Genomic DNA, 72,089 nt, shown 5'->3' with positions numbered 1-72,089 from the left:
TTCAAATCATTCTGACCTTTTCTTGAGTCATGTAATAATTGCTTCAGTTCATACAAGCTTATTTGGAAGAAAATAATACTAATTTATTAACATTCAAAAAATTAATAATCATGAGATTTAAAAAAATAAATATGTTTACCAAACAAGTTTGAATAATTATGGCTATTTGAACAATTATTTATTTAAAATAATTATGACCATTTGTTTTGTCATAAAACAATTGTTTTAGTTCATAAAAGTTTATCCAAAATAAAATAATACTACTTTAGTAATATTTCAAAAATTAATAAGTAACTAATTTAAAAGAATAAATCAGTTTACCCAATCAGTTCAAATAATTATAGCCATTTAAACAACTATCTATTTCAAATTGTTATTACCTTTTCTTTTGTCATAAAACAATTGTTTTTCAACATACAAGCTTATTTGAAATAAAATATACTAATTTAGTAATATTTTAAGAATTAATAAGACATTTAAAAAATAAATTAGTTTATTGAACTAGTTTAAATAGTTATGACTATTTGAATAATTTTTTATTTCAAATTGTTACAACCTTTTGTTCTATCATAAAACAATTGTTTCTCTTCATACAAGCTTATTCGAAATAAAATAATAATAATTTAGCAATATTCTAAAAATGAATAACTAAGAGATTTAAAAAATAAATCCGCTTGTCAAACCCTTTCAAACAGTTAAGTCTATATGAACAAGTATTTATTTCAAATTGTTATAACCTTTTATTTTATCATAAAATAATTATTTCAGCTCATACAAGCTAATTCGAAATAGAATGAAAGTAATTTATTAATATTTTAAAAATTTATAAGTAAGAGATTTAAAAAATAATTCTATTTACTGAACCAGTTCAAATAATTATAATTATTTAAACAATTATCTATTTCAAATCATTATTACTTTTTGTTTTGTCATAAAATATACTAATTTATTAATATTTAAAAAATTAATCAATAAGAGATTTAAAAAGTAAATTTGGTTATCAAACCATTTTAAATAGTTTTGACTATTTTCAAAATTATCTATTTCGAATCGTTATAACTTTTTATTTTATCATCAAATAATTTGTTCTATTTATACTATTTTTTCGGAATAAAATAAAACTAATTTAATAATATTCTAAAACTTAATAACCAAGAAAATTAAAAAATAAATCTAATTATCGAACCAGTTGAAATAGTTAAGACTATAGAAATGATTATCTATTTCAAATCGTTATGACTTTTTCTTTTGTCGTAAAACAATTGTTTTGTTCGTGCAAGCTTATTTGGATTAAAATAATCCAATTTTATTAATCATTATTAAAATAACTAATAATAATTTATTAGATAATAAATATGTTATCCGAATATAATTTAATATAATTACTATTTTAATATACAATTAAATTTATAAATACTATATAAATTTATAATAATATTTATAAGTTATTGATTAATAATTATTAAATATTAAATTAATAATAATATTAATTTAATATAACATATAAATATATATAATAAAGTTAAATTTATAAATTATAAATATTTAAATAATTAATTATTATTTATTATTAAATAAATAGTTATAATTAAAATTTTATACTATTTATTTATAGCAATTAATTGGATAAATTAATTGTTTATATTAATATAAAGTAATAATATTTAATATAATAATTATTATATAATTAATTATATAATCTAAATAATAGTACTAATCGATAGTATATATTCATAAGTATAAATATTTATTAGTACATTATAATAAATATATTATAATATTATAATAAAATAGTTATTTTATTTTGGATAAACTTTATTAATAATTATAATAGAAATTATTAATAAAGTTATTAATATTAATTATTTTTAGTTTAATAATTTAAACTTGTATTATATTAATTGAATTAAATAATAACAGTAATTATCAATATTTATGATAAATTAAAATTTATAACAGTTTGTTATTTACTCTAATAATTTATATAATTTTAATATAATTATTATTATATTTCATATTGTAATATTATAACTATTATTAATAGTTATAATTTAATAATTTATATATTAAAATATATATTAATAGTTAAGGTCATAACTTAATTATAAATTAATAGTAATAATTTATAACTTATATTGATATAATTAATATTAATTATCATGAATAATTTATTAATAATATTAATAGTTATTTAGTTATTTAATTATAATTAAGTATATTATTATATACTATAATTGTTTACTTTATATATTAATATTAATATACTTATAATATTAGTTTTAAAATTAATAATTATTAATATAAATAGTAAATTAAAATAATAATATTATAAACTAACATAATTAAAAAATGGATAATAATTTATTATTATTTTATAATAATATTATTAATTATTATATTATATACTATAATTGATATATCAAATATTATCAAAAAATAACTAATATATATTATAATTCATTATAATTCAAAATAATTTTAAAATATTATTATGAACAATAATATTATTTATTATTTAATATTATATAAATATTATAAAATATATTATATTTTAAGTATTAGATTTAATAATTTATTTTATTTTAAAATATTAAAATTAAATTTGCCAATATAATTATCTAATAAATTAGTATATTATATATTTTAATAATTGTTAAAATTTTGTATACTTATAATAATTTAAAATTATACTAATATAAAATAATATTTGCTAATTATTATTTATATTAATTATTAAATTAGTATCCATTACTAATAAATTATTTATATTAAATTCTATTATATAATATTAATTAAAGATAATCATTATTGGTAATTATTAGGATAATTATAATATTATTAGTATTATAAATTATTAAAATAATTAATAACTTTAATTGTTATTATTAATAAAATAATGTATTAAAATAATTATTATTATAATTAATTATATTATAAATTATTATTTATTGTTAATTATTAACAATAGTTTAATATCAATATTAGTAATATTAATTAACATATTTTAATTATTAATAATTGTAGTTATTAATTATAGTAACTTAATTATATTATAATAAACTTATAACTTAATTATTCGTTTAATAATATAAATATATTTAATAGTTATATTTATATATGACTGTTTGAATAATTTTATATAATATATAAAACTTTTATATAATTAAACTAAATTAACTATTAAAATTATAACTTATTATAATTATAACATGTATAAACTAATGTTATACTCAAATTATCAATGTTGTAATATTATGTAAATTAAATATAATTGTAAGCTTATAAATTTTATATTTATTAATATATTTTTACTAATTATACATATTATAATAAATAATAATAAAAACTTATTATATTTTATATATTATAATTATAAATTTATTAAATTTAATAATTAAATATATTTAATTTATTTTTTTAATAATATTATAAAAAATATTATTAATTGTATAATTTATATTATTCATATATCATATAATTGTAATATTATATTATACTAGTTATTTTAATAATATTAAAACACTATTATTAGAATAAACAAAAACAATTAATAAACCTTTTGTTTAATCAAAATAAATAAGTATATTAATAATTCCAATAAATTATTTAATAATTTATTACTATATTTAATATAATTACTATAATTAATTTAAATAATATAATATAATTACTAAATTATTAAATCATTCAAGTGGTCATATTATAATCATAATATTTAATTATAATTGTATATATTAATAAATAAATTAACTATATAATTTTTATAATAAATTAATTCTCAAAGTGATGTTATATTTTTTAAATATAAATATACTATAGTTATAATAATAAATATTATTAGTACTATCAGAATAATTATTGAACCAAATGACTATAATAATAATTAATATTTGACATGGCTATTGAATAAATTAGTTATTTGAAATAAATTAATTTGAAAAATTATCATAATTTATTAATAAATACAAATTTAAAAAATAAATATAATGAGAAATTATATTTATTATAAATAAATTTATATTTATTAATAATTTAATTAAATTATTAATTATATAATAAGTAAATTAATTAAAAAATATATCTAATTTTTAATTCACTTCAAAATATTGCTTATCTATAATAATAATTATTAATTAGATTATAAATTATATTAATTAAAAATAATATTTATATTAATTACTTATTATTAATTTAAATTCTTATTATATATTTATACTAATTACTTATTATAATTTTTAATAACAATGTAATAAACTATAATATATTTAATAATATATTAATATTTATACTTATAGCATATATAATTTATAAAATTATTCATTAAGTTATAACATAATTATTATAAATAAAATATTATGAATTTATTAAGTTAATTAATAATTTAATATTAATGTGTAACAATTTATTAAATATTTATGGATAAATATTTTAAAATTATTTATTTTAATTATAACTTATTATTTAGTATTTATAAAAAAATCATATTTTACAATAAAAAACGTTAACTTACGATTGTCGTGACAATCTTTGATTAAAGAATTCAAATTTAAAATCAAGTCGAATTTCATGCTTCTTACACGAATTAATTATAACAAAATCTAATTAGTTGAACTTAAGTTGCTTGATTATTTTTTGAGCTGAACTCATAAAAATCAAACTACTTCTCGAAAATGGAGCTGAACTATTCAATCCAACATCTAATGGCAAGTACATAACTTTTAGTTATATAGATATCGAGAAAAATATTAAAATAATAAATAAGTTAATTAATTTTCAAGTAATTAATTAGATTAATATTATTTTATTCGATATTTATATTAATTGTAGTTTTATTATTTCAAATAATATAATTGATAAGAACAACTATCAATATTGTTTAATATTAATACTAATTTAATATTGATATTAATATTAAGCTTTTTATTAATTGATAACGATTTGAACAATTAAATATTTTAATAATTATTATAAATCCTTACAATTAATAAGGACTATTATATTAAATTACTCAAAGTATGAACTTTTATTATGATAAATAAAATAAATCAATAAATTATTAATCAATAGTTCATATTAAATCTAAGGGGTTATGATTTTAATAAATATTTAATTAGATTATATTAATTTATAATAAAATATTTAATAATTAAATTTATATATAATTATCTGAATATTGATTTTAATTTAAATATTTTAATTATTGATTTAAAATATTTAAAATATTTAAATAATAATATTTAATAATTATTAGTAACTAATTATTATATATAGAATTAATTGTCTATATCAAACTAGTTCAATCTATTTATACAAGCTTATTCGAAAGAAAATAATACTAATATAATAATATTATGAAAATTAATAATAAAGAGATTTGAAAAATAAATTTATTTGTTGAACTAGTTCAAATAATTAAGGCTATATGAATAATTATTTATTTCAAATCGTTATATTCTTTTATTTTGTCATAAAACAAATGTTTTTGTTAATATAATTTTGTTTAGAATAAAATAATATTAATTTATTAATATTTTAAAAATTAATAAGAGATTTAACAAATAAATTTGTTTACCAAACTAGTTCAATTAGTTATAACAATTTAACAATTATTTATTTCATACTGTTATAACCCTTTGTTTTGTCATAAAACAATTATTTCTATTGATATAGTCTTATTCGGAATAAAGTAATGTTAATTTATTAATATCCTAACAATTAATAAGTAACGAATTTAAAAATGAATCTGTTAGCTTGATCATTGCAAATAATTATGACTATTTGAACAATTATCTATTTTAAATCATTATGACCTTTTATTTTGTCACAAAACACTTGTTTTTGAATTACAAGGAATATCTAATTAATATTTATATAGCATTTATATTCAAAATAAAACAACTATTTGAATATTATTCACCTTATTCTTAATTGTTGTATTCTTATAATTAGCAATTTTATTTACAATTCAAATTATTCGAATATTATAATAAATTATTATTAATTTGTTTACAATGACCAATATTTATTAAATTATTTCAATATTGTTATTTATTTAAGCAATTATGTTTTATAATTATCGATTAGTTTCCTCGTACTAATTTGTATGTTAATATATATTATGGAATATGAAATTATATTATTAATCATTATATATATTAATTAATTAAATTTAATAATTATTTGAATTGGTTCAAAAAATACAATTAATTTTTACATATTATATATAAAATTATATAATTAAATAGTTATAATTATTTATAATATAAATCATATTAAATAATTATAATATATAATTATAATTTATTAAAATAATTAATCTGTTTAGTTATATATTTATTTTTATAATAAATATTAAACTATTTATTTAATAATTAACTACTTTATAATTAATAATATTAATTTAGTTATTAAATTATCTAATAATAAATTCTTAGTTAGTTTAAATAATAATATTATTAATTATATTATAATAGTAATAATATTAATTATAATAATAAATAATAGTCAAAATATAACTAATAGTAATAATTTTAATTATTATTAATATTTCCAATATAATCATATTTAATTAATTATAACTTAATTACAAAATAGATTAAATAATAATATACTTAATTATTTGACTATTATTCAATAATTATATATTATTCATATATTATATAGTCTTAATAAATAAATTTATTATAAGTAAATTAATAATTATTTATTAAGATTATAATAAATAAATTATATTATAGTAATTATATATTTATAATTATAATACTATAAAAATATCTATCATTTTAATATTGATAAATAAATATCTATCAATATTAGACTATTAGAATCAAATAAGTGATACATAATTATACGTAATATAATTGTATTCAAATGTATTATTAAATAATCTTAAAATAATATTTATATTAATTAAATCAATACTAATATTGATATTTTAATTAATAATTTTATTATGATACTTAATTAATATAATATATTTAACAATTAATAATATAATAATTATGGTTTATTTAATAGAAAAATATTAATCTATTATTAATAATCTTTAATTTATAGAGTTATATAAATTTAAATTATATACAATAATTATTATAGCTTATTATAATAATTTATATTCAAAAGAAATATAATAAATTAATATTTATTATATTAAGCTTTTATGAAATGAAACAATTATTTTATGATAAAACAAAAGGTCATAACAATTTTAAAATGATAATTAGCATGTATGAATTGAACAATTATTTTATGACTAAACAAAATGTCAGAATGATTTGAAATAGATAATTATTATAATAGTCTTAACTATTTGAACTGGTTCAACAAATACATTTATTTTTTAAATCTCTTACTTATTAATTTTTAGAATATTATTAGTTTAGCAATATTTTACTCCGAATAAGTTTTTATGGACAAAATCAATTATTTTATGATAAAATAAAGATCATACTAATTTGAGATAGATATTTATTCAAATAGGTATAACTATTTGAATTGGTCTGATAACCAGATATAGTTTTTAAATCTCTTATTAATTTTCAAAATATTAATAAATTAGTATTATTTTATTTTGAATAATTTTGTATGAATAGAAACAATTGTTTTATTACAAAACAAAATATCATAACGATTTAAAATAAATAATTATTTAAATAGTCATAATTATTTGAACTCACTCGGTAGATAAATTTATTTTTTAAATATTTTACTTATTGATTTTTGAAATTTTAATAAATTAGTGTTATTTTATTTCGAATAAGCCTTTATGAATAGAACTAATTGGTTTATGACAAACCAAATGGTCATAATTATTTTGAATGTGTTCAAAAAACAAATTTATTTTATACATTTTTACTTATTAATCTTTAGAATATTAGTAAATTTATATTATTTTATTTGAAATAAGCTTGTATGAATAGAAAAATAGATTTATTTTTTAAATTTTTTACTCATTAATTTTTGGAATAGTAATAAGTTAGTATTATTTTATTTCAAATAAGCCTATATACATTGATATAATTGTTTTATGATGAAACAAAAGATCATAACGATTTGAAATAGGTAATTATTCAGATAGTTATTACTATTTGAACTTGTTCGGTAAACATATTTATTTTTTAAATCTTTGACTTATTAATTGTTGAAATATTAATAAATTAATATTATTTTAATCCAAATAAGCTAATATGAACAAAAATAATTGTTTTATGACAAAACAAAAGGTCATATAACGATTTGAAATAAATAATTGTTCCAATAGTCATAACTATTCAAAATTATTTGGTAAACAAATTTGAAATAAGCTTGTATGAATAGCAAAAATTATTTTATGACAATACAAAAAGTTATAGCAATTTGAACTAGATAATTGTTCAAATAGTTATAATTATTTGAACTTGTTCAGTAAACAGATTCATTTTTTAAATCTCTCACTTATTAATTTTTGAAATATTAATAAATTAGAATTATGTTATTCTGAATAAGCTTGTATGAACAAAAACAATTGTTTTGTGAGAAAACAAAAGGTCATAATGATTTGAAGTAGATAATTATTCAAATAGTCATAATTGTTTGCACTGGTCAAGCCAAAAGATACATTTTCTAAATCCATTACTTATTAATTTTCAAAATATTAATAAATTAACATTGCTTTCTTCCCAATAAGATTATATGAACAGAAACAATTGTTTTATGATAAAACAAATAGTCATAACAATTTGAAATAAATATTTGGTCAAATAGTTATAACTAATTGAATTGGTATGGCAAACATATTTATTTTAAAAATCTCTTATGTATTAATTTTTGAAATATTAATAAATTAATATTATTTTATTCCAAACAAACTTATATGAACAAAAACATTTGTTTTATGACAAAACAAAAGGTAATAATAATTTGAAATAGATAATTATTCAAATAGTCATAATGATTTGAAATAGTTTTGTAAATAGAATTGTTATGATTGTTTCTGTTCATACAAGCTTATTCGGATTAAAATAATATTAATTTATTAATATTTTGACAATTAATAAGCGAAAGATTTAAAAAATAAATATGTTTACCAAACAAGTTCAAATAGCCAAGACTATTTGAATAATTATCTATTTCAAATAATTGTGACCTTCTATTTTGTAATAAAATAATTGTTTCAGTTAACATAAGCTTATTTGAAATAAAATAGCTCTAATTTATTAATATACCAAAAATTAATGAGTAAGAGAATTAAAAAATGAATATGTTTACCGAACAAGTTCAAATAGTTATGGCTATCTAAATATTTATCTATTTCAAAACATTATGACCATTTGTTTTGTCATAAAATAATTAGTTATGTTCATGCAAGCTTATTTCGAATAAAATAATATAAATTTATTAAAACTCCAAAAATTAATAAATAAAAATTTTAAAAATAAATATGTTTTTTTGAACACATTCAATAGTTATAACTGTTTGAACAATTATCTATTTCAAATCGTTATGACAATTTATTTTGTCATATAAGCTTATTCGAAATAAAATAATATTAATTTATTAATATTTCTAAAATTAATAAGTAAAATATTTAAATAATAAATTTGTTTATCGAGCAAATTCAAATAGTATTACTAGTTGAACAATTATATATTTCAAATCTTTATGATCTTTTGTTTTATCATAAAATAATTGTTTCTATTCACACAAGTTTATTTGGAATAAAATAATACTAGTTTATTATTATTCTAAAAATTAATAAGTTAGAGATTTAAAAAATAAATCTGTTTACCGAACAAGTTTAAATAGTCATATCCATTTGAACTATTATTTATTTTAAATCGTTATGATATTTTATTTTATTATAAAATAATTGTTTCTATTCATACAAAATTATACAAAATAAAATAATACCAATTTATTACTATTTCAAAAATTAATAAAGATTTAAAAATAAATGTGTTTTCCAAAACAGTTCAAATAGTTAAGACTATTAGAATAATTATCTATTCCAAATTATTTTGATTTTTTGTTTAGTCAAAAAATAATTGTTTTAGTTCATACATGCTTATTCGAAATATAGTAATACTAATTTATTAAAATTTAGAAAATTAATGAGAAATTTTCAAAAAATCTATTTACCAAATAAGTTTAAATTGTTATGACTATTTGAACAATTATATATTTAAAATCGTTATGACCTTTTATTTTATCATAAAATAACTATTTCAGTACATAAAAGTTTTTTCAAAATAAAATAATATTGCTTTATTAATATTTCCAAAATTAAGAAGTTGGAGTTTTAAAAAATAAATTAGTTTATCAAATTATTCAAATAATTATGGCTATTTGAATAATTATCTATTTCAAATTGTTATGAACTTTTGTTTTGTCATAAAACAATTGTTTCTCATCATAAAAGCCTATTTGGAATAAAATAATACTAATTTACTAATATTTCAAAAATTAATAAAAGATTTAAAAAGTTAATCTATTTACTGAACCAGTTCAAATAGTTATGATTATTTGAACAATTATATATTTCAAATTGTTATAACCTTTTGTTATCTCATAAAACAATTATTTCTATTCACACAAGTTTATTCAAAATAAAATAATACTAATATAATAATATTTTAAAAATTAATAACTACGAGATTTAAAAAATAAATTTATTGGCTATATGAACAATTTTTTATTTCAAATTGTTATTATCTTTTGTTTAAATAATCAAATCTATTACTATTTAATTCAAATAAATAAATATGTTTATCAAACTGGTTCAAATTAACATTATTTAAGCAATTATTTATTTCAAATCATTATAACTTTTTGTTCTGTTATAAGATAATAGTTTCTATTTATTCAAGCTTATTCGGATTAAAATAATACAAATTTATTAAATTTTGACAATTAATAAGTAAAATACGTAAAAAAATTAAATATGTTTACTAAACTAAATCAAACAGTCATGGCTATTTGAATAGTTATCTATTTCAAATCGTTATGACTTTTTCTTCTGTCATAAAAAAATTATTTCAATTCATATAAGCTTATTCAAAATAAAATAATATTAAGTTATTAATATTTTGAAAATTAATAATTAAGAGATTTAAAAAATGAATCTATTTACTGAACAAGTTTAAAAAATTATAATTATTTGAATAATTATTTATTGGAAATCGCTTTAACATTTTGCTTTGTCATAAAATGATTTTTTCTGTTCATACAAGCTTATTTTGAATAAAATAATACAAATTTATTAAATTAAGACAATTAATAAGTAAAAGATTTAAAAATAAATCTTTTATTGAACAAGTTCAAATCGTTATGACTATTTGAACAATTATTTATTTCAAATTGTTATGACTTTTTGTTTTGTCATAAAACAATTATTTTTGTTCATACTAGCTTATTCGAAATAAAATAATATTAATTTATTAATATTTTGATAATTTATAAGTAATAGATTTAAAAAATAAATATGTTTGCCAAACAAGTTCAAATAGTCATGACTATTTAAATAATAATCTATTTCAAATCATTGTGAGCTTTTGTTTTGTAATAAAATAATTACTTCAATTCATATAAGCCTATCTAAGATAAAATAATATTCAAAAATTAAAGAGTAACAGAATTAAAAAAAAAATGAATTTTTTTATTGATCAAGTTGAAATAGTTATGACTATTTAAATAATTATCTATTTCAAAACATTATGATATTTTGTTTTGTTATAAAACAATTGGTTATGTTCATGCAAGCGTATTTTGAATAAAATAATACAAATTTATTAATATTCCAAAAATTAATAAATATAATTTTAAAAAATAAAGCTATTTTCTAAACACATTCAAATAATTATGACTATTTGAACAATTATCTATTTCAAATCATTATGACCATTTCTTTATTCAATAATCAATAATATTTTAATAATTTGAAATTATTTTATTCTATTTAATAGATAAAATAGATATATCAATGATATATAAATTAAATTAAAATATATCAATATTCATTAATTAATAATTAATGATATTAAATAATTAAAATATATAAAACTATATATATTATATAGTTATTAATATTAATATTAATCATTTATATATTAATTTTGAAATTAATATATAAATTATTATAATTTATTAAATTATTTCAATGTGTCATGAGTATAATTAATTATGATAGATCATAAGAATAAATAATTAGATTTATTTTTAGATAATTATATATAATAATAAAATAAATATTGATTATCATTATATTAAATTTATTAAAATAATAATAAACTATGACAATTTATCTGTACATATATAAATTTAATTTTATATTATGAATATAACTAATCATGATTAATACTATATATATTAAATAATATAAAAGAATTAAATTAAATTATATATAAATTGTTAAATATTAATTGTTATATATAAATCTCATTAATTTTTAAAATATTAATAAATTAGTATTATTTTATTTCAAATAAGCTTGCATGATCAAAAACAATTATTTACAAAAGGTCATAATGATTTGAAATATTAACTGATTCAGTAAACAGATTTATTTTTTACTTACTAATTTCAAAAATATTAATAAACTAGCATTATTTTATTTCGTCTAGGCTTGTATTAACTGAAATAATTGTTTTATGACAAATTAAAATAATTAAATTATTCGAATAGCTATTTATTTAATCAATTAATAAATAAATATATTTAATTTTTAAAACAATTACTTAAATAGTAAAAATTAAACAATAAATTTAGTAACAAAATATTTAATAGATAATTATTAAATATTTTAATTAATAGATATAATATTGATATAGCTATTATCTATTTTTAATCAGAAAGCCAAAAAAAATAATATATTATATAAATATACAATCTATTAAATAGATTTAATAATTAATAAATTATTTAAAATAATTGCAATCAGTAATAGCATAATAATATTAATAAGTATATAATATATTATTAATAATTAATAATATAAATTTAATAATTGTTTATAATTATTACTAAATTAATTACTAATATCTTATAATAATTACTATTTTGAATTATAATGTAATAGTAACAATTATAGTATAATTATTAGCTAATATAGAGATTATAATATTAATAATTTAAAGAGTAACTAATTTTATAATAATTAATAATTATAAGTATTATAATCTCTATATAACAATAATTATTAATTGTATAAATTGATATATTTGTTATTATTATTATAATTAATCTAAATTAGATTAATTAGTTATAATCTAATTTATATGTATATTACAACTATATTTATGTCTTATATTTTTAGTTATTATAATATTATAACTTTATATTGTATGTATTTTGAAAAGATTTGGATATCTTATTCAAATACTAGTTTTTTTAACACGTGCCATGTGATGTACGAAAATATTTTGTTGTATTTTTTGTAATTACTTTTTTAATTCATTTTAAAATTTTATATTACTTAATAAAAGAATGTACATATTTTCAAAATTATATAAGGACTAAACATATATACAATATGTAATTAATATTATTTAAATTATTTTCTAAATTAATAAGTAAAAAAATTAAAAAATAAATATAATTATATATTAATAATTATTATATTATAATTATTATAAATTATATTAAATTAAATATTCAAATGATATATTAACTATAATTATTAATAATATAAATATAATTATAATATTATTAATTAATAACAAATATTATTTAAATATTTTAATAATAATATCATATATAATAATTATAATTGATATTATAATATATATTTATAAATTACTATAAAATAATTAATATAATTTTTAATTATATGTCAAATATTATTCTTAAGGTTTAATTATACTAATAATAGTACTTATTATTAGTTAATATATATCAATTAAATTATTATTAACGTACAAGTAAATAGTTATATTTTATGATATAACAAGTATTTAGAATATGATTATTATTCTATAATTTTTAATAAACTATTTGCAAAATATAGTTTAATAACTAAAAGAGTTATTCAATTAAATAACCATCTTATTTACTATAATATATATAATCTATATATGTATAATTATATATTATATATAAATAAATAATTATTATATTTATTATATTAAATTATTAATTAATAATATTAATTAATTATAATATTTAATATTAATTATTATTACAATACTTAAATTAATAGAATACTAATTAAATATTTAAAATATAAAACTATTAGTGTAAATAATCCCTAATTAATAAATATATTTTAATTTTATTATTAATATATATAATTATAAGTAATTATAAGTAATAATTATATAATAAATTAATAATTATTACTATACAAATTTATCTAATAACTATTTTATTAATTATAACTATTATAATTATAATAACAATATTTAAATATTTATTAATAATATATTAGTAATAATTAAATATTAGTATATTATACAATTAATATAATTATAATTTTATATTCATTAATATAAAATTTTATATTTAGTAATTATTATCATTACAATAATAAATAGTTATTTATTTATAAATAATAATATCTGTAGCTGAGCCGTTCCAACCGAGCCATTTTGTTTTTTTGGTATTTTTATGTGCTTATTTTTTTCCCTTAGTATTTTTGCATGATTAAATTTAGAAAAAATTAAAAATTAAAAAAATAAATTTTGGGAATAAATATTAATTATCCAATATTGGAATTTATAGAAATTTCAAATCATAAATTTCTATAAAATTCCTAGGTGAGAAATTTTGTCTAAATTTTTCCCAAATGGTGGAATAATTTAGATAAGGTTTCAATAACAACAATTAATATTTATTTTCAAACAAAAAAATAAAAAATAAGAACTTGGTTAAAAATATTTGATAATTATCCAAGGATGAGAATCTTAGAAATTTCAAATGGTAAATTTTCTAAGCAATCTCTAGGTGAGAAATTTCTTTAAATTTGTCTCAAATGGTGGAAGAATTAAAATGAAATTTCAAGAAAAGTAATTGTCATATTATTTCCCTTCCAAAAAAAAGAAATAAAAAAATTTTTAAATAAGCCCAAATGGTAAAAAATTTAGAAATTCAAAAAAATATATATTTCTAAATTGACTCAAATGGTGAAAAATTTAGAAATCCAAAAAAAATAATCAAATAAATAAATAAAGAGAATTTTTAAATAGGTCTAAATAGTAAAAAATTTAGAAATTCAAAAGAGAAAATATTTCTAATTTGGCCCAAATGGTGGAATAATTAGATATATTTTCAACAAAAAAATAATAATAAAAATTAATTAAACTTTTTTTCAATGACGGAGCCTCCTCAAGGAAACAAATGGGATCCTCAAATACTTTTGAGATGAGAAAATATTTTTAAGAATTCTACCAGATTGATGGAACAATCTTATAAATTATTTCTAATATTTAACATAAAAATTTGAAACCACTAGACTCAAGAACATAGGATAAATTTAAAATAAAATGGTACCATCTTTGAAATTATAAACTTAATTATAAGTATTTAGTAAATTGCTTATTAATAAATTACTTTTATTCTATTTCAAATGAGCTTGTATGAGCTGAAATAATTATTTTATGATAAAATAAAAGGTTATAACAATTTAAAATAAATTATATTATTTATTAATAATTATAATTATTTGTAATTAAAACATTTCAAATCTCCTACTTATTAATAAAAAATTTATGAAATATCAATAAATTTATTATTAATATTATTGTTTATATTAATTATAGTTTATTAATTTTATTAATAATTCAATTAATATTACATATATAAAATTAGTTATGACTATTTAATAACAATCTCTAATATTAAATACTAATAGATATAATAATAGTTAATAAATTAAATATAATAGTTAAATTATAATAATTAATAAGTAAATGTTTATCATTATAATTTATTTAAATTATTTAATTATATAATATTATTATATAGTAAATATTTAAATTAAATATTTATTATAATATAATAAATATTATATAATTATATTATTAATTTAATTATATAATAATATTAATTTTATTAAACAATTGATAATAGTTATGTATAATTTATCAAACTAATATTTAGGTAATTAATTAATATTCTGTTATATTAAATAATTAATAAGAATTTATTTAATATATTGTTAAAGATATATTATTTTCTTTAAATAATTAATACTAATTTATTAAAATTTCAAAAATTAATAAGTAAAAAATTTTTAAAATAAAACATTATTATTCAGAATAATAAAAAAATAATACTATATCCACTTACAAAATGTGAAGAGTTTATTATGATATTAATATAAAATAATTTCAATATTTTCCAATGTTAACTATTAATAATTATTATTAATTTTTATATTATTATTACAAATATTTTTGTTATTAATAAATTACTAATAAATTAATATTTATACTATAATATCTATATAATAATTTTAATATTATTATATTTAATTAATCATAAAATATTTGTTTCATGTCTTATAAGCTTATTTGGAATAAAATAATCCAAATTTATGAACCTTTGGAAAATTAATAAGCAAAAGATTTGAAAAAATAAATTTGTTTACTAAACAAGTTTAAAAAGTTATGACTATTTGATCAATTATTTTTATAAAATCATTATGACCTTTTATTTTGACATAAAACAATTGTTTTAATTCATAAAAACTTATCCAAAAAAAAATTAATAAGCAGGAGTTTAAAAAAATAAATTTGTTTATCGAGCAAATTCAGATAATTACGACTATTTAAACAATTGTCTAGTTAAAATTATTATGATATTTTGTCATAAAATAATTGTTTCAGTTCATAAAAGCTTATTCAAAATAAAATAATTCTAATTTATTAATATTCTAAAAATTAATAAGTAAGCGATTTAAAAAGTGAATCTATTTGCTAAATTAGTTTAAATAATTATGGTCATTTCAACAATTATCTATTTCAAATCGTTATCACCTTTTTTTTTTGTCATATAACAATTGTTTTTTATCATACACGATTATTCAAAATAAAATAATAATAATTTATTAATCTTGAAAAATTTAATAAGAGATTTAAAAAATGAATCTGTTTATCAAATCTGTTCAAATAGTTATGACTATTTGAACAATTATATACTTCAAATCACTATAACCTTTTGTTATGTCATAAAACAATTATTTCTGTTCATACAAGCTTATTCAAAATAAAACAATATTGATCTAATAATATACCAAAAATTAATAACTAAGGGATTTAAAAAATAAATTTGTTTGTCGAACCAATTCAAATAGTTAAGACTATATGAACAATTATCTATTTCAAATCATTATGACCTTTTGTTTTGTCATAAAATAATTTTCTCAATTCATACTAGCTTATTCGAAATAAAATAAAATGAATTTATTAATATTTCAAAAAATAATAAGTAAGAGATTTAAAAAATAATTTTGTTTACCTAACTAGCTCAAAAAATTATAATTATCTATTATAAGATTAATTAATTAAAATTATCTATTTTAATCAATAATTATTAATTAGATTAACGATTTGATCATTGATATTCAAGTAATATTAATTATACTATTAAACCCAATTTTAATATTACTAATTGAATTAAAACATATAATAATTAGATTAAAAATTATAATTATTTATTATTATTATTTTAATCTATTCAGTTAATAATTTAATAAATTATAGATTATACATAACTAAATAATTAGATTGCTTATATAATAATAATAATAGTTTAATAATTTTTACTAATAATATATCTATTTTTTACACAAAATGCAAAGTGGGGTTGAAAATCAACAAAAAGGATCGATCCCCCCACGTAGGAGATCGATCACCTATGCATAGGATCAATCAGGTAGGTGTTTTTCACGCATAAAATAGGCTTTCCTATAATTGACCCAATTGATCCCTACATGAGGGGATCGATCCCCTAATGCCCAAAAAGCCCCAACAGCTATTTTTTTGTCTGATATTTTGTAGGTTTGAAGCATTAAATGCAAAGCAACAGTATCTATTCCTTTCTACATATAAATGAAGACTTTCACTACAAATCAATTATAAGAAAAGCTAAGAGAACTTATTGCCTCCACCATCTTCTTCAAACATTCAAACCAGTTCAAAAAAAGAAAAGTGCAAAAAATCCCTTATTAATAACTGATTATAAAATAGATTATATAAATATTAAATAAGTTAATTATTTTAATTAATTAATAAATTCATATATTAATTAGTTTTAATAATTAATTATTAAACATATTAATAATTATTATTTAATAATTAATATCAATAATATTAAAATTGATATATAGTTATTAATATTAATAAATTATTAGTTAATACTTTAATTAATATTTAAATATATTAATTTTATTCGAAATTGAAATATTTTAATTTAATTCAAATTAATAATTAATATAATTTAATATAAAATAAATTTTTAATTTAAATAATAGATAATTAACTTAACAATTTAAGTTAAGAATAATCCTTGTTATTAATAAAGTGTTTTTTATTTGAGCAATTATGTCAAAATACTAATTTGTTAATATTTTGACCATTAATAAGTAAAAAATTTTAAAAATAAATATATTTACCACACTAGATCAAATAATCAAGACAATTTGAATAATTATCTATTTTAATGACCTTTTGCTTTGTCATAAAAGAATTGTTTCAATTCATATAAACTTATTCAAAATAAAATAATACTAATTTATTAATAATCCAAAATTTTATAATAAAGAGATTTAAAAAATGACTTTGTTTTCTAAACAAATTTAAATAATTAGGACTGTTTACATAATTATCTATTTGAAATAACTATAACCTTTTGTTTTGTCATAAAAGATTTTTTTTTTTGTTCATCTAAGCTTATTTTGAATAAAATAATACATATTTATTAATATTAAGACAATTAATAAGTAAAAGATTTAAAAAAATAAATCTGTTTACCAAACAAGTTCAATCATTATGGCTATTTAAGCAATTATTTATTTCAACTTGTTATGACTTTTTGTTTTGTCACAAAACAATTATTTTTGTTCATACAAGTTTATTCGGATTAAAATAATATTAATTTATAAATATTTTGACAATTAATAAGTAAAAGATTTAAAAAATAAATATATTTACTAAACAAGTTCAAATAGTCATGAATATTTGAATAATTATCTATTTCAAATCATTATGACCTTTTCTTTTATAATAAAACACTTGTTTCAATTCATATAAGCTTATTTGAAGTAAGATAATACTAATTCATTAATATTCTGAAAATTAATGAGTAAGAGAATTAAAAAAAGAATATATTTACTGAATAAGTTTAAATAATTATGACTATCTGAACAATTATTTATTTCAAAACATTATGATCTTTTATTTTGTCATTAAATAATTGATTCTGTTCATGCAAGCTTATTTCAACTAAAGTAATTTAAATTTATTAATATTCCAAAAATTAATAAGTAAAACTTTAAAAAATAAATATATTTTCTGAACAATTTCAAATAGTTATAACTATTTGAATAATTATCTATTTCAAATTATTATAACCTTTTGTTTTGTCATAAACCAACTGCTTCTATTCATAAAAGCTTTTTTGAAATAAAATAATATTAATTTATTAAAATTCAAAAAATTAATAAGTAAAATATTTAAAAAATAAATATGTTTATTGAGCAAGTTCAAATAGTTATGACTATTGGAATAATTATTTATTTCAAATCGTTATGATCTTTTATTTTGTCATAAAACAATTAATTCTATTCATACAATTTTTTTTGAAATAAAATAATTCTAATTTATTAGTATTCTAAAAATTAATAAGTTTGAGATTTAAAAAATAAATTTGTTTACCGAACATGTTTAAATAGTCATGTTTATTTGAACTATTATCTATTTCAAACCATAATGACATTTTGTTTTGTTGTAAAACGATTATTTCTATTCATGTATAATTATTCAAAATATAATAATACTGATATATTAATATTTTGATAATTAATAAGAGATTTAAAAATAAAATCTATTTACTGAAATAGTTTAAATATTTATAACTATTTGAACAATTATCTATCTCAAATCTTTATGATATTTATTTTGTCATAAAACAAGTGTTTCTTTTCATACTAGCTTATTCAATTCAAATAATACTAATTTAATAATATTCCAAAAATTAGTAAGAGATTTAAAAAAATAAATGTGTTTGTCGAATCAGTTCAAATAGTTAGACTATTAGAATAATTATCTATTTCAAATAATAAGTATTTGATCAAACAAGCTTATTCGAAATAAAATAATAATAACAATTTATTAATCTTTCAAAAATTAATAAGAAATTTAAAAAATGAATATGTTTACCGAACCAGTTCAAATAGTTATGACTATTTGAACAATTTTATATTTCTAATCGTTATAACCTTTTGTTATGCCATAAAATAATTATTTCTATTCATTCAAGCTTATTCGAAATAAAATAATACTAATCTAATAATATTCCAAAAATTAATAACTAAGTGATTTAAAAAATATGTCAAACTAGTTCAAATAGTTAAGACTATATGAACAATTATCTAATTCAAATCATTATGACCTTTTGTCTTGTCATAAAAGAATTTTTTCAATTCATAATAGCTTATTCAGAATAAAATAAAATAAATTTATTAATATTTCAAAAATTAATAAGAGATTTAAAAAATAATTTTATTTACCTAATCAGTTTAAATAACTATGACTATTTAAACAATTACATATTTCAAATCATTATTACTTTTTGTTTTGTCATAAAACAAATGGTTTTATTCATATAAGTTTATTAGGAATAAAGTAATACTAATCTATTAATATTTCAAAAATTAAAAAGTGATTTAAAAAATAAATCTATTTATCAAAATTGTTTAAATAGTTATGACTATTTGAGCAATTATTTATTTCAAATCTTTTATGATATTTTGTTATGTTATAAAACAATTCTTTCTATTCGTACAAGCTTATTTTGATTAAAATAATACTAATTTATTAATATTTTGATAATTAATAAAGTAAAAATTTTAGAAATAAATATGTTTACCTAGATAGTCATGACTATTTGAATAGTTATCTATTTCAAATCGTTATGACTTTTTATTTTGTCATAAAAAACTTATTTCAATTCATATAAGGTTATTGGAAAAAAATAATACCATGTTATTAATATTTTGAAAATTAATAATTAAAAGATTTAAAATTATAATAAAATAAATAATTATATTCTGAATAAAAGCTTATATCCTTAATATAGTTAAATGTTATATTTTAAATTATAATAAATAATTATTTTATTTAAACTAATTTATCCTTAACAATTTTCTATTATAATTAAGATCATTATAATATTATAATAATATATATTAGTTTTATTTAATATAATTAATACTTTATTTAATATTTATTATCGTAAAAATTAATGACATAAATAATTAAATATTAAAAATTATTAGTTAAAATAATAACTAAGTGATTAATTTTTACAATAATTTGCAAAATATTAAATTATTTAAATGTTAATTTTACTTTATTATTTGAAATAAATTAAATAATATTTAAAAGATAAATCTGTTTGTCAAACCAGTTTAATTAGTTATAACTATTTGAACAATTATTTATTTCAAATTGTTATGACCATTTGTTTTATCATAAAACAATTGTTTCTAATTAAGAGATTTAAAAAAATAAATCTCTTAATTAATTAATAATTTTTGGAATCTATTTTAAATTATTATTATGTCATAAAAAATTATTTCAGTTTATATAAGCTTATTCAAAATAAAATAATACTAAGTTATTAAGATTTATTTTTTAAATCTATTTATCGAACGAGTTTAAATAGTTATGACTATTTGAATAATTATTTATTTTAAATCGTTATGTTATTTTGTTTTGTCATTTTGTCATAAAACAATTGTTTATATTCATACAATTTTATTCAAAATAAAATAATATTAATTTATTAATATTCTAAAAATTAATAAATTAGAGATTTAAAAAATAACTCTATGAACTTTAAAAACTTGTTTTTCTTTCTAAGTTTGTACATAACTTTCCATTGTCTTTTTTTTTCATGAATTTTCTGTAATATTGTGCTTTGGCCAAGTCACAAACTTGGACCCTTTGAAATAGTCCATGTTGGCCAATTATATTGAATTTGTTTTCTAGAATGATTTTCTACCTATGTATATTTTATTTTCATTTAGTAAAAGTTAAAGCAAAAGCTATATTTCAATCTATGAAGAGGTACGCCAGTGATATTTTGACTAAATATTGTATAAAGCCAAATTGTAAAAGGGAATATACTTTTTTTTATAATGTAGTTAGGGAATCAAAAGCGTTACCTGTTAACAATTCTAGATATGATCATTCAATGGATCCAAAATTCAACCAATATGTCAAGTTAGGCAAAGTTTGTTCCCTCAAACATTTTCTATATCAAAATTCAATATTACTTTTAAAGGTAACTCTCCAGGAAAATACAACTGTGAAATTTGGACACAAGATTATTATCAGTGAGATTTATGGCAAGTGTGGATCACTTCTGATAAAGCAGAATTTAGATGGAGATACATCTCTACATATTGCTGCAAGGGCAAGTTAGAGAGAAACTAATGAAAATGAAATCATTAGCAAGTTTGAGATTCTGAGAATAGTTAACAAGGAAAACAACATAGTTTTGCATGAAGCTCTCGGAATGTTCATCTTAGAGTGGTTCAACTCTTGCTAAAGGTCGATCCTAAGTTAGCTTTTTTAGAAAGTTTTGTTGGTGAATCGCCTTTGTATCTTGCTTCCAAAGAAGGAAAGCTAGAGATAGTGAATGAAATTATGACATCAACAAATAAGTTCGTACCATATGGGGGTTTAGATGGCCAAACAGCTTTGCATGTTGCTATCATTGAAAGCCATTATGGTAATTTTCATGTTTGGTTCATTTATTTTCACAAATTTCTCTTGCACAACATTGTAGTTCTTACTGTTTCAAAACTCTTGTAATTCTAATTTCTATACCAAAATAGAGATATTAGATTTTTATTAAGTTATGTACAAACTTAGAAAAAAAAAACAAGTTTTTAAAGTTTCCAAATGTGACAGCTTCATAACTTTTCAAGCCATGTGCAATTTAATAGCCTAAAGTTTTGTTCTTGTTTCTTTGGATAAAAGTTGCTTAAAGGCACAAAACATGAAAACAAATGTTAATCTTTTAAATATAAAATATTGGAGGCTGGCCCAACAAAATATGACTATCCCATTTTGCAGAAAAATTTTTTTACTGCATTTACCTCAACATTATCCTCAGCTACATGACTGGTTGAAATTATTGAAATCAACATTTATTTTGTTGCCAAACATAAAACATAAACCAACCAATTTCAAAACACAATAATTCATTTCATATGGCGCAAAAAATGTGTATTTATCAGATTTTGTTTGGATTAATTTTAAAATTGAGTCAAAATAATTTGTTAAACAATTTTTATTTTATTTGAATCTACTTAATTTAAAAAATATTATCATTAATTATTATCTCAATAAATATTTTGAATTTATTAAACCATCAAATAAACCAAATAAATTAAATCTCATTCTAATTATTTTGGATTTAAAATTATTTTATCCAAATTATTTTGAGAGGCTCAATAAAATACTGTAGCTTATCTTATTTTAAATTCTTATTATTCTATTTTTTAATTTTAATTTCTTTGAAAAAAAGTCAAAAAAAAAAAAAAAAAAAAAAAAAACAGAAAGCTTGAAAACTCAAAACAGTCCAAATTCAAATAATTCCACTGTTGAATTCAAGCTGATTGCCTTATGTATTGTTGTCTAACTTGCCAGCACAAAAATTGTAAAGTCTTTCTCAAATCTCATAAAATCGAAAATTTGAATTAAAGTGTTTCTCAAATCTAAAAAATTTGGGGATTTGAACTGGATCTGGCTAAAAATTGAGACAAGAGAGGAGGCCAATCTTTTCTGAAAAAACTTTTGAAAGGCATTTTTTTCTGGAGGCCAATTTTTGGACGAAGAAGGCAATGCCAAAAATCCAACAAGCCATTGCCTCCACCGGCAACCATGTGTACCACCATACCTTCTCGCCTTAAACCGCCACCATCATCCCATTCCCTTTCCTTTGCTAGCCGATCACCAAGCCAAACCCACCGATCTCCCAAGTACCCCCCAGGAACAGCTCTCACCTACCCACCACCCACAGCCCTACTAAGATAGCCATCGAAACTGCCAAAAAATAAATAGAAACTGTCACAGCCAAAAATAAAAAATAAAAAAACCAAGCCAACAAAGCAAAAAAAAAATTACAAACAACCACAGTCCTCTATTGAGGAATCCATCGGGAAAAAAAAAAAAGAAACAGAAAAGGGCCCGTTGAGGATGAAAGGGGCTTTCAGTCATGGGATTTTTTTTTTTTTTGTTTTTATGAGTGACTTGGGAGAGTATTTTTAAGATTTTGGGAAAGGAGAGAAAAGAGCTATTTTTTTGGGCGGTGGGAACAATGGCGCCGTATGGAGGTCAGCGCGGGCGAGGAGACTTTTGGATGATCTGAACCGGTAGAAAGAAAGGATGGAAGGGGAGAAACAACATACTTTGGTTTCAGGCGACCGGACGGCGAGAAGAGTGTGAACGGCGGTTTAAAATTTCGGGTTAAAGTTTCAGATCTAAGCTATTATGAGGTGATTTGCGAAAAACAGAGGCTGAATCTAAGACAAGAAGGGAGAGAGGAGTCCACGGCTGAAATTTTGGATTCAACTGACGCCGAACGGCTGCGGTGAACGGCGGCCGGGTCGGCTACCGTCGTCGGGATCTGGGTTAGGGGAGAGTGGCCGGGTGTGTCTTTTTGGAGAGAAAATGTTGCATTTGATGCAAAAAACGGAAAACTCAGGTTTGATGCTCCTGACCGGACCCTCTTACAATGTTTGTATTTAGAAAAGTGATCAATGAATATCGAATTGTCTAATGATGTTGTAGATAAGGTATGTGCCATTACCTTGTATATTTTATCTAATTACAGGTATGCACAGTACAAGAGAATATTAGAGGAAATTGACAAGTACGAAGGTGGTTTGGAGGCATTTTCTCTTGGCTATGAGAAGCTTGACTTCACATACAGGTTACTGTTCTTCCAAATATCTAATTGTTAGCATGGACTTATTTTTCATAACTGTAATGTTTCATATTAATTGTAGCTCCCATGGTTGCATGTTATTGCCTTTTATGCTAAATATAATTTGTTTTGATTTATTACTCTTTCTAGTTCAAATGAGCAATTTTCAATTAAATAAAATTAGTGTTGGAATATTCTTGTGATTGATTTGTGTGGGAATAGTGTACATGATTTTCCAGATCTTTTATTTTTATATGTTTAAAATTTAGGCAGATCAATCTAAGAAAGAAATCAGTTCCTTGATGCTCAACAAAGTATGGAGCAAGTATTTGGTTCTTTGGTGCAAGAAAAAATTGAGAATTTTATTAAAGCCCTTAGAATTTGTCATTTCTTTATTTTTTCACTTTTATATGTTTATTTTATTTATTTATTTATTTATTTGTGAATGTCTTCTCCTTGTTTCCTTTATCATTTCTTTGTATTACATTGCTTAATAGCTATCTTGTTAACTTTAATTTTTAGTAAAAATGTTATTCTCCATTCATGTTTTCTTTTTTTGTCTTAGAAGTTGTTTTATGATAAGCTGATATTGCTTTTTTTTTTTTATATAATCTCATCTAGCTTTCAGTGAGACAGGAATAACTTATAGGGAGTAGGCACCAGGAGCTAGGGTTTTTTATGCATCATTTTAACATTTTGAGATTTTAACCATTAATCTTACTAACTTCTATGCAATCAAAAAAGTTTTATTAACTTCTAGGTGTTTTGTTTTCTCTTCAATTTTTGTGATTATTTTACTGCATTTTCTTTTTCAGTCAGCAGCACTGATTGGAAATTTTAACAATTGGAACCTAATGCAGATATTATGGGCCGGGTATGTTATGCTTTCTTGTGCAAGAATAAATGCCATGTGTGCATTGAATTGATATTTTTCATGTCTGTAAGAACTGACCTGCCATTGATGGGTTACTTGACATTAAGCGAAGTTCATAATAATTGAGCAATACTTTAGTAGGTGCACCTACAAGTGATTTTCTTTGAATGCTTTATGAATCTTCTCTTTCTATACATTACATAAATAATGCAGTCACAAGATGGAGCCGGGTATGTTATGCTTTCTTGTGCAAGAATAAATGCCACGTGTGCATTGAATTGATATTTTCCATGTCTGTAAGAACTGACCTGCCATTGATGGGTTACTTGACATTAAGTGAAGTTCATAATAATTGGGCAATACTTTAGTAGGTGCACCTACAAGTGATTTTCTTTGATTGCTTTCTGAATCTTCTCCTTCTATACATTACATAAATAATGCAGTCACAAGATGGAGTTGGTGCTGTCAAAATATCAGTAACTCCGCACTTTGTTTCTGAGGCAGCTTTCTTGCAATTTTATATCTATTGATGAACTACACATCATTTGTGTTGCTTTTAATGAGCTACTGTATTCCCTTCTTTTCTCTTCGACTCTGACCAATGTGCTCTACGATGTATGCCTTAAGAAACTGTAGTATTTGCAATACCATCTGTTCATAAGTAAATGCTTATATCTTCTCTAAATGCACATGCTGAAAGAAGTTAAAAGTTATGTAAGTTTGGTTTTTCAAAACACTTAGCTTAATGTTGAATCTGAATGTAAACATGTGTGTTGATTTACATTGGCAGTGATTTATTGTCTATTTCTATATTTAAATAACATCTAGTGTTTAATACTACAAATATTAATTGTTTTTTAACAGAATGAGTTTGGTGTCTGGGAGATCTTTTGGCCTAATAATGCTGATATTTCACCACCAATTCCCCATGGTTCTCAAGTGAAGGTAAATTACCTATAGATGCATATAAGTTTGGCTCTTGAAAGTTATTGTGCTTACATTCAAATGCTACTTGTTTATTATTTCCTTTTTCCACTTTTTAAGTCAGAGTAAAAAGAAACTATAAAAACTTACAACTCTTTCCTTGTAGATCAACAATGTATTTAACCTTTTGATCATGACCTGTGGACCAGGAACCTTTAAGTATGATGCATTTTTTTTTACGCTGATCCTATTGCATGTGTATATGGTTTGAATAAATCATTGGTTTGTACTACAACCTTCACAATAATTAATTATTAGAATTCATGACATGAAGGCATTGAAGCATTTAATGGGTTGGTCTCCGAGTCAAGCAAAATTATTCAAGGTAGCTGAGTTCAAATCCAACTAACTCCCGCCCCAAAAAGAAGGGAGAAAGAAAGAAAAGATGAAGATGAAAAAAAAAATATTTCTCTGGTATTACTAAATAATGAGTATTACTTTAGTTAATGATAATGCAAATGCCAAATAGCTAGTGACTTGGATCTTTGTTAACTGTTTTGTGTATAGAAACTTCTTAAATAGCAGTTTCAAATCAATAACATGGAAGTTGGTATGATTGCATTTTATTATGATTCTTCACCCATTTCTAAAACCCATTAAGAAGCCTAAATTTGCAATTAAACCAAAATTTATCTCTAGTTTTCATCATACTATTATTCAAAGAAAATTTGTCCCACAAACACCTTCAGTCTTTATCTTCCATGCTACATTTTGATATGGTTAATCCATTTCCTAGTTTTCTTAATATTATCAACTCTGAGATGCAGGAGCCAATAATTAGCACATATGCCAACTTTAGAGATGATGTGCTTCCCCACATTAAAAGACTTGGATATAATGCTGTTCAAATCGTGGCTATTCAAGAGCACTCGCATTATGTTAGATTTGGGTATTATCTCCATCAAAATATCAACTCATCTTTATTTGTTGCTGTTTATGTTTGTTAGCTTGTACTAAAATGTTATGTTTTGGATGTAAACAGAAATATTTCTTCAGAATTTAGTTTTGGTTATGGAAACTAACCTCTTCTACTTTTAACAAGTTGCATTTAATATGTTGCAGGTATCATGTGACAAACTTCTTTGCACCAAGTAGCCGTTTTGGCACCCTTTATGATCTTAAGTCACTGATAGATAGGGCTCACGAGTTGGGTCTACTTGTTCTTATGGATATTGTGCACAGGTAATAATTGGACTTGTAGGAGAATATTATTTCTAGAAACACACCCTTCAGCTTTATTAGCTGTTACAGTTTTTGTGCAAACGGTTTTTCCCAGCTTTTTCGTACCAAAAATGAACATATAAACTCTTTTTCTTCTTCTTTTCCTGCTTAGACTGTATGGTCATTCTTCCAGTAGACTTGATGCAAATATGGCCATCAGAATTTAGGTTGTTATTGTTCCTTTCTTTAACTATGTTTTTTCTAGTTGTTTTTGGCTTCCTAAAAGGTTTCTAAAGAACAAACCTAAAGGGGAGAAAGCAAAGTCATAATTGTTTGAAAATATATATGATTAAATGCAATAGAATTTTTAGTATAATTGTTCTATTAAAAGAGGAATCATAGTATTTTGTTCTACAAGAGATTATATTTTTTATTTTTAATTCTTTTAAAGTATTATTGTCTTTTCTACCGAAATGTACTTTCTGCTTCTGGAAGCAAAAAGCTAGTAGCAAAAACAACTACCAAATGGAATCTTACTGTATTGTTTACAGTGAAAATTTTTATATTTGGCATGTCATTAATGTTAAATTCTTTTCTAAGCTGTAGCAAATTTTTATTCAAGTATTTGCTCTGTTGCTTTAAGTAAGTAATCTTTTGCTATAAGTCTCAGTTAATTTTTATTCTTTAGTTAAATTAAGTTATTAATTAATTTTCTCATCCATCTTTGTATCTGACTGATGACGAATACAACCATTTATCTAATAATGTGTTAGATGGATTGAACATGTTTGATGGAACCAATGCTCATTACTTCCACTCGGGGTCAAAGGGTCACCACTGGATGTGGGATTCTCGCCTTTTTAATTGTGGAAGCTGGGAAGTATGTACTTCTATTGAAACTTCTCTTAAACAATAGCTTGTTGAAAGATTTTGGCTTCCTTCCATCCTATTGTGTGTAAATATTAATTTTTACTTGTTGCTTTAGGTACAAAGGTTTCTTCTTTCAAATGCAAGATGGTGGCTTGAAGAATGCAAGTTTGACGGGTTCAGATTTAATGTTGTGACTTCAATGATTACACCTATCATGGGTTGCAGTTAATATCTGAGTGAGTTTGCAGATTTTCTATTCTGCTTGGTGTTATATAATAAGTTACTCGCATGTTTAGATGTTAATTATCAAAGTTTTGACTTTATGTTATACAGAGAAGTAGAACTGATGTAACATTTGGTTCTTGTAAGTGGTGAAGCATCATTTCTCTATGTTTGTTTCTTAACTAAATTCTCTTGAGGATTCAAGGTTTTTAGTGTCATTGCATCTTTATAATGTATTATCCCAGCTTAACCTTTGTTTTCTTGAACTTGCTATAGGTAACATTTACTAGAAACTACAATAAGTACTTCGGAAATGCAACTAATGTAGATGCTGTTGTCTATCTGATGCTGGTTAATCATATGATTCATGGGCTATATCTTGAGGCTGTCATCATTGGTGAAGATGTATATTCTATAACTCCTCTTTGAGTCACATTGAGCATACTTAGACTTATAATCGTTTATCTGTTCCAGAATTATGATGTCTGCTTTAAGTCTCCTGTCTCTTGTATAGCAATATTTGTTGAACTAGGTTGCATAAATGGAATGGGGTTTCAATACTTTTTTATGTGATGCATGAGGATGCTAAGTGTAGAAACGATTTTGAAAAAGTTTGCACACGATACTTGTGTGCGAAGCCTACCAAACATTTGTGTATTGTTCATGTTTTTCTAATTCTCTACTGCTTCATCACTTCTCTTCATGCATCAATTGAATCCATATGCCATGAATAAGTAGGTTACCCTGCTAGTAGTTAAGTGTTTTAATATTGTAGAATGAACTAAAGAATTGTTAAAAATGCTTGTTGTAAATTGAACTAATTTTTATTGTAGACGAAGAGTTATGGAAACATAGCAACTAAAGATGCCAAAAATGAAAATTCCAAAAACACTTGAAGGGAACAAACAGGCATCTCTAGAAATCTTAAAATATCCTTGCTTTTCACATATTTCATCTTTTGTGCAAATAATTCACCTAAAGAGCTACTAGCACAATAAAAGGTAATTTATGTTTTACACTTTAGAAATATTAGCATAGTAAGGAACATTTAATTGATAAAATGTTTATATTGGAGTGATTAGTTGCAGATTTTCATATATTATTTGCAAAAATAACATTCTTTAAGTTCTATTAATATTGAAGAGGAAAAGAAACAATAGTTGAAGGTATACTTCCACCATCTTAAATTGTCATCTGTCATAATAATCAGTTCTTCCCTGCTTTTCTCTTTGACTCTAACCCATGTTCTCTAAGATGTATGCCTTAAGAATCTGTAGTATTTGCAATACCAGCTGTTCATAAGTCAATGCTTATATCTTCTCTAAATGCACATGCCGAAAGAAGTTAAAAGTTATTTAAGTTTGGTTTGTCAAAACACTTAGCTTAATGTTAAATCTGAATGTAAACATGGATCTTTTTAAATGTATGTGAGCATGAATATTCTTCTTAATGGACCAAAGATTGGGTGTATAGTCTGGTGCAGTTGGTATTCTTAAAAGCTCCAAATAGAAAAGTTAAGAAGATAAACGTTGTCAAAGTTGTTATAATTAAGTGCAAAAGTCGCCTTGCTTATGTAACAATTAATTGTATCAGCTAATTCATATATTTAATGCCATGCAGTCTCAAGTATAAAAGGGAAGGTGACTATGTTCTAAGTGCTTAGAAAGCTGTGTTGATTTACACTGGCAGTGATCTATTGTCTATTTCTATATTTAAATAACATCTAGTGCTTAATTCTACAATATTAATTGTTTTTTAACAGAATGAGTTTGGTGTCTGGGAGATATTTTGGCTAATAATGCTTATGGTTCACCACCAATTCCCCATGGTTCTCAAGTGAAGGTAAATTACCCGTAGATGAACATAAGTTTGGCTCTTGAAACTTATTGTGCTTTACATTCAAATACTACTTGTTTATTATTTTCTTTTTCCACTTTTTTAAGTTAGAGTAAAAAGAAACTATTAAAACTTGCAACTTTTTCCCTGTAGATCAACAAGGTATTTAACCTTTTGATCATGATCTGAGGACCAAGAACCTTTAAGTATGATGCTTTTTTTTAACACTGATCCTATTACATGTGTATATGGTTTGAATAAATCATTGGTTGTAGTACAACGTTCACAATAATTAATTACTAGAATTCATGACATAAAGGCATTGAAGTATTTACTGGGGCGGTCTCTAAGTCAAGCAAAATTATTCAAGGTAGCTGAGTTCAAATCCAACTAATTCCTATCCTAAAAGGAAGGGAGAAAGAAAGAAAGAAAAGATGAAGATGGAAAAAAAAAATATTTTTTTGGTGGACTATTATGATCATGTCAATTATCATTCATCCAAACCTCTTTTTCCATGTGTCTATTTTAACTTTTTGACCATATAATTGTAGATTCATATGGAAACTCCATCTAGGATAAAGGACTCCATTCTTGCTTGGATCAAGTTCTCTATTCGAGCACTAGGTGAAATCTCATACAACGGAATATACTATGATCCGCCAGAAGAGGTATAATTAATTGCTGTTTGATCTTTTGGTTTTATTGGAAAGATTAGATAAGTTATTCTTTTCAAACTATAAGTAGCTGAAACATTTGGAGCTTGGGGAAAATTAGAAATACCAACTAATGTTTATGATAATTTTAAAATGACTGCATGTGTGTGAGGATACATAAACAAAAGCATGCATGCATGCCTGCACACAAATATGATTAATTGATATATAAACGAATAATGAATTTCTTATTCTTCTTAGAGTAGGTTGTTTTGATGAACTTCTTCCTTTATAACGTTAATATTAACATGAATGCCCTTAAAGGTTTTTAAGAAAACAATTTTGATTGGTTCTTTTTCATATATGAAGTCAGTTTCTAAATTGTGTTCTCGCTTGTTCAAGTTTAATCACTGCACAGCACAATCAACTTAGTTTAGTCTATAATATGTCTTATCTCAAATTTTGGTACTCTTTATCCTGACTAATGATTTTTATACTATAACAGGAAAAGTATGTATACAAACACCCCCAGCCAAAAGGACCAAAATCACTTAAGTCTATGAATCACATGTTGGAATGGGTAGCATGGTATGCATCTTCCTTTCCCTTGCATGTAGCAAATTGTTATTCAACTTTTCTGTCTTTATGTTGAATTGCATTTCCTTGATTTATTTAATCTTAAAAGAGGAAACCTTAAGTTTGATAAAAAGCTTCATTAAATGCTATCATGTGTGTGATCATATTTTTTATGCTATTTCTTTCAATCTTTCCTATGAAGTGTTCTTGCAAGGTTTTTGAGACCGAAAAGTGAAGTAGGAGGCGTTATAAGGCAATACATTTTACAGGAAAATTTATCTTAGTATCTGTATTTAAACTATCAATTTTACCTCCCCTCTTCCCAAAAAAAAAAAACAAAACACAAGGAAGATAAAGAAACATTTTGACTTGCATTGAACATCTTTAAGAGCATCAAACAGTATAGCTATCTGGAAAGGCCTGTAAATTTTGAAACGGAACTTTCTTGCATCCCATAGGCAGAGTGGGCTCTTTTAAAGAGAAAATTTGTCAAATTAAGCTAGCAAAAAGCCACATAGGTGCATGCGGCCTACTTTTCGTGTTCTTTGGTTAAAGGAAGTCCTTCCATTTGGATTATACTAAATAATGAGTATTACTTTAGTTAATGATAATGCAAATGCCAAACAGCTAGTGACTTGGACCTCTGTTAACTGCTTTGTGTATAGAAATATCTTAAATAGTAGTTTCAAATCAATAACATAGAAGTTGGTTTGATTGCATTTCATTATGATTCTTTACCCATTTCTAAAACCCATTAAGAAGCCTAAATTTGCAATTAAACCAAAACTTATCTCTAGTTTTCGTCATACTATCATTCAAAGAAAGTTTGTCCCACAAACTCCTTCAGTCTTTATCTTCCATGGTACACTTTGGTATGGTTAATCCATTTCCTAGTTTTCTTAATATTATCAACTTTGAGATGCAGGAGCCAATAATTAACACATATGCCAACTTTAGAGATGATGTGCTTCCTTGCATTAAAAGAGTTGGATATAATGCTATTCAAATCATGGCTGTTCAAGAGCACTTATATTATGCTTGATTTGGGTATTATCTCCATCAAAATATCAACTCATCTTTATTTGTTGCTGTTTATGTTTGTTAACTTGTACTAAAATGTTATGTTTTGGATGTAAACAGAAATATTTCTTCAGAATTTAGTTTTGGTTATGGAAACTAACCTCTTCTACCTTTAACAAGTTGCATTTAATATGTTGCAGGTATCATGCGACAAACATCTTTGCACCAAGCAGTCGTTTTGGAACCCCTGATAATCTTAAGTCATTGATAGATAAGGCTCACGAGTTGGGTCTACTTGTTTATATGGATATTGCGCACTGGTAATAATTGGACTTGCAGGAGAATATCATTTCTAAAAACACACCCTTCAGCTTTATTTGCTGTTACAGTTTTTGTGCAAATGGTTTTTCCCAGCTTTTTCGTACCAAAAATGAAAATATAAATTCTTTTTCTTCTTTTCCTGCGTAGATTGTATGGTCATTCTTCCAATAGACTTGATGCAAAAATGGTCATGAGAATTTAGGTTGTTATTGGTCCTTACTCTTACTATGTTTTTTCTAATTGTTTTTGGCTTCCTAAAAGGTTTCTAAAGAACAAACCTAAAAGGGAAAAAGCAAAGTCATAATTGTTTGAAAATATATATGATTAAATGAGTAGAATTTGTAATATACTTGTTCTATTAAAAGACGAATCATAGTATTTTGTTCTACAAGAGATTATATTTTTTATTTTTAGTTCTTTTAAAGTATTATTGTCTTTTCTATCCAAATGTACTTGCTGCTTCTGAAAGCAAAAAGCTAGTAGCAGAAACAACTACCAAATGGAATCTTACTATATTGTTTACAATGAAAGTTTTTATCTTTTGTATGTTGTTAATGTTAAATTCTTTTCTAAGCTATAGCAAATTTTTATTCAAGTATTTGCTTTGTTACTTTGAGTAAGTAATCTTTTGCTATAAGTCTCAATTAATTTTTATTCTTTAGTTAATTTAAGTTATTAATTAATTTTTTCATCAATATTTGTATCTGATTGATGTTTGACAAATACAGCCATGCATCTAATAATGTGTTAGATGGATTGAACATGTTTGATGGAACCGATGCTCATTACTTCCACTCGGGGTCAAGAGGTCACCACTGGATGTGGGATTCTCGCCTTTTTAATTTTGGAAGCTGGGAAGTATGTACTTCTACTGAAACTTCTCTTAAACAATAGCTTGTTGAAAGATTTTGGCTTCCTTCCATCCTATTGTGTGTAAATATTAATTTTTACTTGTTGCTTTAGGTACAAAGGTTTCTTCTTTCAAATGCAAGATGGGACTAGAAGAATACAAGTTTGATGGGTTCAAATTTGATGTTGTAACTTCAATGATGTACACCTATCATGGGTTGTAGGTAATATCTGAATGAGTTTGCAGATTTTCTATTTTGCTTGGTGTTATATAATAAGTTACTTGCATGTTCAGATGTTAATTACCAAAGTTTTGACTTTATGTTATATAGAGAAGTAGAACTGATGTAACATTTGGTTTTTGTAAGTGGGGAAGCATCATTTCTCTATGTTTTGTTTCTTAATAAATTCTCTTGAGGACTAAAGGTTTTTAGTGTCATTGCATCTTTATAATGTATTATCCTGGCTTAACTTTTGTTTTCTTGAACTTGCTATAGGTAGCATTTATTGGAAACTACAATGAGTACTTCGGATAAGCAACTAATGTAGATGCTATTGTCTATCTGATGCTGGTTAATCATATGATTCGTGGGGTTTATCCTGAGGCTGTCACCATTGGTGAAGATGTATGTTCTATAACTCTTCTCTGAGTCACATTATCCTTCAACTTATAATCATTTATCTAACCCAGAACTATGATGTTCGCTTTAAGTCCCCTGTTTCTTTGATTATCGACTGCACATGGCCATTGTTAATAAATGGATTGAGCTTGATTATTGAAAAATGCTAAATTGATTATTTTTTGATTTCTTGTGAAAATTTTGAAATATATTTTGTGCTTGATTGTTATGTCGTAATTTATTTGATTGTCTATGATTTTGGATTGTGATGAAATATTTTTCAAATATGCTTGCTCTTGTGCTTACTTGACTTATTTCTTGATTTATGATTTTAATTTGATGCATGATTAGCTAATTTATCTTAACTAAAATATATTATTGGCTCATCTATTATTCATGTCGTGTGCTTATGTGCATATGATTGAGCTTTACTTGACATGGTTGAAATATGGATTAAGTGATTTTCTTATAATGCTTATGTTTGTCTTAAATCATTGTTGATTATAGCTTATAATTTGTGTAGATATATTTATGCTTTTGTGGTGAAATTTTCTTGATTATATTTCTGATGATAAGCATCTTTTTTGAGTTTTTTGAATTCTATAGGGCCTTAAATTGGTTTTGACATATTTCTTGGTGATTTACTAAATATATATGAAATATTGAATATACCCATTTTGTGTTCATGAATAATGTAAAAGGTTTTATTTTTACACATTGCATGAGAACTTTAGCTTTAGTGACAATATTGTGATATATGATGTTTAACTTGATACATGGTTTTTAGTTTAAGTTTATATACACACACACACATATATATCTCCTTTCTAATTAGAAAATTGGGCTTAGTGAACAAAATTTCATTTGTCTATAATGATTTAGATAGAATATGGAATTTATTTCAAACAATTGGTATAATTTTTATCAATTGATTTTCTTTATGTTTCTAATGAAAATTTTTTGTCAAAATTTTTTTCTAAATTTATGTTAGGAGAACTTGAAACAAACATGAACTAACATTTTTTGGATTTTAAATAGAACAAGCAAAGCAAATCATTTATCTATCCCAGAATTATGATATCCGCTTTAAGTTCCCTGTTTCTTCTATAGTAACATTTGTTGCATTGGGTTGCGTAAATGAAATGGGGTTTCAATACTTTTTTACATGATCCATGAGGATGCTAAGTGTAGAAATGGATTTGAAAAAGATTGCGCACATGTATTTGTGTTATTTGTGTATTGTACATGTTTTTCTAATTCTTTACTACTTCATCACTTCTCTTAATGCATCAATTGAATCCATATGCCATGAATAAGTAAATTACTCTGCTAGTAGTTAAGTGTTTTGATATTGTAGAATGAACTAAAGAATTTGTTAAAAATGCTTGTTGTAAATTGAACTAATTTTTATTGTAGACGAAGAGTTATGGAAACATAACAACTAAATATGCCAAAAATGAAAATTCCAAAAACACTTCAAGGGAACAACTAAAAATCTCTAGAAATCTTAAAATATCCTTGCTTTTCACATATTTCAACTTTTGTGCAAATAATTCACCAAAAGAGCTACTAGCACAATAAAAGGTAATTTATGTTTTACCCTTTAGAAATATTAGCATAGTAAAGAACATTTAATTGATAAAATGTTTATATTGGAGTGATTAGTTGCAGATTTTCATATATTATTTGCAACAATAACATTCTATAAGTTCTATGAACATTGAAGAGGAAAAGAACTAACAGTTGAAGGTAGACTTCCACCATCTTAAATTGTCATCTGTCATAATAATCAATTAAATAATTAGAAAAACAAATAAAGGATAATACTTAGAGGAATGTAATAGAGATGAGTAATTCTTTTGGGAAAATGTCAATATTCTTTATCTTCATTATGCTAATTGTGCAATTGTGTATGCTACAGGTGAGTGAAATGCCTACATTTTGCCTTCCTGTCCAAGATGGTGTCAGATTTGATTATTGATTGCACATGGCCATTGTTGATAAATGGATTGAGCTTGATTATTGAAAAATGCTAAATTGATTATTTCTTGATTTCTTGTGAAAATTTTGAAATATATTTTGTGCTTGATTGTTATGTTGCAATTTATTTGATTGTCTATGATTTTGGATTGTGATTAAATGTTTTTCAAATATGCTTGCTCTTGTGCTTATTTGACTTATTTCTTGAGTTATGATTTTAATTTGATGCATGATTAGCTAATTTATCTTAATTAAAATATATTTATTGGCTCATCTATTGTTCATGTCATGTGTGTTTATATGAATATGACTGAGCTTTCTTTGATATGGTTGCAACATTGATTAAGTGATTTTTTTTATAATGCTTATGTTTGTCTTAAATCATTGTTGATTATGGCTTATAATTCATGTAGATATATTTATGCTTTTATAATGAAATTTTTTTGATTATGTTTTTTATAACGATTTTGCAAATGATATCCAAATATCAATAGTATCTCACAAATTCTTTAAAACATTCATGAATGTGCCTAAAAATTGCGTCTAGAGTATAAACGCAACGAAAAATTAAAATCTTGCAAAAGGTTTTTATAGCACAATTTGAAATTGTGCAAATTGATTTTTTGCCCATAATTGATATTTTAAGCTTCAAAATCTTTTATAACTTGCTTTTTAATATTGTGAAAAATTAAAATCAATGTAAGTTATCATGTTCCTCCATTTGAGCAATGTTAAAACATTGGATTCAAGATATTTAAATTCATTTTCATTTGAAAATTTGTTAAAATAATATTTCATATTTTAAAGTTTCACTCTAGCAAAATATGGTTTTTGAAGCAAAAGCATAAAGCTTTAAAAAAACATTAAGCTTTTGAGCTCGTGCATAATATATAAAAGCAATTAGCACATAGTTAATCACATTAGGGACCAATAATAAATTTGTAAATGATATCTAAATATTAACAGCATCTCATAAATTTCTTAAAGCATTTATGAATCCTCGTAAAAAATGCGTCTAGAGCAAAAATGCGATGAAAAATTAAAATTGTGCAAACGGTTTTTATATCACAATTTGAGTACGTAGATAATCAAATTAGGTGCCAATAATGATTTCACAAATGGTATTCAAATATTAATAGCATCCCACAAATTTTTTAAAGCATTCATGAATCCCCTTAAAAAAATGCGTCTAGAGTAGAAAAGCGATAAAAAATTAAAATCGTGTAAATGATTTTTATATCACAATTTGAAATCATGTAAATGGTTTTTATGCCCATAATTGCTCAAAAATAAAATTTTGACATTTTGAGCTCTAAAATCTTTAATAACTTACACTTTAACACTGTTAAAATTTAAAATCAATGTAAGTTATCATGTTTTTCTGTTTGAGCAAATTTAAAATATTGGATTCAAGATATTTAAACTCATTTTTATTTAAAAACTTACTAAAATAATATTTCATACTTCAAAGCTCAACTCTAGCAGAAATGGTTTTCAAAGCAAAGCATAAAGCTTAAAAAAATATTAAGCTTTTGAGCTTGTGCATAACATATAAAAATAAGTTAGCACGCAGTTAATCAGATCAAGTGCCAATAACAATTTCGTAAATGATATCCAAATATCAGCATCCCACAAATTTCTTAGAACATTCAGGAATCCCCATAAAAAATGCCTCCGGAGCAAAAACGTGATGAAAAATTAAAATTGCGCAATCAGTTTTTATATCACAATTTGAAAATCGTGCAAATGGTTTTCATGCCCGTAATCACACAATAACAAAATTTTGACATTTTAAGCTCCAAAATCCTTCATAACTTGCACTTTAACACTGTGAAAAATTAAAATCAATACAAGTTATCATGTTTCCTTTTTGAGCATGTTTAAAACATTGGATTCAAGATATTTAAACTCATTTCCATTTTAAAACTTACTAAAACAATATTTCAAACTTCAAAGCTCGGGTCTAGCAGAAATGGTTTTCAAACCAACATAATGCTTCAAAAAAAACATTAAGCTTTTCACCTTATGCATAATATATAAAAACAAGTTAGCACACAATTAATCACATCTGGCACCAATAACGATTTCGCAAATGATATCCAAATATTAACAGCATCCCACAAATTCCTTAGAGCATTCATGAATCCCCTGAAAAAATGCTTCTATAGTAGAAACGCGACCAAAAATTAAAATCGTGCAAATAGCTTTCATGCCCACAATAGCTCAAAAACAAAATTTTGACATTTTGAGCTCCAAAATCCTCCATACTTTAACATTCTGAAAAATTAAAACCAATGCAAGTTATCATGTTTCTCTGTTTAAGCAAGTTTAAAACATTGGATTCAAGATATTCAAACTCATTTTCATTTAAGCACTTGTGAAAACAATATTTCATAGTTCAAAGCTCAGCTCTAGCAGAATTGGTTTTCAAAGCAAAGCATAACGCTATGAAAAACTTTAAGCTTTTAAGCTTGTTCATAATATATAAAAACAAGTTAGCACACAGTTAATCACATCAGGTACCAATAACAATTTCAAAATGATATCCAAATATAAGCAGCATCCCACAAAATCCTTAGAGCATTCATGAATCCCTCTAAATAATGCGTCTAGAGCATAAACGAAATCAAAAATTAAAATCACACTAATGGATTTTATGTCACAATTTGAAATCGTGCAAATGGTTTTCACTCCCATAATCGCTCAAAAACAAAATTTTGACATTTTAAGCTCTAAAATCCTCCATAACTTGCACTTTAACACTGTGAAAAATTAAAACCAATGCAAGTTATAATGTTTCTATGTTCGAGCAAGTTTAAAACATTAGATTCAAGATATTCAAGCTCATTTCCATTTAAAAACTTTCTAAAACAATGTTTCATACTTCAAAGCTCGGCTTTAGCAGAAATGGTTTTCAAACCAAAGCATAAAGCTACGAAAAACAGTTTTGAGCTTCTACATAATATATAAAAATAAGTTAGCACACAGTTAATCACATCAGGCGCCAATAATGATTTCACAAATGATATCCACATATCAGCAGCATCACACATATTCCTTAGAGCTTTCATGAATCCCCCTAAAAAATGCGCCTAGAGCAGAAACGCAATGAAACGTTAAAATCGTTCAGATGGTTTGTGTATCACAATTTGAAATCGTGCAAATGGTTTTCATTCCTATAATCGCTCAAAACCAAAATTTTGACATTTTGGGCTCCAAAATCCTTCGTAACTCGCACTTTAACACTGTGAAAAATTAAAACCAATCCAAGTTATCATATTTCTCTGGTTGAGCAAGTTTAAAACATTGGATTCAAGATATTCAAACTCATTTCCATTTAAAAACTTGCTAAAACAATATTTCATACTTCAAATCTCTGCTCTAGCAGAAAATGGTTTTCAAAGCAAAGCATAATGCTTCAAAAAAACATTAAGCTTTTGAGCTTGTGCATATTATATAAAAACAAGTTAGTACACAGTTAATCACATCAGGCACCAATAACGATTTCGTAAATAATATCCAAATATCAGCAGCATCACACAAATTCCTTAGAGCTTTCATGAATCCCCCTAAAAAATGCGTCTAGAGCATAAATGGAACAAAAAATTAAAAACAAGCAAATGATTTTTATATCACAATTTGAAATCGTGCAAATGGTTTTCACGCCCATAATCGGTCAAAAACAAAATTTTGGCATTTTGAGCTCCAAAATCCTCCATAACATGCACTTTAACACTGTTAAAAATTAAAAACTAATTCAAGTTATAATGTTTCTCTATTTGAGCAAGTTTGAAACATTGGATTCAAGATATTCAAACTCATTTCCATTTTAAAACTTGCTAAAACAATATTTCATACTTCAAAGCTCGGCTCTAGCAGAAATGATTTTCAAAACAAAGCATAAAGCTACAAAAAACATTAAGCTTTTGAGCTTGTGCATAATATATAAAAACAAGTTAGTAGACAGTTAATCACATCAGGCGCCAATAATGATTTCACAAATAATATCCAAATATCAGCAGCATCTCACAAATTCCTTATAGCATTCATGAATCCCCCTAAAAAATGCATCTAGAGCAGAAATGCAACGAAAAATTCAAATCATGCAAACGGTTTTTATATCACAATTTGAATTCGTGCAAATGGTTTTCATGCCCATAATCGCTCAAAAACAAAATTTTGACATTTTGAGCTCCAAAATCCTCCATAACTTACACTTTAACACTGTGAAAAATTAAAACCAATGCAAGTTATCATATTTCTCTATTTAAGCATGTTTAAAACATTGGATTCAAAATATTCAAACTCATTTCCATTTAAAAACTTGCTAAAAAAATATTTCAGACTTCAAAGCTCGGCTCTAGCAGAAATGGTTTTCAAAGCAAAGCATAAAGCTACAAAAAAACATTAAGCTTTTGAGCTTGTGCATATTATATACAAACAAGTTAGCACACAGTTAATCACATTAGTTACCAACAACGATTTCGCAAATGATATCCAAATATCAGCAACATCCCACAAATTCCTTAGAGCATTCATGAATCCCCCTAAAATATGCATCTAGAGCAGAAACGCATCAAAAAATTAAAATCACAAAAATGGTTTTTATATCACAATTTGAAATCATGCAAATGGTTTTCCAGCCCATAATCGCTCAAAAACAAAATGTTGACATTTTGGGCACCAAAATCCTCCACAACTTGCACTTTAACACTGTGAAAAATTAAAACCAATACAAGTTATAATGTTTCTCTGTTTGAGCAAGTTTAAAACATTGGATTCAAGATATTCAAACTCATTTCCATTTAAAAAGTTGCTAAAACAATATTTCAAATTTCAAAAATCGGCTCTGGCAGAAATGCTTTTCAAAGCAAAAGCATGAAGCTTTGAAAAACATTAAGCTTTTGAGCTTGTGCATAATATATAAAAGCAAGTTAGCACACAGTTAATAACATTAGGTGCCAATAATGATTTCACAAATGATATCCAAATATCAGCAGCATGCCCTAAATTCCTTAGAGTATTCATGAATCCCCTAAAAAATGCACCAAGAGCAGAAACACAACAAAAAATTAAAATCATGCAAACGGTTTTTATATCACAATTTGAAATCGCGCAAATGGTTTTCAAGATATTCAAACTCATTTCCATTTAAAAACTTGCTAAAACAATATTTCATACTTCAAAGCTCGGCTCTAGCAGAAATGGTTTTCAAAGCAAAGCAGAAAGCTACGAAAAATATTAAGGTTTTGAGCATGTGCATAACATATAAAAACAAGTTAGTACACAGTTAATCACATCAAGTACCAATAACGATTTCGCAAATGATATCCAAATATCAGCAGCATCTCACAAAGTCCTTAGAGCATTCATCAATCCCCCTAAAAACTGTGTCTAGAGCAGAAATGCAATGAAAAATTCAAATCACACAAACGTTTTTATATCACAATTTGAAATCGTGCAAATGTTTTCATTCTCATAATCGCTCAAAAAATTTTTCTGAAATTTTAGCTCCAAAATCCTCCATAACTTGCACTTTAACACTGACAAATTAAAACCAATGCAGTTATCTTGTTTCTCTGTTTGAACAAGTTTAAAACATTGGATTCAAGATATTAAAACTCATTTCCATTTAAAAGCTTGCTAAAACCATATTTCATACTTCAAAACTCGGCTCTCGTAGAAATGGCTTTCTAAGCAAAAGCTACAAAAAACATTAAGCTTTTGAGCTTTTGCAAAATATATAAAAACAAGTTAGCAGACAGTTAATTACATCAGACGCCAATAACGATTTCGCAAATGATATCCAAATATTAGTAGCATCCCACAAATTCCTTGGAGCATTCATGAATCCCCCTAAAAATGCGTTTAGAGCAGAAACCCATGGAAAAAATAAAATCGCGCAAATGGTTTTTATAACTCCATTCGAAATCGTGCAAACGGTTTTCAAGCCCATAATCGCTCAAAACCAAAATTTTGACATTTTGGGCTCCAAAATCCTCTGTAACTTGCACTTTAACACTGTGAAAAATTAAAACCAATCCAAGTTATCATATTTCTCTGTTTGAGCAACTTTAAAACATTTAAATTCAAGATATTCAAACTCATTTCCATTTAAAAACTTGCTAAAACAATATTTCATACTTCAAATCTCGGCTCTAGCAAAAATGGTTTTCAAAGCAAAGCATAATGCTTCAAAAAAACATTAAGCTTTTGAGCTTGTGCATATTATATAAAAACAAGTTAGTAGATAGTTAATCACATCAGGCACCAATAACGATTTCACAAATGATATCCAAATATCAGCAGCATCTCATAAATTCCTTGTAGCATTCATGAATCCCCCTAAAAAATGTGTCTAGAGCAGAAATGCAGCGAAAATTCAAATCGTGCAAATGGTTTTCTTGCCTATAATCGCTCAAAAACAAAAATTTGACATTTTGAGCTCTAAAATCCTCATAACTTGCACTTTAACCTTGTGAAAAATTAAAACCAATGCAAGTTATCATGTTTCTCTGTTTGAGCAAGTTTAAAACATTGGATTCAAGATATTAAAACTCATTTCAATTTAAAAACTTGCTAAAACAATATTTCATACTTCAAAGCACGGCTCTCATAGAAATGGTTTACTAAGCAAAGCATAATGCTACAAAAAACATTAAGCTTTTGAGCTTGTGCAAAATATATAAAAACAAGTTAGCAGACAGTTAATTACATCAAACGCCAATAACTATTTCGCAAATGATATCCAAATATCATTTGCATCCCACAAATTCCTTAGAGTATTCATGAATCCCCCTAAAAATGCGTTTAGAGCAGAAACCCATGGAAAAATTAAAATCACGCAAATGATTTTATATCACAATTTGAAATCGTGCAAATGGTTTTCAAGAACATAATCGCTAAAAAAACAAAATTTTGACATTTTTGGCTCCAAAATCCTCCATAAATTGCACTTTAACACTGTGAAAAATAAAGACCAATACAAGTTATCATGTTTCTATGTTTGAACAAGTTTAAAACATTGGATTCAAGATATTCAAACTCATTTCCATTTAAAAACTAGCTAAAACAATATTTTATACTCAAAGCTCGGCTTTAGCAGAAATGGTTTTCAAAGCAAAGCATAAAGCCACAAAAAACATTAAGCTTTTGGGCTTGTGCATAATATATAAAAATAAGTTAGCAGAAAGTTAATCACGTCAGGCACAAATAACGATTTCGTAAATGATATCCAATTATCAGCAGCATCCCAGAAATTCCTTAGAGCATTCATTAATCCCCCCTAAAAAATGCAACTAGAGCAGAAATGCAACAAAAAATTAAATTTGTGCAAACGGTTTTTATATCACAATTTGAAATCGTGCAAACGGTTTTCATGCCTATAATCGCTCAAATTTTTTTTTTGATATTTTGGGTTCCAAAATCCTCCATAACTTGCACTTAACACTAAAAAATTAAAACCATCGCAAGTTATCATGTTTCTCAATTTGAGTAAATTTAAAACGTTGGATTCAAGATATTAAAATGTTTTTCGTGCCCATAATCGCTCAAAAACAAATATTTTGACATTTTAAACTCCAAAATCCTCCATAACTTGCACTTTAACATTGTGAAAAATTAAAACCAATGCAAGTTATCATGTTTCTCTGTTTGGGCAAGTTTAAAACATAGGATTCAAGATATTCAAATTCATTTCCATTTAAAAACTTGCTAAAACAATATTTCATACTTCAAAGGTTGGCTCTAGCAGAAATGGTTTTCAAAGAATGCAAAAAGTTACGAAAGACATTAAGCTTTTGAGTTTGTGCAAAATATATAAAAACAAGTTAGCACACAGTTAATCACATCAGGCACCTCTAATTATTTGGCAAATGATATCCAAATATCAGCAGCATCCCACAAAGTCCTTAGAGCATTCATGAATCCCCCTAAAAAATGCATCTAGAGCAGAAATGCAATGAAAAATTAAATTTATGCAAACGATTTTTATATCACAATTTGAAATCGTGCAAATGGTTTTCATGCCTATAATCGCTCAAATTTTTTTTTTTGTTGATATTTTGGGTTCCAAAATCCTCCATAACTTGCACTTAACACTAAAAAATTAAAACCATTGCAAGTTATCATGTTTCTCAATTTGAGCAAATTTAAAACGTTGGATTCAAGATATTGAAACTCATTTCCATTTAAAAACTTGCTAAAACAATATTTCATACTTCAAAGCTCCACTCTAGCAGAAATGGCTTCCAAAAGCAAAGCATAAAGTTACAAAAGACATTAAGCTTTTGAGCTTGTGTGTAATATATAAAAACAAGATAGCACACAGTTAATCACATCGGGCATCAATAATGATTTCGCAAATGATATCCAAATATTGGCAGCATCGCACAAATTCCTTAGAGCATTCATGAATGCCCCTAAAAAATGCGTCTTGAGCAGAAACGCATCGAAAAATAAAAATCATGCAAACAGTTTTTATATCACAATTTGAAATTGTGCAAATGGTTTTCCTGCCCATAATTGCTCAAAAACAAAATTTTGACATTTTCAGCTCCAAAATCCTCCATAACTTCCATTTTAACACTGTGAAAAACTAAAACGAAACACAACGAAAAATTGTAATCATGCAAACAGTTTTTATATTAAAATTTGAAATCGAATGGTTTTCATGCCTATTGTCGCTCAAAAACACAATTTTGATATTTAGGGCTCTAAAATCCTCCATAACTTGCACTTAACACTGAAAAATTAAAACCATCGCAAGTTATCATGTTTCTTGGTTTGAGGAAGCTTAAAACATTGGATTCAAGATATTTAAACTCATTTCCATTTAAAAACTTGCTAAAACAATATTTCATACTTCAAAGCTTGGTTCTAGCAGAAATGGTTTTAAAAGCAAGTATAAAGCAACGAAAAACATTAAGCTTTTCAGCTTATGCATAATATATAAAAATAAGTTAGCACACAATTAATCACATCAGGCGCCAATAAGGATTTCGCAAATTATATCCAAATATCAGCAGCATCAGACAAATTCCTTCAAGCATTCATAAATCCCCCTAAAAACTACGTCTAGAGCAAAAATGCAACGAAAAATTAAAATCACGCAAATGATTTTTATATCTCAATTTGAAATCGTGCAAATGGTTTTCATGCCAATAATTGCTCAAAAACAAAAATTTTGACATTTTGAGCTCCAAAATCATCCATAACTTGCACTTTAAAACTGTGAAAAATTAAAATCAAAGCAAGTTATCATGTTCGTATGTTTGAGCAAGTTTAAAACATTGGATTCAAGATATTCAAACTCATTTCTATTTTAAAACTTGCTAAAACAATACTTCATACTTCAAAGCTTGGCTCTAGTAGAAATGGTTTTCAAAGCAAAGCATAAAGCCACAACATTAAGCTTTTGAGCTTGTGCATAATATATAAAAACAAGTTAGCACACAGTTAATCACATTAGGTGCCAATAACGATTTCACAAATGATATCCAAATATCAGCAGCATCCCACAAATTCCTTAGAGCATTCATGAATCCCCTTAAAAAATGCATCTAGAGCAGAAAGGCAATGAAAAATTAAATTTGTGCAAACGATTTTTATATCACGATTTGAAATTGTGCAAATGTGTTTCATGCCCATAATTGCTCAAAAACAAAAATTTTGACATTTTAAGCTCCAAAATCCTCCATCACTTGCAGTTTAACATTGTGAAAAATTAAAACCAATGCAAGTTATCATGTTTCTCTGTTTGAGCAAGTTTAAAACATAGGTTTCAAGATATTCAAATTCATTTCCATTTACAAACTTGCTAAAACAATATGTTATACTTCAAAGCTCAGCTCTAGTAGAAATGGTTTTCAGAGCAAAGCATAATGCTTCGAAAAAACATTAAGCTTTTGAGCTTCTGCATATTACATATAAAAACAAGTTAGCACACAGTTAATCACATCAGGCACCAATAACAAATTCACAAATAAAATCCAAATATCAGGAGCATCCCACAAATTCCTTACAGCATTCGTAAATCCTCCTAAAAAATGCATATAGAGCAGAAACGCAAAGAAAAATTAAATTTGTGCAACTATTTTTATATCACAATTTGAAACCGTGCAAATGTCTTTCATGCCCATAATTGCTCAAAAAACAAAATTTTTGACATTTTAAGCTCCAAAATCCTCCATAACTTGCAGTTTAACATTGTGAAAAATTAAAACCAATGCAAGTTATCATGTTTCTCTGTTTGAGCAAGTTTAAAACATAGGTTTCAAGATATTCAAACTCATTCCCCTAAAAATGCGTTTATAGCAGAAACCCATTGAAAAATTAAAATCAAGCAAACGGTTTTTATAACTCAATTTGAAATCGTGCAAATGGTTTTCAAGCGTATAATCGCTGAAAAGCAAAATTTTGACATTTTGGGCTCCAAAATCCTCCGTAAAATTGCACTTTAACACTGTGGAAAAAAAAAAGACCAAGACATTCATACTTCAAAGCTTGGCTCTAGTAGAAATGGTTTTCAAAGCAAAGCATAAAGCTGCGAAAAACAATAAGCTTTTCCGCTTGTGCATGATATATAGAAACGCAAGGAAAAATTAAAATCGTGCAAACGGGTTTTATAGCATAATTTGAAATTGTGCAAATGGTTTTCATACCCTTAATCGCTCAAAAACAAAATTTTGACATTTGGAGCTCCAAAATCGTCCATAACTTGCACTTTAACACTGAAAAATTAAAATTAATGCAAGTTATCATGTTTCTCTATTTGAACAAGTTTAAAACATTGGACTCAAGATATTCAAACCATTTCCAATTGAAAACTTACTAAAACAATATTTTATACTTCAAAGCTAGGCTCTAGCAGAAATGGTTTTCAAAGCAAAGCATAAAGCTACAAAAAAACATTAAGCTTTTGAGCCTAATCGCTCAAAAACAAAATTTTGACATTTTGGGCTCCAAAATCCTGCATAACTTGCTCTTTAACACTGTAAAAAATTAAAACCAGTGCAAGTTATCATGTTTCTCTGTTTGAGCAAATATAAAACATTGGACTCAAGATATTCAAACCATTTCCAATTACAAACTTACTAAAACAATATTTCGTACTTCAAAGCTCGGCTCTAGCAGAAATGGTTTTCAAAGCAAAGCTTAAAGCTACAAAAAACATTAAGCTTTTGAGCTTGTGCATAATTTATAAAAACAAGTTAGCACACAGTTAATCACATCAGGAACCAATAACAATTTCGCAAATGATATCCAAATATCAGCAGCATTCCACAAAGTCCATAGAGCATTGATGAATGCCCCTAAAAAATGCATGTAGAGCAGAAACGCAATGAAAAATTAAAATCATTCAAACGGTTTCTACACCACAATTTGAAATCGTGCAAATGTTTTTCATACGCATAATCACTCAAAAACAAAATTTTAACATTTTGAGCTCCAAAATCATCCATAACTTGCACTTTAACACTGTGAAAATTTAACACCAATGCAAGTTATCATGTTTCCTTGTTTGAGCAAGTTTAAAACATTGGATTCAAGATATTCAACCTCTTTTCCATTTAAAAAGATGCTAAAGCAATATTTCATACTTCAAAGTTCGGCTCTAGCAAAATGGTTTTCAAAGAAAAGAATAAAGTTATGAAAGACATTAAGCTTTTTGTGCTTGTGCATAATATATAAAAACAAGTTAGCAAACATTTAATCACATCAGGTGCCAATAACGATTTCGCAAATGATATCCAAATATTAGCAGCATCACACAAATTCCTTAGAGCATTCATGAATTCCCCTAAAAAATGCGTCTAGAGAAGAAAAGCAACGAAAAATTAAAACCAAGCAAACGGTTTTTATACCATAATTTGAAATCATGCAAATGGCTTTCATGCCCATAATCGCCCAAAAACAAATTTTTGACATTTTGGGCTCCAAAAGCCTCCATAACTTGCACTTTAACACTGTGAAAAATTAAAATAAATGCAAGTTATCATGTTTCTCTATTTGAGCAAATTTTAAACATTTGGCTCAAGATATTCAAACCATTTCCATTTAAAAACTTGCTAAAACAATATTTCATGCTTCAAAGCTCGGCGCTAGCAGAAATGGTTTTGAAAGCAAGGCATAAAGCAACAAAAAACATTAAGCTTTTGAGCCTGCAGATAACATATAAAAACAAGTTAGTACACAGTTAATCATATCAGGCTACAGTAACGATTTCGCAAATGACATCCAAAGATTAGCAGCATCAAACGAATTCCTTAGAGCATTCTTGGACTCTCCTAAAAAATGTGCCTAGAGCAGAAACGTAATGAAAATTTAAAACCGTGCAAACAGTTTTTATACCACAATTTGAAAACCATTTCCAATTAAAAACTTACTAAAACAATATTTCGTACTACAAAGCTCGGCTCTAGCAGAAATGCTTTTCAAAGCAAAGCATAAAGCTACAAAAAACATTAAGCTTTTGAGGCTGCGAATAATATATAAAAACAAGTTAGTACACAGTTAATCACATCAGGCACCAATAATGATTTCGAAAATAATATCCAAATATCAGCAGCATCCCACAAATTCCTTAGAGCATTCATGAATCCTCAAAAATAATGCATCTAGAGTAGAAATGCAACGAAAAATTAAAATCGTGCAAATGGTTTATAGATATCATGCCCATAATCTCTCAAAAAGAAGATTTTGACATTTTGGGCTCCAAAATCCTGCATAACTTGCTGTTTAACTCTGTAAAAAATTAAAACCAACGCAAGTTATCATGTTTCTCTATTTGAGCAAATTTAAAACATTAGACTCAAGATATTCAAACCATTTCCAATTAAAAACTTACTAAAACAATATTTCGTACTTCAAAGCTTCGCTCTAGCAGAAATGGTTTTCAAAGCAAAGCATATAGCTACAAAAAACATTAGGCTTTTGAGCCTGCAAATAATATATAAAAACAAGTTAGCATACGGCTAATCATATTAGGCGCCAATAACGATTTCAGAAATAATATCTAAATATCAGCAGCTTCCCACAAATTCCTTAGAGCAGTCATGAATCCCCATAAAAAAATGCATCTAGAGCAGAAACGCAACGAAAAATTAAAATCGTGCAAATGGTTTTTATAGCATAATTTGAAATCATGCAAATGGTTTTATGCCCATAATCGCTCAAAAACAAAATTTGGCACTTTAACACTGAAAAATTAAAATCAATGCAAGTTATCATGTTTCTCTATTTGAGCAAGTTTAAAACATTGGACTCAAGATATTCATACCATTTCCAATTAAAAACTTACTAAAACAATATTTCGTACTTCAAAACTTGGCTCTAGCAGAAAAGGTTTTCAAAGCAAAGCATAAAGGTACAAAAAACATTAAGCTTTTGAGCCTGCGAATAATATATAAAAACAAGTTAGCACATAGTTAATCACATCAGGCACTAATAACGATTTCCGAAATAATATCCAAATATCAGCACCATCCCACAATTTCCTTAGAGCATTCATGAATCCCCTAAAAAATGCATCGAGAACAGAAATACAACAAAAAATTAAAATCGTGCAAACGGTTTTTATAGCATAATTTGAAATTGTGCAAATAGTTTTCATGCCCATAATCGCTCAAAAACAAAATTTTGACATTTTGAGCTCCAAAATCGTCCATAACTTGCACTTTAATACTGTGAAAACTTAAAAATCAATGCAAGTTATCATGTTGCTCTATTTGAGCAAGTTTTAAAACATTTGGCTCAAGATATTCAAACCATTTCCAATTAAAAACTTACTAAAACAATATTTCGTACTTCGAAGCTCAGCCGTAGCAGAAATGGTTTTGAAAGCAAGGCATAAAGCTACAAAAAACATTAAGCTTTTGAGCCTGCGAATAATATATAAAAACAAGTTAGCACATAGTTAATCACATCAGGCACCAATAACGATTTCGGAAATAATATCCAAATATCAGTAGCATCTCACAAATTCCTTAGAGCATTCATGAATCCCCCTTAAAAAGGCATCTAGAGCAGAAACGCAATGAAAAATTCAAATCATGCAAATGGGTTTAATAGCAAAATTTGAAATTGTGCAAATGGTTTTCGTGCCCTTAATCGCTCAAAAACAAAATTTTGACATTTTGAGCTCCAAAATCGTCCATAACTTGCACTTTAACACTGTGAAAAATTAAAATTAATGCAAGTTATCATGTTTCTCTATTTGAACAAGTTTAAAACATTCGACTCAAGAAATTCAAACCATTTCCAATTGAAAACTTACTAAAACAATTTTTTATACTTCAAAGCTAGGCTCTAGCAGAAATGGTTTTCAAAGCAAAGCATAAAGCTACAAAAAAACATTAAGCTTTTGAGCTTACGAATAATATATAAAAACAAGTTAGCACAGTTAATCACATCAGGCACCAATAACGATTTCAGAAATAATATCCAAATATCAGCAGCTTCCCAGAAATTCCCTAAAGCGTTCATGAACCCCCCTAAAAAATGCATCTAGAGCAGAAACGCAACAAAAAATTAAAATCATGCAAACGGTTTTTATAGCATAATTTGAAATTGTGTGGATGGTTTTCATGCACATAATTACTCAAAAACAAAATATTGACATTTTGAGCTCCAAAATCATCCAAACTTGCACTTTAACACTGTGAAAAATTAAAATCAATGCAAGTTATCATGTTTCTCTATTTGAGCAAGTTTAAAATATTGGACTCAAGATATTCAAATCATTTCCAATTAAAAACTTACTAAAACAATATTTCGTACTTCAAAGCTTCGCTCTAGCAGAAATGGTTTTCAAAGCAAAGCATATAGCTACAAAAAACATTAGGCTTTTGAGCCTGCAAATAATATATAAAAACAAGTTAGCATACGGCTAATCATATTAGGCACCAATAACGATTTCAGAAATAATATCTAAATATCAGCAGCATCCCACAAATTCCTTAGAGCAGTCATGAATCCCCATAAAAAAATGCATCTAGAGCAGAAACGCAACGAAAAATTAAAATCGTGCAAACGGTTTTTATAGCATAGTTTGAAATCATGCAAATGGTTTTCGTGCCCTAATCGCTCAAAAACAAAATTTGGCATTTTGTGCTCCAACATTGCCCATAACATGCACTTTAACACTGAAAAATTAAAATCAATGCAAGTTATCATGTTTCTCTATTTGAGCTAGTTTAAAACATTGGACTCATGATATTCATACCATTTCCAATTAAAAACTTACTAAAACAATATTTCATACTTCAAAACTTGGCTCTAGCGGAAAAGGTTTTCAAAGCAAAGCATAAAGGTACAAAAAACATTAAGCTTTTGAGCCTACGAATAATATATAAAAACAAGTTAGCACACAGTTAATCACATCGGGCACCAATAACTATTTCGAAAATAATATCCAAATATCAGCAGCATCCCACAAACTCCTTAAAGCATTCATGAATCCCCCTAAAAAATGCATCTAGAGCAGAAACGCAATGAAAAATAAAAATCGTGGAAATGATTTTTATAGCATAATTTGAAATCGTGCAAATGGTTTTCATGTCCATAATCATGCGAAAGAAAATTTTAATATTTTGAGCTCCAAAATCGTCCATAACTTGCACTTTAGCACTGTGAAAAATTAAAATCAATGCAAGTTTAAAACATTGGACTTACTAAAACAATATTTCGTACTTCAAAGCTCGGCTCTAGTAGAAATGGTTTTCAAAGCAAAGCATAAAGAGCTTTTGAGCTTGTGCGTAATATGCAAAAACAAGTTAGCACGCAGTCAATCACATCAGGCACCGAAAATGATATCCCAAATGATATCCAAATATTAGCAGCATCACACAAATTCCTTAGAGCATTCATGAATCTTCCTAAAAAATGTGTCTGGAGTAGAAAAGAAAATTAAAACCTTGCAAACGGTTTATATATCACAACTTGAAATTGTACAATTGTTTTTCATGCCCATAATCACTCAAAAACAAAACTTTGAGATTTTGGGCTCCAAAATCCTGCATAACTTGCTGTTTAACACTGTAAAAAATTAAAACTAATGTAAGTTATCATGTTTCTTTATTTGAGCAAATTTAAAACACTGGACTCAAGATATGCAAACCTTTTCCAATTAAAAGCTGATTAAAACAATATTTCGTACTTCAAAGGTCGGCTCTAGCAGAAATGGTTTTCAAAACAAAGCATACAGCTACAGAAAACATTAAGCTTTTCATGCCCATAATCACTCAAAAATAAAATTTTAACATTTTGAGCTCCAAAATCGTCCATAACTTGCACTTTAACACTGAAAATTTAAAACTAATGCAAGTTATCATGTTTCTTTGTTTCAGCAAGTTTAAAACATTGGATCAAGATATTCAAAATAACAATTTCTCAAATGATATTCAAATATCGGCACCATCCCACAAAGTCCTTAGAGCATTCATGAATCCCCCTAAAAAATGCATCTCGAGCAGAAATGCAATGCAAAATTAAAATCATGTAAACGGTTTTTATATCACAACTTGAAAAACCTACAAACGTTTTTCATCCCCATAATTGATCAAAAACAAAATATTTAACATTTTAAGCACCAAAATCCTCCATAACTAAATTATGTGAAAAATTAAAAGCAATGCAATTTATCATGTTTCTCTGTTTGAGCAGGTTTAAAGCACTGGATTCAAGATATTCAAACTCATTTCCATTTAAAAACTTGCTAAAACAATCTTTCACAATTCAAAGCTTAGCTATGGTAGAAATTGTTTTCAAAGCAAAACATAAAGCTAGGAAAGATATTAAGATTTTGATCCTATGAATAATATATAAAAACAAGTTAGCACAGAGTCAATCACATACGGCACCAATAACGATTTCTCAAATGATATCCAAATATCATTGGCATCACACAAATTCCTTAGAGCATTCATGAATCCCCCTAAAAAATGCTTCTACAACAGAAACGCAACGAAAAATTAAAATTGTGCAAACGATTTTTATATCACAATTTGAAAATTGTGCAAATTGTTTTCATGCCCACAATCGCTCAAAAACAATACTGTGACATTTTGGGCTCTAAAATCCTCCACAACATGCCGTTTAACACTGTGAAAAATTAAAAGCAATGCAAGTTATCATGTTTCTCAGTTTGAGAAAATTTAAAACCTTGGTTCTAGATATTCAAACTCATTTCCAATTAAAAACTTGCTGAAACAATATTTCATACTTCAAAGCTCGGCTCTAGCAGAAATGCTTTTCAAAGCAAAGCATGAAGCTATGTAAAACATTAAGCTTTTGAGCTTGTGCATAATATATAAAAACAAGTTAGCACACAGTTAATAACATTAGGTGCCAATAATGATTTTGCAAATGATATCCAAATATCAGCAGCATCCCTCAAATTCGTTAGAGCATTAATGAATCCCCCTAAAAAATGCGTCTAGAGCAGAAACGCAATGAAAAATTAAGTGGCGCAAATAGTTTTTATATAACAATTTGAAATTGTGCAAATTGTTTCCATGGCCATAATCGCTCAAAAACAAAATTTTGACATTTTGAAATCCTCCATAACTTGCAAGTTAACATTGTGAAAAATTAAAAGAAATCCAAGTTATCATGTTTCTATGTTTGAGCAAGTTTAAAACATTTGATTCAAGATATTCAAACTCATTTCCATCTAAAAAGTTGCTAAAACAATATTTCATACTTCAAAACTCGGCTCTAGCAGAAATGGTTTTCAAAGCAATGGATAAAGCTAAAAAAAACATTAAGCTTTTGAGCTTGTGCATAATATGTAAAAACAAGTTAGTTAGCACACAGTTAATCACACGATGTGCCAATAACGATTTTGCAAATAATATCCAAATATCAGTAGCATCCCACAAAGTCCTTAGAGCATTCATGAATAGCCCTAAAAAATGCATCTAGAGCAGAAATGCAACGAATAATTAAAACTGTGTTAATGGTTTTTATGTTACAATTTGAAATCGTGCAAATGTTTTCCATGCCCATAATCGCTCAAAAACAAAATTTTGATATTTTAAGCTCCAAAATTATCCATAACTTGCACTTTAACACTGTAAAAAATTAAAACCAATGCAATTTATCATGTTTTGCTGTTTGAGCAAGTTTAAAACATTGGATTCAAGATATTCAAACTCATTTCCCCTTAAAAACACTCTAAAACAATATTTCACACTTCAAAGCTCAGCTCTAGCAGAAAAGGTTTTGAAAGCAAAGCATAAAGCTTTTGAGCTTATGCGTAATATATAAAAACAAGTTAGCAACAGTTAATCAAATCAGGTGCCAATAACAATTTTGCAAATAATATCCAAATATCAGCAGCGTCACGCAAATTCCTTAAGCATTCTAGAGCAAAAACACAAAGAAAAATTAAAATTGTGCAAATGGTTTTCATGCCCATAATGGCTCAAAAACAAAATTTTGACATTTTGGGCTTCGAAATCCTCCATAACTTGCCCTTTAACACTCTGAAAAAATAAAACCGATGCAAGTTAACATGTTTCTCAGTTTCAGCAAATTTAAAATTTTAGATTCAAGATATTCAAACTCATTTTCATTTCAAATAAGTTGCTAAAACAATATTTCATACTTGAAAGCTTGGCTCTAGCAGAAATGGTTTTCAAAGCAAAGCATAAATCTACGAAGAACATTAAGCTTTTGAGCTTGTGCATAATATATATAATCAAGTTAGCACACAGCTAATCACATCAGGTGCCAATAACAATTTCGCAAATGATATCCAAATATCAGCAGCATCCCACAAATTCCTTAGAGCATTCATGTATCCCCCTAAAAAATGCGTCTAAAGTAGAAACGCAACGAAAAATTAAAATCATGCAAACAGTTTTTATATCACAATTTGAAATCATACAAGTGTTTTTATGCCCATAATCACTCAAAAACCAAATTTTGACAATTTAAGCTCCAAAATCTTTGATAACTTGCACTTTGACATTATGAAAAATGAAAAGCAATGCAAGTTATAATGTTTCTCTATTTGAGTAGGTTTAAAAACATTGGATTTAGGATATTCAAACCTATTTACATTTAAAAACATGCTAAAACAATATTTCACACTTCAAAGCTTGGCTCTAGCAGAATTGTTTTTCAAAGCTACGAAAATACATTAAGCTTTTGAGCTTATGCATAATATATAAAAACAAGTTAGCACACAGTTAATCACATCAGACGGCAATAACGATTTTGGAAATGATATCCAAATATCAGCAGCATCCCACAAATTCCTTAGAGCATTCATGAATCCCACAAAAAAAAAGCGTCTAGAGTAGAAACGCAATGAAAAATTAAAATCATGCAAACAGTTTTTATATCACAATTTGAAATCATACAAATGTTTTTCACGCCCATAATTGCTCAAAAACAAAATTTTGACATTTTAAGCTCCAAAATCCTCCATAACTTGCACTTTAAGATTGTGAAAAATTAAAAGCAATGCAAGTTATCATGTTTCTCTATTTGAGCAAGTTTAAAACATTGGATTCAAGATATTCAAACTCATTTACATTTACAAACATGCTAAAACAATATTTTACGCTTAAAGGTCGGCTTTAGCAGAATTGTTTTTCAAAGCAAAGCATCAAGCTACGAAAGACATTAAGCTTTTGAGCTAATGCATAATATATAAAAACAAGTTGGCACACAGTTAATCACGTTAGGTGCCAATAACAATTTCTCAAATGATATCTAAATATAAGCCTTATCCCACAAATTCCATAGAGCATCCATGTATCCCCCTAAAACTGTGTTTAGAGCAGAAATGCAGCGAAAAATTAAAATCTTGCAAACGGTTTTTATATCATAATTTGAAATCCTGCAAACGGTTTTCATGCACGTAATCGCTCAAAAACAAAATTTTGACATTTTGAGCTCGAAAATCCTCCATAACTTGCACTCTAACATTGTGAAAAATGAAAACCAATACAAGTTATCATGTATCTCTGCTTGAGCAAGTTTAAAACATTGGATTCAAGATATTCAAGCACATTTCCGATTAAAAAATTGCTAAAACAATATTTCATACTTCAAAGCTCGGCTCTAGCAGATATGGTTTTCAAAGCAAAGTGTAAAGCTACAAAAAAAAATTAAGCTTTTTGAGCTTGCATAATATATAAAAACAAGTTAGCATACTGTTAATCACATCAAGTGCTAATAACAATTTCGCAAATGATATCCAAATATCAGCAGCATCACACAAAGTCCTTACAGCGTTCATGAATCCTCCTAAAAAATGAAGCTAGAGCAGAAACACATCAAAAATTAAAATCATGCAAATGGTTTTTATATTACAATTTGAAATCGTGCAAATGGTTTTCATGCCCATAATCGCTGAAAAGCAATATTTTGATATTTTGGGCTCCAAAATCCTCCTTAACTTTCCCTTTAACACTGAAAATTTAAAACCATTGCAGCTATGTATTTCTGTTTCAGGGAGTTTAAAACATTCGTTTCAAGATATTCAAACTCATTTCCATTTAAAAAGTTGCTAAAACAATATTTCATACTTCGAAGCTTGGCCTAGTAAAAATGGTTTTCAAAGCAAAGCGTAAAGCTACAAAAAAATTAAGCGCTTCAGCTTGTGTGTAATATGTAAAAACAAGTTAGCACATTGTTAATTGCATAAGGCGCCAATAACAACTTCGCAAATGATATCCAAATATGCAACTTGACACAAATTGCTTAGAGCATTCATGAATCCCCCTAAAAACTGCGTCTGGAGCAGAAACGCAGTGAAAAGCTAAAATCATGCAAACGGTTTTTATATCACAATTTGAAATTGTGCAAATGGTTTTCATGCCCATAATTGCCCAAAAATAAAATTTTGACATTTTGGGCTCCAAAATCCTCTATAACTTAACACTGTGAAAATTTAAAACCAATTCAAGTTATCATTTTTCTCTGCTTGAGCAAATTTAAAACATTGGATTTAAGATATTCAATTCTAATTAAAAACTTGCTTAAACAATATTTAATACTTCAAAGATAGGCTCTAGCAGAAATGGTTTTCAAAGGAAAGCATAAAGCTATGAAGAACATTAAGCTTTTGAGCTTGTGTATAATATATAAAAACAAGTTGGGACACTATGAATCACATCAGGCACCAATAACAATTTCGCAAATGATATCCAAATATCAACAGCATCCCCCAAATTCCTTATTGCATTCATGAATCCCCCTAAAAAATGTGTGTAGAGCAGAAACGCAACGAAAAATTAAAATCGCACAAACAGTTTTTATATCACAAATTGAAATCGTGTAAGTTGTTTCTTGCCCTTAATCGCTCAAAAACAAAATTTTGACATTTTGAGCTCCAAAATCCTGAATAACTGTGAAAAAATAAAACCAATGCAGGTTTCCCTGTTTGAGCAAGTTTAAAACATTGGATTCAAGATGTCAAACTCATTTCCATTTAAAAAGTTGCTAAAACAATATTTCATACTGCAAAGCTCGGCTCTAGCAGTAAAGGTTTTCAAAGCAAAGCTTAGCTATGAAAGACATTAAGCTTTTGAGCTTGTGCATAATATATTAAAACAAGTTTGCATAGAGTTAATCACATGAGGCGCCAATAACGATTTTGGAAATGATATCCAAATATCTGCAGCATCACAAAAATTCCTTAAAGCATTCATGAATCCCCCTAAAAAATGGGTTTAGAGCAGAAACGCAATGAAAAATTAAAATCATGCAAAGAGTTTTTATATCACAAATTGAAATCGTGCATATGGTTTTGATGCCCATAATTGCTCAAAAACAAAATTTTGATATTTTGGGCTGCAAATTCCTCCATAACTTGCACTTTAACACTGTGAAAAATTAAAACCAATGCAAGTTATAATGTTTCTCCGTTTGAGCAAGTTTAAAACATTGGATTCAAGATATTCAAACTCATTTCCAATTAAATACTTGCTAAAACAATATTTCATACTTCAAAGCTTGGCTCTAGCAGAAATTGTTTTCAAAGCAAAGCGTAAAGCTACAAAAAACATTAAGCTTTTGAGCTTGTGCATAATATATAAAACAAGTTAGCACATAGTTAATCACATCAGGCACCAATAACGATTTTGCAAATGATATCCAAATATCAGCAGCATCACACAAATTCCTTAGAGCATTCATGAATCTCCCTAAAAAATGCGTCAAAAGCAGAAACGCAATAGAAAATTAAAATTGCGCAAACGGTTTTTATGTCATAATTTGAAATCATGTAAATGGTTTTAATGCCAATAATCGCTCAAAAACAAAATTTTGACATTTTGAGCTCCAAAATCCTCCATAACTTGCACTTTAACACTGTGAAATGTTTTAATGCCAATGCAAGTTATCATGTTTCTCTATTTGAGCATCTTTAAAGCATTGGATTCAAGATATTCAAAATCATTTCTGCTTAAAAAACTTGCTAGGACAATATTTCATACTTCAAAAATCAGCTCTAGCAGAAATGGTTTTCAAAGCAAATCATAAAGCTGCAAAAAACATTAAGCTTTTGAGCTTGTGCATAATATATAAAAACAAGTTAGCACATAGTTAATCACATCAGGTGCCAATAACAATTTCACAAATGATATCCAAATATGAACAACATCCCACAAATTCCTTAGAGCATTCATGAATCCACCTAAAAACTGCGTCTAGAGCAGAAATGCAACGAAAAATTAAAATCAAGCAAACGGTTTTTATATCATAATTTGAAGTCATCCAAATGGTTTTCTTGCCCATAATCACTCAAAAACAAAATTTTGACATTTTGAGCTCCAAAATCCTCCACAACTTGCATTGTAACATTGTGAAAAATTAAAACCAATCCAAGTTATCATGTTTATCTGCATGCGCAAGTCTAAAACATTTAATTCAAGATATTCAAACTCATTTCCTTTTAAAAACTTGCTAAAGCAAAATTTCATAGTTCAAAGTTTTGCTCCTTGCAGAAATGGTTTCCAAAGCAAAGCATAACGCTATGAAAAACATTAAGCTTTTGAGCTTGTGCTTAATATATGAAAACAAGTTAGGAAACAGGTAATCACATCAGGCGCCAATAACGATTTCTCAAATGATATCCAAATATCAGCAGCATCACAAAAATTCCGTAGAGCATTCATGAATCCCCCTAAAAAATGCATCTAGAGCAGGAATGTAACGAAAAATTAAAATCGTGCAAATGGTTTTTATATCACAATTTGAAATTGTGCAAACGGTTTTTATATCATAATTTGAAATTGTACAAATGGTTTTTATATCATAATTTGGAAATCGTGCAAATGGTTTTCATGCCCATAATCGCTCAAAAACAAAATGTTGACATTTTGAGCTCGAAAATCCTCCATAACTTGCACTTTAACATTGTGAAAAATTAAAACCAATACAAGTTATCATCTTTCTTCATTTGAGCAAGTTTAAAGCATTGGATTCTACATATTCAAAATCATTTCCAAATAAAAACTTGCTAAAACAATATTTCCCACTTCAAAGCTCGGTTCTAGAAGAAATGGTTTTCAAAGCGAAGCATAAAGCTATGAAAATCATTAGGCTTTTGAGCTTGTGCACAATATATAAAAACAAGTTAGCACACTGTTAATCACATCAGGCGCCAATAATAATTTCACAAATGGTATCCAAATATCAGCAGCATCCCACAAATTCCTTTACAGCATTCATGAATCACCCTAAAAAATGTGTCTAGAGCAGAAACGCAACGAAAAATTAAAATCGTGCAAAGGGATTTTATATCACAATTTGAAATTGTTTAAATGGTCTTCATGCCCATAATCACTCAAATACAAAATTTTGACATTTAGAACTCCTAAATCCTCCATAACTCGCACTTTAGCACTGTTTGAGCAAGTTTAAAACAATCGATTCAGCATATTCAAACTAATTTTTATTTCAAAACTTGCTAAAAGAATATTTCATACTTCAAAGCTCGGGTCTAGCAGAAAGGGTTTTCAAAGCAAAGCATAACGCTGCAAAAAACATTAAGCTTTTTGAGCTTGTACATAGTATATAAAAACAAGTTAGCACACAGTTAATCACATCAGGCGCGAATAGTATCCAAATATCAGCAGCATCCCACAAATTCCTCAGAGCATTCATGAATGCCCCTAAAAAATGCGTTTAGAGCAGAAACACAATGAAAAATTAAAATTGTGCAAAGGTTTTTATATCACAATGCCCATAATTGCGCAAAACACAATTTTGACATTTTGAGCTCCAAAATCCTCAATAACTTGCACTTTAGCAATGTGAAAAATTAAAACCAAAGTAAGTTATCATGTTTTCACTTTTTGAGCAAGTTTAAAACATTGGATTTAATGTTAAGCTTTTGAGCTTGTGCATAGTATAAAAAAACAACTTAGCACACAGTCAATCACATCATGCAAAAATAACGTTTTTGCAAATGGTTTTTATATCACAATTTGAAATCATGCACATGGTCTTCATGCCCATAAACTCTCAAAAACAAAATTTTGACATTTTGAGCTCCAAAATCCTCCTTAACCTGCTCTTGAACACTATGAAAAATTAAAAACAGTGCAAGTTCTCACATTTCTCTGTTTGAGCAAGTTTAAAACATTGAATTCAACATATTCAAACTCATTTCCATTTAAAAACTTGCTAAAACAATATTCCATATTTCACAGCTTGGCTCAAGTAGAAATGGTTTTCAAAGCAAAGTTTAAGCTTTTGAGCTGGTCATAGTATATAAAAACAAGTTAGCACACTGTTAATCACATTAGCGGCCAACAATGATTTCGCAAATGGTGTCCAAATATCAGCAGCATCCCACAAATTCCTTAGAGCATTCATGAATCCCCCTAAAAAAAGATTCTAGAGTAGAAACGCAACGAAAAATTGAATTCACACAAACGGTTTTTATATCGCAATTTCAAATCGTGCAAATAGTTTTCGTGCCCATAATTGCTAAAAAATAAAATTTTGACATTTTGAGTTCCATATCCTCCATAACAATGAAAAATTGAAAACAATGCAAGTTATCACCTTTCTCTATTTCAGCAAGTTTAAAACATTGGATTCAAGATATTCAAACACATTTCCGGTTAAAAACTTGCTCAAACAATATTTAATACTTCAAACCATGGCTTTAGGAAAAATGGTTTTCAAAGCAAAGCATAAAGCTTCAAACATCATTAAGCATTTAAGCTTGTGCATGGTACACAAAAACAAGTTAGCAAACAGTTAATCACATCAGGCGCCAATAACAATTTCGTAAATGGTATCCAAATATAAGCAACATCTCACAAATTCCTTAGAGCATTCATGAATACCCCTAAAAAATGCGTCTAGAGCAGAAATGCAATGAAAAATTGAAATTGTGCAAATGGTTTTCATGCCCATAATCGCTCTAAAACAAAATTTTGATATTTTGATCTCCAAAATCGTCCATAACACAGTATAAAAGTAAAAACAGTGCAAGTTATCACGTTTCTCTGTTTGAGCAAGTTTAAAACATTGGATTCAAGATATTCAAAATCATTTCCATTTAAAAACTTGCTAAAACAATATTTAATACTTCAAAGCTCTAGCGGAAATGGTTTTCAAAGAAAAGCATAAAGCTTCAAAAACCATTAAGATTTTGAGCTTGTGCATAGTATATAAATACAAGTTAGCACACTGTTAATCACATCAGGGGCCAATAACGATTTCGCAAAAGGTATCCAAATATCGGCAGCATCCCATAAATTCCTTAGAGCATTCATGAATCCCCCTAAAAAATGAGTCTAGAGTAGAAACGCAACGAAAAATTGAATTCACGCAAACAGTTTTTATCACAATTTGAAATCGTGCAAATGGTTTTCATGCCCATAATGTCTCAAAAACAAAATTTTGACAATTTGAGCTAAAAAATACTCCATAATACTGTGAAAAAATAAAACCAATGCAAGATATCACTTTTCTTTGTTTCAGCAAGTTTAAAACATTGGATTCAAGATATTCAAACCCATTTCCATTTAAAAACTTACTAAAACAATATTTCGTACTTCAAAGCTCGACTCTAGGAGAAATGGTTTTTTAAAAGCAAAGCATAAAGCTTCAAAAAACATTAAGCTTTTGAGCTTGTGCATAGTATATAAAAACAAGTTACCACACAGTTAATCACATCGGACGCCAATAACGGTTTTGCAAATGATATCCAAATATCGACAGAATCTCACAAATTCCTTCGAGCATTCATGAATCCCCCAAAAAAATGCGTCCTGAACAGAAAAGGAACAAAAAATAAAAATCATGCAAACGGTTTTTATATCACAATTTGAAATCATACAAATGGTTTTCATGTCCGTAATTGCTCAAAAACAAAATTTTGACATTTTGAGCTCCAAAATCCTACACAATACTGTGAAAAAGTAAAACTAATGTTAGTTATCATGTTTCTCAATTTCAGCAAGTTTAAAACATTGGATTCAAGATATTCAAACTCATTTCCATTTAGAAACTTCCTAAAACAATATTTCATACTTCAAAGCTCGGCACTAGCAGAAATGGTTTTCAAAGCAAAGCATAAAGCTTCAAAAAACATTAATTAAGATTATTAGGATAATTATCTATTTCAGATCATTTTGACCTTTTGTTTAGTCACAAAACAATTATTTCAATTTATACAGGCTTATTTAGAATAAATTAATACTAATTTATTAACATTCAAAAAATTAATAAGCATGAGATTTTAAAAAATAAATTTGTTTATCAAATAAATTAAAAGAGATTTGATTATTTAAACCGTTATCTATAATCAATATTGATAAATAGTTAAAATATAATACAATTAAGTATTATAATTACTTATTAATCATTAATAAAATATATAATGTTAAAATAATTTTAACTATTTATCAATATTGATTATTGATTATTACATTTATTATATTATTATATAATAAATTAATTATATTAGTAACGATTTGAAATAAATAATTTGTTAAATAGTCATAACTATTTAATTGATTTGATAAATAGATTTATTTTTTAAATTTGTTATTAGTTTTCAAAATATTAATAGATTAGTATTACTTTATTCCGAACAAACTTATATGAACAAAAATATTTGTTTTATGACAAAACAAAAGGTCATAATGATTTAAAATATATAATTGTTCAAATAGTCATAATTATTTGAATTGGTTAGGTAAACATAATTATTTTTTTTAAATCTCTTACTTATTAATTTTTGAAATATTAATAGATTCATTTTATTTTATTTTGAATAAGCTAGTATGAATTGAAAATTTTGTTTTATGATAAAACAAAAAGTCATAATGTTTTGAAATACACAATTGTTATTATAGTCTTAAATATTTAAACTGGTTTGATAAATAAATTTATTTTTAATTCTCTTAGTTATTAATTTTCAAAATATTATTAGATTAGTATTATTTTATTTCGAATAAGCTTTTATGAACAGAAATAATTGTTTTATGATAGAACAAAAGGTTATAACAATTGTTCAATATTATATAATATTATAATTTACTTATATAATAGATTAAATAATATAAATAATAATTAATAATTAGTATTACAAAAATAATAAAATATTAATATTAAAGTATAAATAATAATTATTAATATATTTTAATTTAAATATATAATTAAATAAGTAAATTATAAATAATAATTTATAATTATTATTAATTATAATATACTAATTTATTAAAGTAATTATTTAAATATAAATAAAATAAATTTAATTGTTGCTAAATATAAACTATTAAAATTTTAAATAATATTATATCTAGTAATATAATATATATAACTACTTAGTCGTAAGTCATAAAATTAATTATCCTTATATATTATATATATAATAATTATTATATATAATATTTGAATTTAATATTATATTAATTAATTTTATATTAATAATTTGATATATATAATAATATATTATATTATTATATATACTTAAAACAGTTATAAAATTAATAATATTATAAATTATATTTTACTATATTAATCAAATATAAATATATAATAATATATTTAAAAAATAAATTAATAATTTAAAATAATTTAAATAAATTCTTATTAATTATATCTATATTATATCTACAGATAATTGTTGAAATGACTATAAGTATTTGATTATTTTATTATTAAGCTTATGGCTTAATTCTTTTATATTATTTAAAATGAATTAAAGATAATTTAATTATTAATTTATTAAATATAAATTCTTATTATTTATATTTTTACTTAATTATAAATAATTTGAAACAGTTAAATAAATAATAATTCTTATGATTTAAATATATAATTTATTAAATTATTAACTATAAATATTATTCAGTTATAATCTATATAGTTAAAATTCAAATAAAAAATTTTAATAATTTTAATTTTAATTCATTTTAATTATATAAATAAATTAGATTTAATATTTAAAATTAATATATATTATAGTATTAAATATAACTAGTACAAATATATTTAATAATAATTATTAAAAATATTTAATTAAATTCTAATTAATTAATTAATTAAATTTAAATATTTATTATATTTATAAATTAATCTAATTATTCATTAAAAACTTATAATTACAATAGTTTAATAATTATAATTAATTTATATAATTTATTATTATATTATAATTATAATAATTGTAATTATAAGTTTTTGACTATTCCTTTCATTGCTCTTTTTTTATATATAATTTAATTCATATCTTTTGCTTATTAATTTTTTGAATGTTAATAAATATTTCGAAAAAGCTTGTATGATAAAAACAATTGCTTTATGATAAAACAAAAGGTCATTTATTAAATCACTTAGATTTTTATTTATGACTAAGTAGTAATTATTTAATTATATATAATTAAATAAACTATTATTAAATTTATATATTAATAATAGCTTATTTAATATTTAAATATTATAATTAAATATTATATTAATTTATAAATTTTAATAACTGAATTAATTTAACTATTAAATTAAATATTTTGTATAATATTAAGTAAAAAATATAGTTATATAATTACTATTAAAATAGATAATTAAATATTTTAATTCAAATAGTAATTAAATTAAAAATAATTGATTATTGATTATTACATTTATTATATTATTATATAATAAATTAATTATATTAGTAACGATTTGCAATAAATAATTTGTTAAATAGTCATAACTATTTAATTGATTTGATAAATAGATTTATTTTTTAAATTTGTTATTAGTTTTCAAAATATTAATAGATTAGTATTACTTTATTCCGAACAAACTTATATGAACAAAAATATTTGTTTTATGACAAAACAAAAGGTCATAATGATTTAAAATATATAATTGCTCAAATAGTCATAATTATTTGAATTGGTTAGGTAAACATAATTATTTTTTTTAAATCTCTTACTTATTAATTTTTGAAATATTAATAGACTCATTTTATTTTATTTTGAATAAGCTAGTATGAATTGAAAATTTTGTTTTATGATAAAACAAAAAGTCATAATGTTTTGAAACACACAATTGTTATTATAGTCTTAAATATTTAAACTGGTTTGATAAATAAATTTATTTTTAATTCTCTTAGTTATTAATTTTCAAAATATTATTAGATTAGTATTATTTTATTTCGAATAAGCTTTTATGAACAGAAATAATTGTTTTATGATAGAACAAAAGGTTATAACAATTGTTCAATATTATATAATATTATAATTTACTTATATAATAGATTAAATAATATAAATAATAATTAATAATTAGTATTACAAAAATAATAAAATATTAATATTAAAGTATAAATAATAATTATTAATATATTTTAATTTAAATATATAATTAAATAAGTAAATTATAAATAATAATTTATAATTATTATTAATTATAATATACTAATTTATTAAAGTAATTATTTAAATATAAATAAAATAAATTTAATTGTTGCTAAATATAAACTATTAAAATTTTAAATAATATTATATCTAGTAATATAATATATAACTACTTAGTCGTAAGTCATAAAATTAATTATCCTTATATATTATATATATAATAATTATTATATATAATATTTGAATTTAATATTATATTAATTAATTCTATATTAATAATTTGATATATAATAATATATTATATTATTATATATACTTAAAACAATTATAAAATTAATAATATTATAAATTATATTTTTATATAATATCATATAAAAAAATTAATTACTAGCTTAATTTCTAGATAATTACCAAACAAATTCAAATAGTTAATAATATTTATATTATTTATTATTAATAGCCAAATAATGCATTTAACAATAAATAAATTTGTATATTTGTAACAAACAAATTTATTAAATTTATTTATAAAATAATTAATATAAATTAATATTATAATAATTATAATTAATATGTAACCTATTAGAGTATTTTTATTATTAGTACAATAACTATTATTTTATATATTATATATTTAAATTATACTATAATAATAAATAATATAATAATAACAATATCTTATAATACTAATTAAATGTATAATTAATTTAATATTACAATTATATAATATAATATTTTTCATATTATATAATTGTTATTAATAATTACAAAATATCAATTACAATTAATATTATTATAGTAATAAATTAAATATTAACGAATATACTAATTTAAATTGATTATTAATCAAATTATCATAATTATTATATTATCAATAATTAAATTATTAATTATTAAAAATTCTCATAAACATTTTTTATTATAAAAATTCAATAAATATTAAATATATGATATTAGTAATAATAGTTAACTATAACAATAAAATAAGTTATTAAAATATACAAATTGTTTACATTTTATTAAATAATATAAATAATTAATTAATAAATTATTTATTATCAATTAATTTAATAATAGTTGATACTATTATAATCATTTTGTTTTTAAAATTAATTAATTTGATATTTGATTATTTATTTTTTGTATTAATAAATTATCAAATTAACTTATAATTAATTTAATATTATAATTGTTCAAAGATTATAAGTTAATAATGAATAAAATTATATGATTAATATATTAGTTATAAAATATTATAATTAATTATCATAAATATTGTTATTATTAAATTTCAATTATTAATAAACAAGTTCAAATAAATTTGACTATTTGAACAATTGATCTGGCTACTGAAAGTCGTTATGAATTGAATTTTATTAAATTATATATAATTTAAAATTGATATAATAATTAATAACTAATATTAAAATTTATAATATACCTTATAAATAGTTATATACTAATGAATAATAGTGTAAATATTATTATTGAATTTATATTTAATAGTGCATTGGAAATAATTTATTTAATATATTATAATTATAAAATTAATTATATTATGTAATTAATATTATTAACTATTAATAATAGTTAAAAAGACCTAATTCGGAATTAATATTATAAGTCATATTATAATTCAACATGCTTAATTAGGTTAATAAAATTATAATTAATATTAAATTAATTAAATTATTTATATATTAAATCAATATTAATTGTTTTTAATAAATTATTGATATAATTTATTAAATTTTAATATTTATTATATTAGGATTAAAAATATATTTTTTAGTTTGAATTCTAAAATAATTAATTATTTGAATAAAATATGATTATTAATAAATTAATAGTAATATTGTTTTTTAATATAATACTTAAATCGATTATAAATTATTATCAATAATAATAAGCTTTATATATTTATAAAAATATATAAATATTTTCAAAACCTAATTATTTGATATGGTATAATTAATATAATGAATTAACAAATATATTATAAATAATTATTTACATTAATAGTTATAGTCATTACTTTTTAATTAAAGTTTTGTATAATAATATACAAATAATTTATACTATTATATATAATATAATTAATTAACAATAATTTAAATAATAGCGTATTATTAAATTTAATAAATTATCATAATAATATTAATTAAATTATTAAACAAATAATTTTATAATTAAATATATAATATTCAATAAATAATTATAATTATTTTTATATTAATTTTATAATTAATTTATAATAAGATTATAAAATTATAATAATTTATATAAATTAAATATAATAAATTATTTATTAATATTATTAATTAATCAGTATAAAACATAGAAATATGTTTATATGAACAAAGATATATTAATATTAATAACTATTATTATTGAATATTATAAATTAAGTTATATAATTTACTAATAATATATAAGTAAATTATATATTTAGAACTATATAAATGTTTTTGTTCATAAAAATTAAAAACTTCTTATTACTACATTCAAAAAATAATATTAAATAGAAATTGTATTAATTATAGTTCTAATTATTATATATTATTTGTTTAGTCCTTATATAATTAAATTAATAGTTTAGATTTTATTATTATCTTATAATAATATTATTTAGTTAATTTTAATACTATTAATATTACTAATTTATTAATAGTTTATTATAACCCAAATTCAAAATTATATATTTTGAATAAAAGCTTATTCGGAATAAAGTAATACTAATCTAAATAATTATGACAAAAGTTGATAATAATATTATTATATTAGTACTAATTACTAATTATTAATTATAAAAATAATAACTAATATAGTATAATTATAATATATTAATAATTAATTAATTATATAAGATAAATTTTAATTATATAAATATTAATTTAAAATTAATATAATTATTAAATTATCTAATATTATATATGATAAATTAATTAACTAAATATTGTAATGTTATTAAATTAGTATCATTATTATTTTAATTATAATTTTATGATAATTAGATTGTAATTAGTTTATCATCTAATGAATTACTGTAATGAATTAATTTGGTAAACAAATTCACTTTTTAAATTACTTAATTATTAATTTTTGAAATATTAAAAAAATAGTTATAATAATATATAAATTATAATTAATAATTATTTAAATTAGATTATATTAATAAATGGTTATTATATATTATTAACTAATAATTAATATTAGTTAATATTATAAGTATTTGAATAATAATTTTACCATAAAAGTTATGACCTTAACTATTAATATATACTTAAATAATTATTATAGTATTATAACTATTATAATAATAAAAAATTTAAACAGTGATAGTAAATATTACTAATATCTTATAATAATATAAATTAAATATAATTATTATAAATAATTTTATAATTAATTAATATTAAAAAATTAATGATAAATTAACAAGTGACCTGCTATATTAATTAGTATTCAATTTTAATAATAGTAATTAATTAATTACTATATTCATTATAATTATTTATATTTTTAAAAAATAGATATAATAACCATTTATGAAATATTAGATAATTAATAATATTAATTAATTTTATTAATTTAATATTTTATCATTGATATTCAAGAAAACTTTTCAAGTAATTAATTAATTAATTAATTAATATTTAATATTAAGATTTTAATAATAATTATCAATAATTTTAATTTATTAAAATATTATATATAATTTTAATAAATTATATCAATATTATCTATTTAATAAATCTATTTTATAGTTTTAATTATCAATTTTAAATAATTGTTAAAGCCAATAATTAAAAGTTAAGTATTATGATAAATAATCGATAATTAAACTATATGAATAGAAAAATTATAATATCATATATAATAATTAAAATAGTTAATTATAATGAATTATCATACCAATAAATTAAGAAAAATCTTTTACTATATTAATCAAATATAAATATATAATAATATATTTAAAAAATAAATTAATAATTTAAAATAATTTAAATAAATTCTTATTAATTATATCTATATTATATCTACAGATAATTGTTGAAATGACTATAAGTATTTGATTATTTTATTATTAAGCTTATGGCTTAATTCTTTTATATTATTTAAAATGAATTAAAGATAATTTAATTATTAATTTATTAAATATAAATTCTTATTATTTATATTTTTACTTAATTATAAATAATTTGAAACAGTTAAATAAATAATAATTCTTATGATTTAAATATATAATTTATTAAATTATTAACTATAAATATTATTCAGTTATAATCTATATAGTTAAAATTCAAATAAAAAATTTTAATAATTTTAATTTTAATTCATTTTAATTATATAAATAAATTAGATTTAATATTTAAAATTAATATATATTATAGTATTAAATATAACTAGTACAAATATATTTAATAATAATTATTAAAAATATTTAATTAAATTCTAATTAATTAATTAATTAAATTTAAATATTTATTATATTTATAAATTAATCTAATTATTCATTAAAAACTTATAATTACAATAGTTTAATAATTATAATTAATTTATATAATTTATTATTATATTATAATTATAATAATTGTAATTATAAGTTTTTGACTATTCCTTTCATTGCTCTTTTTTTATATATAATTTAATTCATATCTTTTGCTTATTAATTTTTTGAATGTTAATAAATATTTCGAAAAAGCTTGTATGATAAAAACAATTGCTTTATGATAAAACAAAAGGTCATTTATTAAATCACTTAGATTTTTATTTATGACTAAGTAGTAATTATTTAATTATATATAATTAAATAAACTATTATTAAATTTATATATTAATAATAGCTTATTTAATATTTAAATATTATAATTAAATATTATATTAATTTATAAATTTTAATAACTGAATTAATTTAACTATTAAATTAAATATTTTGTATAATATTAAGTAAAAAATATAGTTATATAATTACTATTAAAATAGATAATTAAATATTTTAATTCAAATAGTAATTAAATTAAAAATAATTGATTATTGATTATTACATTTATTATATTATTATATAATAAATTAATTATATTAGTAACGATTTGCAATAAATAATTTGTTAAATAGTCATAACTATTTAATTGATTTGATAAATAGATTTATTTTTTAAATTTGT

At 23.5% G+C, this 72,089-nt stretch overlaps 1 long non-coding RNA gene and 1 pseudogene across 3 annotated transcripts; both read left to right on the top strand.

The window, feature by feature from the left end:
- The first annotated feature begins 23,864 nt into the window (after window positions 1-23,864).
- Window positions 23,865-29,151, top strand: LOC111290421 (uncharacterized). Of its 2 annotated transcripts, none has more exons than XR_016334566.1 (6): window positions 23,865-24,906; window positions 25,036-25,134; window positions 25,944-26,002; window positions 26,867-26,947; window positions 28,049-28,168; window positions 29,133-29,151. It is a non-coding gene; the product is annotated as an uncharacterized LOC111290421 (long non-coding RNA). The 2 variants fall into 2 exon arrangements; XR_016334565.1 differs by lacking the exon at window positions 29,133-29,151 and adding an exon at window positions 28,921-28,938.
- Window positions 29,152-29,350: 199 nt separating this feature from the next.
- LOC111290444 (1,4-alpha-glucan-branching enzyme 2-2, chloroplastic/amyloplastic-like) lies at window positions 29,351-37,268 on the top strand (annotated as a pseudogene). The gene is made up of 11 exons (XR_016334564.1): window positions 29,351-29,381; window positions 29,516-29,644; window positions 31,002-31,081; window positions 31,627-31,743; window positions 32,234-32,316; window positions 33,230-33,351; window positions 33,525-33,644; window positions 34,374-34,503; window positions 34,609-34,718; window positions 34,992-35,120; window positions 37,036-37,268. The product of XR_016334564.1 is annotated as a 1,4-alpha-glucan-branching enzyme 2-2, chloroplastic/amyloplastic-like (transcript).
- The last annotated feature ends 34,821 nt before the right edge of the window (window positions 37,269-72,089 follow it).

The sequence above is a fragment of the Durio zibethinus genome, chromosome 27, assembly GCF_047325235.1.
Source record: "Durio zibethinus cultivar Kanyao isolate XHJ-2024 chromosome 27, ASM4732523v1, whole genome shotgun sequence".
NCBI classification, from domain to species: Eukaryota; Viridiplantae; Streptophyta; class Magnoliopsida; order Malvales; family Malvaceae; genus Durio; species Durio zibethinus.
The sequence above is the reverse complement of the archived record's forward strand: the minus strand, read 5'-3'. Positions and strand labels throughout refer to the sequence as shown.